Source organism: Zingiber officinale, chromosome 8B (assembly GCF_018446385.1).
Source record: "Zingiber officinale cultivar Zhangliang chromosome 8B, Zo_v1.1, whole genome shotgun sequence".
Lineage (NCBI taxonomy): Eukaryota > Viridiplantae > Streptophyta > Magnoliopsida > Zingiberales > Zingiberaceae > Zingiber > Zingiber officinale.
In genome coordinates, this window is record NC_056001.1 from 19,545,104 (window position 1) to 19,615,739 (window position 70,636).

Below are 70,636 nucleotides of genomic sequence, written 5' to 3' on the forward strand. Positions count from 1 at the left end.
ATATGTAAGAGTCGATGTACCTAGTCTAGATACTCTAAAATCTTTGAGTGAATCCCATGGGATTATCCGAGATGGTAAGTGGTGGTTATGTTTGCAGCTGAGAATGCGGGGTCGAACCATAGGGGTGTATGTCGGGGGCGTAAATCTCCGGACCTTGTGTACCTCACCCCACCCATCACTTGTCCTCTCGGTTACCGTGATTTACCTCCCTTGTGATGACCTTGGGTTGGGTGCGACGGGGGCACTGGGGGCGAGCGATTTCGCCTTTTGCAGTCTAAAATGTTTGAGTGCTTATAGATCACCGCGCTCCACTCGAACTTGTATCTTTAAGTATAATACGAAAATAATTCAAATACCTAAAATGATATTTGATGTGGTGATGATGAGGGACCCCACCCCGCAGCCACGATGGAGGTCAAAGTCATGACGGTCAATGTGCATATAGCATCGGTCGATCGGGCGAAACATGCCCCGACCGGGGGAGAAGGCCCCGATCCGCCGCCGCCTTTGACATGGGGTTAAACGACCAACACTAAATGGGTTATTGGACGCCAAACGGAGGAGAAGGCGAGGTGCAGAAGCCGGGCCGAGCGACTACCCCTCTTGGCCAGACAACAGAGCTTGACTTTAGCAGAGTTCCATTTCGGTCGAGCAGCTACCCCGCTCGGCCTGGCAACATGTCTCGGCAGTGGCAGAGTGGAATTTCAGACGGACGGACACACGCACAGGAATAGCGAGGTTCTGGCCGATCGGATGGAACATCAGAGTGGAGAAATTCCGACCGAGCGGCCAATCCGCTCGACCTAGCAATACACACTCTATGATATCCATCGACATCCTTTTGGGAGTTGGTGCCGCTGACACCGGGCATGGGCAGTTAGAAGATCATAGGACGGAAGCTTCCACTGTCACTTCAGAGATATGCTCGGGTCGTTGCGGTACTATGTCAGGGGCACTTTACTACTTGTTTCCCCGTTTTATACTTCATTGCTGGCGACTGACTTGAGCGTTGGTGGGCCAACGTCGGAGACCCCTTACCTGGCTCTGCACTGACGTAATTTGTGTTGCAGGTTCGAGCGGAGTCTACAAGCGGTCAGTGGGAGCGCCACATCCACGGCTTTCCATCTCTTCGACTTTCGGATAGGAACAATATTCAATTAACATAATAATACTAGAATCATCAAATATAGATCCTACTATCTCATAAGTTTCCTTTAGTGATGAAACAATGGGGATGTTTAATTGATATAAAACACTCAATCCAATTAATCCAATTGAACTTATTTAACTAATCATCGTTAATTTGAAAATGCGAGCGGGCCTTGGATGATGATTTGGTGCTCGAGAACTCAGGATGCAACGCCTGTCGACTCGCACCACTCTTCGATCAGCAGGTGAAGAATCGTCGTAATATAGCATAGCTGGTGTCTACTGACACATTTTGACTCATAAGAGATCGAGGTCCAATTGGCCAGGGGACAGAGGCAGCTATGAATCAAAAGAGTAATGATATGCTGTGGGAATAAAAACCACGAAAACGTTGCGGGAATGAGTCATCCAATTCTACGTGGAATAAAAAATGCATGAACCCTTCTCTCCCTGTCCACCTCATCTTGACTCATTTACTTTTTGACTAAAACCCTAAACTGCGCCCGTCCCCCCCCCCCCAATTTCTCTTCCACAGAAGTTGCTCCTCTCCTCCGATTTCTCTTCTGCGCCCTCTCCTCCGAGTGCTCTTCCACACAGAAGTTGCGCCTCTCCTCCTTTTTGTCTTCTGCGCCGCCCTCTCCTCCTATTTCTCTTCCACACTGAAGTTGCGCCTCTCCTCCTTTTTGTCTTCTGCGCCGCCCTCTCCTCCTATTGCGGGCTTCGCTTTTCCAGTGTCGCCGCCCTTGTTTCATAGGGTTTCCCCAACCCTAGGAAAGACTCGGCCAACCCGCGCCACCATCCATTTCCGAACGGTTTCGAGATCTCCTAGAGTTGATCTCCTCCTTGGAAGGACCTAAGTGATCCCAAAGACTCATTTCGTCTTCTCTGTTTCGCCCCTTTCGCCTTCTTTGTCTCATCTAAGTTTGGCATTCTGCTGTTGCCGCCTCTAGAAGTGACGAAGTAAAAAACGGACGAATGCTCTGTATCGAGTTTCGCATTCTGACCCCAAAGACTCCTTTTTAGCGGATTTATGTTGTGTTTTGTAGATTTGTGATTCGAGATTTTTTTTATATGACTATGGTCTGATTTATGTTATTGTTTATTTATTTAAAATTCTTACAAAATATCTCTTATTGTTGAGATTTGTGATTTGAGATTTTGTTATTCATGTCACTATGATTTGATTTATATTATATTTTTATTTATTTGTAATTCTTGCAACATATCTCTTCTTGCAGCATTTCATTTCTCTTCTTTGTGCACGGTATAAAAGTTTGCTAATAGCTATTTTATTTGAATTTAGACTGTAAAATTGTTATGGAGTAAGAACTATTAATTGAGGGTGATTTTCAAGTGTTGGGTGATTCGTCAAGCTCAAATGGAATTGATACTCCACAAGTTGGGATGTGTTTTTCAACTGAAGAAGAAGTTTGTGATTTTTACAAATCCTATGCCCAGAGTCTTGGTTTTGGTATTTCAAAGTTGGGTTCCAAAAAAGGAGATGATGGCCAGCTGAAGTATTTTTCATTCGGATGCTCTAAAAATGGTAAAACTGCTCCTAGAGTGAAAAATTCTTTTTATCCTAGGCCCTGTAGCAAAATGAATTGCAAAGCAAAGATTAATATTACGGTTCAGAATGATGAATTATGTGTCATTACGAGTATTCAACTTGAACACAATCATGCATTAAGTTCAAGGAAGTCAAGACATTTTAGATGTAATAAGGTGTTAGATTCCCAAACTAAAAGGAAATTAGAGTTGAATAATCAAGCGGGAATAACTTTGAGTAAGAGTTTTCAATCATTTATTGTTGAAGCTGGTGGCTATGAAAACTTATCGTTTGATGAGAGAAATTGTAGAAATTATGTGGCTGAATCAAGGAGATTAAGGCTTGGGAATGGTGATGCAGAAGCCTTGAATAATTACTTTTGTCCTATGCAAAGTAGAAATTCAAATTTCTTTTATGTGATTGATGTAGATGAAGATTCTCGCATAAGAAATATATTTTGGGCTGATGCAAGATCTAGGGTTGCATGTGATTCTTTTTCTGATGTCATTACATTTGATATTACATATCTTACCAATAGTTATGATATGTCATTTGCTCCGTTTGTTAGAGTAAATCATCATGATGAATCCATATTACTTGGTTGTGGTTTGATATATAAAGAAGATTCTGAAACTTTCATTTGGTTATTTAAATTATGGTTGACATGCATGAGAGGACGAGCTATTATTACAGATCAATGCAAAGCCATGGAAATTGCAATTGTTGAGGTATTTCCGGACTCTCATCATCGTTTATGTCTTTAGCATATTATGAAAAAACTTCCATCCAAGTTTAGTGGTCATGCCAACTATAAGTTGATAAAGAGAAACTTGAAGAATATTGTTTACAATTCTATGGCTGAAGAATGTGATAGCAACTGGAAAAAATTGATCGAAGAATTTAACTTGGAGAAAAATGATTGGTTGAATTCTTTATATGAAATTCGTCATAAGTGAATGCCTGTATATGTGAAAGATAAATTTTGGGTAGGGATGTCGACAAGTCAAAGAAGTGAAAGTATGAATGTATTTTTTGAAGATTATATTCATTCAAAAATAACTTTGAAGCAGTTTATTGAACAATATGACAATGCTTTGAAAAGCAAGATTGAAAAGGAAGATAATTCTGATTTTGCGTCTTTCAATTCAATCATTCCGGTTATCAGTGACAATCCAATTGAAAAATAATTTCAAAGTGTTTACACTAACAAAATATTCAAGTTGTTTTAAGATGAATTGCGAGGTTTGATGTTTTGTAACACTACATTTGTGAAGCAAGAAGGGTCAACACTCTTTTTTGAGGCGACAAAAACTATATATGGGAAAGAGGGAGCAACTCCAAAAAAATATTTCTTTTTGGGTACAATATAGTGAGTTACAATCTCAGATGAAGTGTTTGTGTCGTCTCTTTGAGTTTCGTGGAATTGTGTGTAGACATTTGATGTCAGTTATGGTGAAAAGAAATATCATTATAGTTCAAGAAAATTATATATTGGAATGATGATGCAAAGACATTAAACGTGGATATCAAGGAATCACCAATATTTATGATGATTCTTATCATCATGCAAAGGAACGACAAAGATATAATAATCTTCAACCATTGTTACAAGAAGTGGGGCAGCTTGGGTCAAAAAATGATGAGAGGTGCTTTGTTTTAACAGGGATATTGAAAGAAGCAAAAAAAAAAATTATGGATATAAATATTGGTGATTCATTGGATGGTTATCAGGACAGCAATAAAATATATAAAGAATCAAGAAATGAGAGTAAATACTTTCACAACCCTCTAAAAGTAAGGTCTCGTGGACGTCCACCGATGAAACGAAAACAATCCAAAATTGAGCAAATTGTGAAAAAGATGAAGACAAAGTCTCAAAAAAAGATTTGGTTGTATATTTGGCGAAATATACTTTTGGTGTTAACGTTTTAGTGATAATTGATTTTACTTTTGTTATTTGTTAATATTGAACATAAGTACATCTATCTACAGGGTTCTACAGTTGATAAAAAACAAGATGAGTTATCAAATATAAATTCTCCAAGTTTGGTCGATGATCAGTCCAGTAAAAATGTAAGTTAGACGCATGAAATTTTTAAAATTTAGAATTTATCATTTTACATTTCATTTGTATATGTACTTAGAGTTGGTAATTTTGGCAAGAAATGAATTCTCCAACTTGTTTTAAGCTGATTTGTCATTTGTTTCAAGCTGCCAAAGATGTTTTAAAGAAAGCCTACTACAATATGATTGCGATCAATAATCGGTCTTTGCAAGATCCTAAAAGAAAGGTATGCAGAGCTTTACCTTTTCAATCTCAGCTTAATTTCAGTTATTCTTAGGTGAAAATTTCACATCTATTTTTGAACGTCTTTGCACATACCTAACTAGGAATGAAATGATCTGTAAATATTTTATATTTTACTTTGCAACAGGTGATTGCCTGTTGCCCCATAATTTGTGATATGTAAACAGATTTTGGTAATTTTCACCTGAAAAGCAACCGAGATTATTTAACCATCAAATCAACGCATAAAGATTCATGTGTTTTAACAGACTCACTCTCTTTCTAATCCAACTTTGAGTTCTTTGAAGGTTATATGTCTACTATGTCAATCATCTTAAACTTCTCCTTCAGCCCAGCAATTTCATCATCAGAGAGGTTTAAAGCAATAACCTAGACAGGAAAATAGAAAAAGATGCATCTCATTACTCAACAGTTATATTATAGCAAATATGCATTTACCAAGACACATATCAGAAAAATCAAGACATATTATGTTATTGATTTGGGAAGCATCTTTGATTTTTATTCATTGAAGCTCTTATTCATTTTGCAAGTTGTGTACTAAGGCCTACGCCGGGGAAATGGAGTTGATGACAAAAGAGAGAATATGCTGGGTTTATGTTCATGACATTTAGACTCTTTTTGTGTGCTTGAGGGGTTGCACGGTTTATGTTAGCCCTATGTTTGGTTCTTTTTTAATTGAATATTGTAATGCAATTGAAGATTGTAATGCAATTAGGTTTATGTTTCCAATTGAAGTTTGTAAGTAGTATCCAATTGTAGTTATATATCCAATTGAAAATTGTAATGCAATTAGATTTATATTTCCAATTGAAGTTTGTAAGTAGTATCCAATTACAGTTTGTAATGAGTTTGCATCATTTGGAGCTTCTCTTCTAGAAGCTCCTTTTCAGCATCATGTTTTTTGCATGCCTCTTTCAGTTCATAGTTTCCAATTTGTAATTCCTTAATTGCTACATATAAATTGACCGCATGTATTTTCTCCACTAGATCTCGATGCCTCTGTTCTAAGTTATTCTTTTCTTCTTTGACATGATAAAGCTCTTGGGCAAGAACTTCTTTATCTTCTAATATCTTCTAAGAGGATTACAAATTTAGTTTCAAGTTCCATTTCCCTTTCCTTCAGCAAGATTATTTCATCCTGGAAACGTTTTAGCATCATAGAGTGAAATTTCTGTTCATTTAAGTTATTATTTTCCTCCTTGAGCTTGAGCATGTATTCCTCTAGACTTCTATTACAAAGTTCCATGTCCTCCTTGAGCTTGAGCATGTCCTGACGAAGTTTCTTCAACTCATTTTCCGTATGAGAGAGTAGTAGTTCGAGACTGGATATTCTTTCAAGATATATCTTTTGTTGGAGATGTGTTTCCTCCCTCTCAGAGTTTAATCCAGAAAGATTTTCCTTTAAACTTTTAACTTCATATTCAGCATTGTTAACACGCTTAGATTCTTCCATTACCTTGTCTTTTACAAAGTGTATCTCGGATAATAACTGGGAGGAATCTTGTTGCAGTTTTCTTATCACATTGCTTGCAATCCCGTTTCACTTTAGATTTTTGATCTAGATTTTCTGTTTTGTTCTCAATAGTTTTAATCTCTTCCTCAAAAGAATTTAGTGCTTTCTTTACCTTCCCTAGGGATGAATATGCCTGTGCTGGCTCCTCACCATTTGGAAAATTCTCATTGTGTTGTTTGATTCCTTTTCTTCCATACAATGGATCACTTTAATGTAGTTGCTTTAGTTCTGAATATAAGTCCTACCTCACAGAAGTAAAAAAGGGATAAACAGGCAAGTAACTTTAGTTTTCATACACTAATACTCAGATGTTACACATTTACAAGTACAACAAATAGAGAGAGAATTTGAAACTAGTTGTAATGGAAATGAAAAGAAAAAGTTTCATTCATCTAGAATAAGAAAGAAACAAGATGAACCAAGATACTAATTTTGACAAAAATGCAAGACCAAAAAGCACATTAAAAAACTAAAAACACCTTTCATTACTTCAACAGTTATTTGCTTATAGCAAATTACACCAACCACCTCTAAATCATCACAATCCAAGTAAATACAATTACAACGATAGTAACTCTAAACTTTCTATTCAATGAACATATTTCATCACTCAACTTCATAGTAACAGAGTTGTTCACAGGCTCCAGGAGAACATTGCAATCAACTACACTTTTGATGTACATATTATATTTTTTCAATTCACTAATCTCCATCTGTAATTTTTTGTTATCCTTCTTCAGATCATTAATAATTCCCTTAGTTCTCTCTGACAATTCTAGATCATGCCATAGGAAGAAGCCACATCCCCTTTCCTAAATATCGAAAAAACTTAATCAAAACTCAATAATTAAAAAGCATATAAATACGGTTGGTTTTGAAACCATTTTATCTAGAGAGTAGCTCTTAACCCACAATAGCATAATATATGAGGTGTTTCACCTTGTTCATCATTCATGCGTCTTCGAGTGAAAGATGTTGATGATGAAGAACCGGCTGCCATGAATATTTGTTCCTTTGTCCTGCAATTTTTTTCATATCAAACGAACAAAAACCATCTACTTTCTCTTTCATATCCTTGCTCAACTACTACAATTTAGGTAATTTATGTTATACTAATACTTAAGAGGCCACACATAGTATAAGAGATCTCCAGAGTATAAATTGTTGCAAATTTAAAATATCCTAAACATGACTTTCAATATCCTAATTGGTTTCACTCTGGGAACCAAACAAAATTGGTTAATAATAGGACATGTCTCGGGTTTGATCAATGAGATGCTACAGGAATTATAATAGGGCAAACAGAATTATAATTACATTTGTTCAAGAAGAACAATCATGAGAAGAACTTAATGTTCAATGATAAGGGGAAGATTCATCAAGTGCTAAAAAACAAACCCGTACAAAGGCACGGTTTGCTGGTGGAGGAGCTTTAGGGCTTAGGCGGTGGAAGAGCTTTAGGGCTTAGGTCATGGAGGAACTTCGCGGCTTCGCTGGGGGTGCACCTTTAGGATTCGCTCGGCGATGGAGGAGCTTCGATGGTGGCAGATCTCTGCTTTGTGCAGAGCTTCTACGTGGAAGAGAAATCGGTGGAGATCTGGAGAAATCAGAGAGGGCGCAGAAGCCCGCAATCGAAGGAGAGGGCAACGTAGCAGACAAAAAGGAGGTGAGACGCAACTTCTGTGTGGAAGAGAAATAGGAGGAGAGGGCGGCGCAGAAGACAAAAAGGAGGAGAGGCGCAGCTTCTGTGTGGAAGAGCACTCGGAGGAGAGGGCGCAGAAGAGAAATCGGAGTAGAGGGGCAGCTTCTGTGGAAGAGAAATAGGGGGGGGGGGGGGGGGACGGGCGCAGTTTAGGGTTTTAGTCAAAGAGTAAATGAGTCAAGATGAGGTGGACAGGGAGAGAAGGGTTCGTGCATTTTTTATTCCACGTAGAATTGGATGACTCATTCCCGCAGTGTTTCATGGTTTTTATTCCTACAGCATATCATTACTCTTTTGATTCATAGCTGCCTCTGTCCCCTGGCCAATTGGACCTCGATCTCTTATGAGTCAAAATGTGTCAGTAGACACTAGCTTGGCCTCCGACAGATATGTTAGAATTAGGTTGGAAGGTGAGGCTCGTGGGTGCGCAAGCATGAAGAAGAAGAAGAAGAAGTCAAGAGACAAGAGTGACTTCTATATATGAGAAGAAAAAACATATCTTCATCTATCGTCGCCAGACCTTATATAGTCAACAAAAGAAAATATTCACATGGTACTGGCACACAAGCGACGCAAACTACCATACAGGCCACCTAATCTGCCATGCATGCAAAGCGTTAGGAGTCGGCTGGCCGAGCTAAGCGAGGTCGGGCGTTAGAGGGGACAACGGCAGTGTAATACATCTAGTGTGGGCGGGCCATTAGCTAGGTGTTGCACTCAACTTCAACAATCTCACCAGGGACGGTTCTAAGCAGCAGAGTATGGCGGCTACAACTATCAGGAGTTGTCAAAGATTAAGGTTGAAAAAGATGTACTCGGTAAGAATTCTTCTATGCAGAAAAGTCACTATATATGTTCGAACGGTTGGTGCAATTATTATAATATCAATGGTCAAATTCGAATTTTGATAAATGACAAATGGATTAAAATTAGGTATTATATTTGTCTAACCTCTTTACCGAGTGTATAGTAATTAACTGATCTAAAGATCTGACATCAGACTAAAGCCCAATTAGGTCTGATGACTTAATAACTGACACAAAGTCTAGATAGGTCAAGGTGTGACCTGATATATGACAGGAAGTCCAGCAAAGTCTACGAGACCTGACAGCTGGCTAAAGTCCAGTTGAGTCTACAAACTTAACAATTGACGGGAAGACCTGGTGGATCAAAAGGCAAATCAAATGACTACAAATAGTAACTAAGATAAGTTACTGAAAGAGAGTAATCCAGTGAGAATAAGTCCTGGTGGAACTATAGGCACGGTCTAACTTAGAGCCATTTTGAAAACTTAAACTAAAACCATGACTAAATTCTGGTCCTGGTAAGACACTCTTTATTGTTCTAACCCGATCTTACAAGTTACTTTTCATTATTAGACTAACATGAACTTGTAGGAGCTATGTGCAAAATCTAGCCTCAGGTGAATACTGATCTGACGCGCCTCCTATGCTTTGGAGGCGCCTCGATTGCCTTGGCTGCCTCGGCTAAAGACTCTGCGTAGAAAGGCTTGAAGGCACCTCCTGTGTGGCGGAGGAGTTCTGAAGCTTGGCGCGGAGGTGCCTTGGAGCGCTTGGAGGCGCCCTTGCATGGATAGAAACTGAAGGTATCAAAGGTTATCAAGTTCGAAGTTCCAGAGATCAAATTCAAGGTTGAAAGCTCCTCGGATGGGGTTGAAGGCACCCTCAATGTTCCTTAAAAGAGTTGTTCGACCAGCAGAAAAAGCACAACTCATCCTTAAGCTTCAAAGATCCTTCTGTTGCTCTGACCACGTACAATCTGCTGTGTTGCTACTGTGCTACTACTCGATGACATCCGACCTTTGCCAATAGACCGACACTGACACATGAACTTGCAAATTCAACAATTCCATGTTGGTGACAAGTTGTTCTAAATTATTTACATTATTGCTAAGGCAGTGTAGGTTCTTATACTATCCTTTATTCTTGTACTTGATTATCTTTTCTGGTAGTTTCGGAAGAGGTTTTAGTGGATTGTCCATCGATATAGTCCGAGGGATCATGAGTCTTGGAGTAGGAGTCGCTGAAGACTTCGAATCAAGTAATCACTTGTATTCATGCTTTTTGTTTTCTGTTTTATTTTTAATTCCGTTACGCACTTGCTTTTATAAAAAACTACAAATATGAACAATATGAAATATCAAACAAACATAGAAGGACAAGCAACATAAAAATAGGTATTAACGAAATAATAAGCCAAAATATCAACTTAATTTTTAAAATAACCTCATTTTAATTCTCATATGAATTCACATGTGGCCCGGGGCTATGGTGCAGCGGTAAGGGTGTTCAGTTCCCTTCAAATGGGACTTGCACTAAGGGATGCTGGGCTTTTTGAACGCTCGTCATAAGTGCTTCCTGATTTACCCTGGTGGTCGGTGAAAAACTTCTGTGGGTACCCTGCCTGGTTAATTATTTTTTTCATATAAACTCATATTTGAATAAGAAATAATATTAATTATTTACTTTCAACCATTTTATTATTTTAAGTCATTCGCTGTTTGTAATATCATTTTAATTCTCTTTTTAAAATAATTACATAAGTATATATATAATCCATTTATCTCTTTATTCCTAAATAAGGGAAAATATGTAAGAGTCGATGTACATAGTCTAGATACTCTAAAATCTTTGAGTGAATCCCATGGGGTTATCCGAGATGATAAGTGGTGGTTATGTTTGCAGCTGAGAATGCGAGGTCGAACCACAGGGATGTATGTCGGGGGCATAAATCTCCGGACCTTGTGTATCTCACCCCACCCACCACTTGTCCTCTCGATTACCGTGATTTACCTCCCTCATGATGACCTTGGGTTGGGTGCGACGGAGGCGCTAGGGGCGAGTGATTTTGCCTTTTGCAGTCTAAAATCTTTGAGTGCTTATAGATCGTCGTGCTCCACTCGAACTTGTATCTTTAAGTATAATACGAAAATAATTCAAATACCTAAAATGATATTTGATGTGGTGATGATGAGGGACCCCACTCCGCAGTCACGATGGAGGTCAAAGTCATGACGGTCAACGCGCAGATAGCATCGGTCGATCGGGCGAAGCATGTCCCGACCGAGGGAGAAGGCCCCAATCCGCCGCTGCCTTCGACACGGGGTTAAACGACCGACGCTCAATGGATTATTGGAAGCCGAACGGAGGAGGCGGCGAGGTGCAGAAGCCGGGCCGAGCGACTACCCCTCTCGGCCAGACAACAGAGCTCGACATTGGCAGAGTTCAATTTCGGCCGAGCATCTACCCCGCTCGGCTTGGCAACATGTCTCGGTAGTGGCAGAGTGGAACTTGTGACGGACGGACACACACACAGGAATAGCGAGGTTCTAGCTGACCAGACGGAACATCATAGTGGAGAAATTTTGACCGAGCGGCCAACCTGCTCGACCTAGCAGTACACTCCCTCTGATATCCATCGACATCCTTTTGGGAGTTGGTGTCACTGACACCGGGCATGGGCAGTTAGAAGATCGCATGACGGAAGCTTCCACTGTCACTTCAGAGATATGCTCGACCCGTTGCGGTACTGTTTCAGGGACATTTTACTGACATGTCTTTTTAGAGAAACTTTGGGAAGCGTGCTTACCTTTAGGAGTGTGCACGCGTGCTACAGGAGCTCTATATAAAAGGGGGTCCAAGCATTGACAGAGGTATGCGATATTCACTGTTTGCACTACAGACTTCTTGTTCCCCCGCTTTATACTTCATCTCCGTCGACTGACTTAAGCATTGGAGGGCCAACGTCGGGGACCCCTTCCCTGACTCTGCACTGACGTAATTTGTGTTGCTGGTCCGAGCAGAGTCTACAAGCGATCAGCGGGAGCACCACATCCCCCACTTTCCATCTCTTCAACTTTCGGACAAGATCGATATTCAATTAACATAATAATACTAGAATCATCAAATCTAGATCCTACTATCTCGTAAGTTTCCTTCAGTGATGAAACAATGGGGATGTTTCATTGATATAAAACACTCAATCCAATTAATCCAATTGAACTTATTTAACTAATCATCGTTAATTCGAAAATGCGAGTGGACCTTGGATGATGATTTGGTGTTCGAGAGCTCAGGATGCAACGCCTGCCGACTCACACCACTCTTCGATCGGCGCGAAAAAAAGACTTGATAATCAGGAGGAAACTCGAATGCGGCTGTCAAACTCTCAGCGTTGTTGGCATTAAACCGGGACTCGATAGAGGTGTGCAAGAGGCCAGGAATACAGGTCGGAGGCTGTGAGGAACTCGTCATCACAAAACAAGGGAAGGTGAAGAGATGCGAAGGAAAGAAAACCTACTGGCGGAATTATCACCGGAACACTCTGAGACACCGAAAAACTTGAAGACGAGGAAGTACAGACGCAGGAAGATGAGAAAGCAAGGGGAGATGGGAAGAAAGTGTTGGGATCCTTCTTACGGAGGCTAAAGAGGGGGGGTGTGAATAGCCGACCCCAAATCGTCGCGTTTCTACAAAACGTGTTAGCGCAGCGGAAAATAAACACAGAAACGAAAGGGAAAGAAGACAAACCTCAAACAAACCGATGTAACGAGGTTCGGAGATAAACTTCTACTCCTCGGCGTGTCCGTAAGGTGGACGAAGCCTATCAATCCGTCGGTGGATGAGTCCCCGGAGAACCGGCTAATAAATGCTCCTTGTGGGTGGAGAAACCTCGCCACAATACTTGTAACAACAAGAAAGGAGTACAAGGAAAGCAAGAAGCAAATACAAACAACAATATGAATGCAACACTCGCTTGCCTTCTCTGTCGATCGGAGGCGATGAAGCAGCAACTTCACAACCCAAACGCAACGGTGATCGACGATCGAAGCTCATGCGAAGCTTGAGCGAGCTCAACAAAGCTCGAACCTCGAGCACGTAAGCTTCAATCAAGGAAGAAGAAGAAGAAAGAAGGGGAGGCTCGTGAACTCCTTTATAACCTGCGAAGAAAGCGAAGAAACGAAGAAATCTGGCGTTGCGTCGCAGCTAGTGCTGAATCGATGCGTGGACCGATCAGGGCTCCATGTGATCGGTCCACGATCGATCCATTCCTAACCTTCGCTTCGTCTCGATCGGTCCATGGACCGATCGAGGAACCTCCGATCGGTCCGTAGACCGATCGGGCACTCTGATTGGTCCGTAGACCGATCAGGTTTCTCTCTCCCGAACTTCTGCGCCTCGATGTTATCGATCGGTCTCGGGCCGATCGAGATAACTCTGATGAGGCTCGGATGGTTCCGATCGGTGCGGTGGCCGATCGGGCTATCGATGTATCACCGATCGGTCCTCGATCCAAACTCCCGACCCTAAACCTCGGGCTTTACACCAACATCCGGTCAACCTTGACTGTTGGTTCATTATTCTAGCATCCGGTCACCCTCGACTGCTAGAGTTCTCCACCAGTGTTCGGTCAATCCTTTGACCCACTTGGGCTTTCCTCTTCGTGCCAAGTATCGATCACTCCTTGATCTACTTGGACTTCCCAACACCGGATGTCCGATCACCTTGATCCATCTGGATTTTCCTCGCCTTAACTCACCGGGACTTTCACCTAACTTCACTCACTAGGGTTTTCACCGGCTTCACTCACCAGGATCAACTGCCCGGCTTCACTCACGGGACTTTCACCTGCCCTCACCAGGACTTTCCCAATGCCTGGCTTCACTCACCAGGACTTTCACCTTCACCTAGCTTCACTCACTAGGATTTTCACCTGGCTTCACTCACCAGGATTTCCCGACTGCCTGGCTTCACTCACCAGGACTTTTCCCTGCGCCAAACTCCCTGTTTGGACTTTTCCCGTGCCAAGTCTCCATACTTGGACTTTTCCAGTGCCAAGTCTTCATACTTGGACTTTTCACCGAATCAGGTCAACCAGGTCAACCTTGACCTACGGTTGCACCAACAATCTCCCAAACATCTATTCTTGTCAAACATAAAGAATAGAACTTCTCTTCTCGTCAAACATCGTTAAACATCAAAACACAACTCGAGTCAGGTCAACCAGGTCAACCTTGACCTAAGGTTGCACCAACAGAAAGCTTACTGGAAAAAGGTCGCTAGAGGAGCAGGGAAAGAGGATCGTCGCCGGAGCACAGAAGGACCGTAGCCGAAGAACTCGAAGTGCGCAAAGGCGGCGACACACACGGGCTTATAAGTCTCGTGGCCGATCGACCGGAGCCGTCCGATCTATGTCGCAAAAACCCAGGCCGAGATCTGACCGTCGAATTTGAACCGCTAAACGTCACATTACTAGCAGATATCCGCTTGTCACATCAGGCATGCGGCGGCAGTTGGCAGGACACATGGCGCATCGCCACATGTCGGATTTAATGAGGGCATGGGGGGCACTTAGCCTTAATGCGAAGATATTTGCACGATTTCCAAGAAATTTGGATGACGTAAGCATGGCTCGCGCTCGCCCAAGATAGCCCAAGAAAAGATTTCACAAGTATAAACCTTCATTGTGCCGATTAGATTGAGGGAGCATACCTACGGCCGAACGACAAGCATCAACAGGCCGACCGACAGAGAGTGGTCGCATCCTAATCAGAAATCAAGTAGTGCCGAAGGCCGATCGGGTGGAAAACTACTTAGACAATTGTTAGTCAGTTGGATTTGCAACCTCCTTCGACTAGACTTGAGGGGGAGGCATGCGATGCGGTGATGATGAGGGGCCCCACCCCGCGGCCACGATGGAGGTCAAAGTCATGGTGGTCAACGCGCAGATAGTATCGGCCGATCGGGCGAAGCATGCCCCGACCAGGGGAGAAGGCCACAATCCGCTACCACCTTCGACACGGGGTTAAACGACCGACGCTCAATGGATTATTGGACGCCGAATGGAGACGGTGTCGAGGTGCATAAGCTGGGCCAAGCGACTACCCCTCTCTGCCAGACAACATAGCTCGACATTGGCAGAGTTCAATTTCAGCCGAGCAGCTATCCCACTCGGCTTGACAACATGTCTCGGCGATGGCAGAATAGAACTTCGGACGGACGGACACACGCACAGGAATAGCGAGGTTCTGGCCGACGGGACGGAACACCAGAGTAGCGAAATTCCAGCCGAGCGGCCAACCCGCTCGACCTAGCAGTACACTCCCTATGATATCCATCGACATCTTTTTGAGAGTTGGTGCCACCGATACAGGACATGAGCAGCTAGAAGATTGTACGACGGAAGCTTCAACTGTAACTTCAGAGATATACTCGGCCCGTTGCGGTACTGTGTCAGGGACACTTTACTGACATGTCTTTTCAAGGAAAACTTTGGAAAACATGCTCGCCTTGGGGAGCGCGCGCGCGCTATAGGAGCTCTATATAAAAGGGGGCCCAAAATCGATAGAGGTATGCGATATTCATTATTTGTGCTACAGTATTCTTGTTCCTCTGCTTTATATTTCATCGCCAGCGACTAACTTGAACGTCGGAGGGCCAACGTCGGGGACCCCTACCCTGGCTCAGCACTGACGTAGTTTGTGTTGTAGATCCGAACGGAGTCTACTGGCGGTCAACGGAAACACCACATCCTCAGCTTTCCATCTCTTCGACTTCGGACAGAATTAATATTTAATTAACATAATAATACTAGAATTATCAAATCTACATCCTACTATCTCGTAAGTTTCCTTCAGTGATGAAAGAATGAGGATGTTTTGTTGATATAAAACACTCAATCCAATTAATCCAATTGAACTTATTTAACTAATCATCGTTAATTTGAATTAATTCATTATTCCTCGCTATCAATAAATATTAATTTATCGTTACCTTTAATTGGTCATCATACTACCAATAACCTCAAAGTTTGGAAAATGAGGAGCCAACGGTGGCTCTTCGATCCTCTTGGCTTAGCAATCGGTTGGAGCACCACTGTCCTCACTTGAAGCGATGAGAGGAATTGCTCGTGCTGAATGGGATAAAGGAAGGAATTTGTTATTGGTCTTGTTGGAAAAACAAGAACCAACAGAACGGAATGAAGAAATTTGCTAAAACAGTGAAAGAAAAGAAAGGAGAACCTTTTCTCCTTTTCGCCAATGGCCACGGCTAGCTCCGGCGGGGCTCCGATGGTTGTGGTTGGTTGGAAAAAACAACGAAAGAAGGGGGAAAGAGTTGTTGCACTTGTTTTCTGGAAGAGAATAGCAACTAGGGCTGCTTTTCCCCTTTCTACTGGTAGCTTCGATGGCTGCTGCCAAGAAACCGAGACAGCGAGGGAAAGAAAAGGCGGCTGTTTGCTGGAAAAGAAAAAGAAGGGAGAAGGGATGGGGCGGTATGGGAAATAAAACAAAAAATCTGGGTAAACTGAATAAAAATAATACGAACAATAATTTTTTTCTTCAAGATTTACATTGATTTAACAATTGACTCATTTTGACTATTAATTGGTTGATTATATATTAACTGAGTAAAAATTCACATGATTGACTCGTGTATTTACCGCCCAGTTGATTGGAGAAAAATATTTGTTGAATCACATCAGTTGATATTTTATTTGGAAATGGATCTCGTGAACTTGTACTCTCACACCAGCGCCACAATCCGCAGCAGCTGGTCTTTTAAGGCTGAAGGACCAGAAAGCTGAAACTTTCTTCTTTTCTTGTTTTTTTTCGTTAGAAAAAATAATTTGATAAAACAATCTCTAAAATTAAAGGTAACCTATAAAAATGGCGGAGGGTGGTCAGTAGCCAGCAACAGAGGTAAATTAATTATAGTCATAAAGATTTCATCAACTAAAATATTTTATAGGAATTTAAAAATATATATTGATTAAACATTTATTTGGCACATAAATTATGGTCCCAGCTGATTGTTGTCTTCTACATCTCTGTCAAAAAAAAACTAAGAGAGAGAGAAAAAAAAACAAAAAAAAATATCGGACAAACTCATCATTTCTTGTAAAGTAGCAGACCGAAAAGCCAACAGCTTTGTTTGCATCATTTGCATATAATTCCAAATAGCTGCAGAAAATGAAATATGACCCTTTAAATTTCTCTTATTTTCAATTTGGCACTTAGACTTTTATTTACTCAAAGTCAAGTTTCACCAGTTCGAACTTAACCCGACAGATTAGTAGAGTAAATTTTATAATTAGGAGCCACGATCAGTCAATATCACAAATATAGGGGTTTTGTTGTAAATAAGAGTGGAAGGGCCCTATAGACTATAGTTATATAGTTTGCCCCAGCGACTCCAGTGGGAGTGGGTGACGGGACTGGTCGGAAATAATGGCGTCCGATGCGATCGCAGTCGACAAGGCAGTGCCGATCGAGGGGGATAAGGCGGAAACGCCGCCGGCGGAGACAGAGGCGTCTCTGTTCTCATCCTACATCGGCCTCAGCTTCGCCTTGTTCCTGGGTCTCCTCCCCAAGTTATCCCTCTCGTACGTGTCGTCGCTCCAGTCCCGCAACCGGATCCTCGCTACGAAGTTATTCGAGGCCGAGGACCAGCTCCGAACGCTAAGGTCTCGGGGGAAGGAAGATGCCAAGGCCAATGCGCGAGTGGCCGAGATCTTCGCGGGCCACCGCGCCCGGTGGCAGCAGGAGGACAGGCGCCTCCTCCTCCGTGTGGATGCCGCCGAGGCGGAGATTTCGGGTTTGAGGGCGCGATTGGAGGAGACGGAGCGAGAGAGGGCGGATCTTAACGCCGCACTGCAGAGGCTAGAGAGGGAAGTGTCGGAAAGGGACGAGATGCTCGAGTTCATGGCGAGGAAGGAGGAGGGTGGTGGAGGTGGGCTCGATTCGGTGGAGGAGAGTGGTACTGGAGGGGGTTTCACCAGGGTTAGGGTTCCGGAGGAGAGGTTACTGGCAAGGAATGGAAAATTGGTGGCGATTCAGCAGAACAGCAATGGAAGGGAGCTGTTCATGCCTTCGGAAGACATGAAACAGTGGGCAGATCAGTCTAGTGGATGGCAGGTAAGGGTTTCAGTCTTACCCTATGCTGGTTTGAATTTTCAATGTTAGGCATGTATAATTAAGGAACTGTTCTCTGTCTATAATATGGTAAGCTTAGTGTGTTTTCCCTCGTCATACCTGCCTGCACACTGAACTAAGTTTGCACAAAACAGTTATTATATCTTAATGGAGGGTTTATTTGTTAGCTTTATTTCAAGTTGATATTAGTTGAATTTGTCCTTTAAAATCTGGAAACCCTGAATTTTTTGTTAGGATAACTCCAATTAGTATTTGAGGCTTGATAAAGTGTAAAAGAAGAAAAAAAGGGCATTGATATGGAGAGGGAGGCAGAAAAGATAAACTATTCTATTGAGATTCATTTCTCCGAAAATTGGACAGAGAACTATAAAGAAAAGTTATGAGAAATTAATACAATATCCAAGTGACCTACAAATGATATATAACTAGTGCATTTCATTTGGATTGATTTCTTGTGCCATAAAATTTATAGATTGGTGATGAGAATTGTTTCAGTACTATTCAACCGCATTGCATATTTTAATCAGTAATGATTCCTTTCATAGCAACAAACTTTTCATGATGGTCCCATCTGACATTTATTTGGATCATTGAGTTGCTATTATGCTATGGTCATATGTTATTCAATCATATTTTGGCATCACTACTTTCTCTCATTACCTCACTGCAGAATATGCTGTATGACTCACTTGACACAACAAACAGTATGAAGCATTTAGTGGCAAGGTAAATTTAGTTGTATCCACCTAGCCAGTGAGTACGATGTCTTACTATAATTGAAAACTGATATTCAGGCGGGAATCCCCTTGGAAGGTTGATAGTGAATCTTCTGGCATTTCCACTAAGCTTAAACTTCTTGAAGAAGAATTGGTTTACCTGGAAAAAGTCGGGGCTGGAGATTTGTCCAAAATAACTTCATTGATGAGGAAGCAAGCAAAGAGATATCAATCTCTTGCTGGAAAAGTTGATGCTTTATGTAGGAAAATGGTAAGTTAATTAACTGATTTTTCTGTTATTATCTTTCAATTCTTATTTTGTCCAATTAGACGCAGCTCCAATAAATGATAAAATGAAAGAAAATAGGCTAAGGTTATATAGGCAGGTTCATAAATGATCCGCATATTATAGTTAAAAATTGAATCAATTAGCGGAAGATTCAAGGAATAGAGACCAAAGAAGACATTAGTTGATGTAACAATGAATGATTTAATTAGTTTGAATTTTAGTGATATGCCCATGTTAGAGCATAATGGACGAATAGGATTTATGTTGTCAATTTCACTGAGAGATGACCTATAAAGTTTGAAGGTTGCTGCTTTATGATCTTGACTAATGGATGCAACTGTTTTCTGAAGAAAATTAGATAACAATCGAACAGAATGACAAATGCATGGGACAATTTGGCATGTTTTGTGAAGGTCTTTTTATTCTCAAAATGGCAAAATCTATCAAGAGGAAGGAAAATATGAGTGTGTGGAGAACTCGTTATTGTTAGAACGATATGGATAGGTTTCTCGTTGGATGCCCATTTCGCCAAGAAACAAAGAGTGGCTAAACATATTTGGCTTCATTTTTCATATCAACTTTTGTCATCAATTCGTCATTTTTACCTAATTTGAATTTAACTCTACAGAGAATGAATGAGCCCTGCGACCCGACCCTAACTCCAGAGTTCCGAACACAACGACAGACTGAGTTCTTGCTCGAAGCATTTCGCCTGCAGAATTGTGCATCGGAAACAAGACAAAAGCTGAGTTCAGTACAAGCGGAGTCGATAAGAAGGCCATTAGGAGATGGGTTGACAGCAGAAGCTAAATCAAGTGCAAGAAAATCATTGGACTCGGTGAGGAACAAGTTCAAGGAGATTCAGAGGAGCTTAGAGATTTGGTTAGCAAGAACCATGGGGGATTTGGAGGGGATTCTGGCAAGAGATGGCGCATCGCGTGTGAGAGAGTACTGCTTGTCGCCGTTCCCCTTTGTATATTGAGTTCGATCAACCTTGTATTTCTAGTTTGCTAATTTAGTTTTCTTTTCTGCCTCGTTAGTTTTGAGTCGTGCCTCGTTGCTACTTGCAATAATTATTCATCCTTAGAAAATAATATTATCCTTATATATATATATATATATATATATATATTAAGAATATTGCTAGTGTTTGATTCTATTTGCAAAGTCCAAAATTTGCTTTCTTCGTTTATTTTTATCGGTATGTTGATTAAAAATTACGTTTAGTAGATTTTAAAACCATACGTTTAAGAACCCAAATTTAAAGTGTCAGTTTATAACAACTTCACATTGAAAGATGGGTGACAATGTGGTGCAAAGGGTGAATTTTGTCCAACTCTGTGAGATGCCTACAAAGATACAGGTTCAATTACATCATCAAACTACAAAAACAAGGAAAAAATAGATAACTAAATCACAAAGATGAAGATAGACCTCACATCATCACCAACTCAATAACAAGACTAAATAAACCATCAAGTTCTTGGCACTTTCATCTAACCATAGTCAAGTGTTCATCGAGAACAAGTAATGCAACACGATTTCAGTTTACACTTGAAAATGTTTCAAAAGGCACCACTCAGTCGTGAAATTCTAACTAACAGCCAAGCTGTGCTAGCAAAATTAAGTAATAGCGTTGACATTTATTATGTAAGAGTTGAACCTAAATATTTCGGCAAATTAAGCACGATCTGAACTTCCTCGATGATAATGCAGATGAGAGAATGATTTTGCCTTATCGAGGATTCCTAGAGATCAGGCATGCCAATTCCAGCTTTAGCATCGTATGTCTTTTCAAGTACTAGTTCAACTGGTGTATCCTTGGGACCAACTGCATAAGATAGTTGAAGTATGATAATAATTCAGATCCATTACAAACAGCTCCAAAAGCTATGGATATGGGCAGACATCAGGCACGTGGGTGTAGTTCCACATTAGGTATTTGAGTTCTAAATATGAAATAACAATTCAATGTTTTATTCCTCTCAATTGATATGACAATAGATTAGTGCAACCAATGGGTAAACTACTGAATTTAAGAAAGCAACTTTAGCAATCAAGTAAAACTGAATGTACCAAAGCTAGGTCTTGGTTTTCGCCTTTCTTTTAGTATTTCAGGGCGAGGAATTACAGCTCCAGATGCAGCAAGTCCTCTAGAGACCCGTACTTTAGTTCCGTCTTCCAGATATTTATACCCGGTCTTACATGGTTTCCTGCACGACTAACAATTTTGCTTATAAAGAGTAACCAAAATAGGGAATTTAACACAAAATCAAGCTGATGAGGGAATGCTGAAGAGATTGTACCCAGTAACTGGGTCAAGAACCTGAACATTGGAAACATGAAGGGGAGCTTCAATTGAAAAGATTCCACCCTCATGTCCTTGCCCTTGTTTGATGTGTTTCTTCACCTGAAATGAGAACACCACAATCTGATAACAGATAGCAAAGGGTACTAGTACGAAAGATCAAAGTTCATGAACCCATCATACTACCACATGGAACTATGATGATCATAAATAACATTATTTGTACAGAATATCACTGGAAAAGCAAAACTCACAGAAGATTACACTAGGCTACATAGCTTGTTAATTCTCAAAGGTGGCCTTAGAATATTAATAGCTTTTAGAATAGTGTAAATAACATGTTAACAAGAAACAAACTTTCAAATGGAAATTATGGAAGCCATATGGGAAATGAATCCTACTCCTGTATAAAAAGTACAAGCAATAACCTTGAACAAGCCTTCAGATGATTATGTCAAATTATGGAAACCAATGCACGATTTGGAAAAACTAATACAAACAAGAGAATACTATATTTCATTTTTCCATTTCGCTAAATCATTATAAAGTATAAAATGATTATGCAGAACTCTAGATTGTTCTAGATAGAAACTTCAACTATTAACAACCTATGCGGAATGAATGAAAAGTAGCATAAAATGCCAGTTTGGTTGAATCATGAAGAACTTCTAAATTTTTGAAGAAATGTGTACCGATTCAACATCTCATATAGATTTTTCAGTAGATTAATGTAATCTCTGACAACTGATCTCAACTAAATAAATAACAAACACTTCAATTTAAGAACCAGTGCGTTGATTCAACGCTTGATACAGCCCTGATGAGGCGATTGGTCTCAGATTCATGATCTAACTACTGCACCAATACATCCATATATGGAATCTTGTAGGCAAAAATCACTTCAATTTAGCAAAATAAGTGGTGTATAAAGTCAGAGAACAGACCAAATTTTTCCCTTCAACAATGACTCTGTTCTGAGATCTAATGACACGTTTGATGAGACCTGTCTCACCCTTATCCTTGCCTCTTATGATCATGACCTACAAAACATCAGCAAAAGATAAAATCATAACTTCGACCAAGGTAAACAATGATACAAGTGAAAAAGAAGAATTGAAGATTACGTTGTCGCCTCTGAGGATCTTCCAGTGCCTGAATAACTTCTCAGCTGCCTTCCACCCCATCCTTCCTTGTGTTGCCTGGGCTCTGCCTGTTTAAACCTTTTCCCACCTAAGGTTTAGGAAGCCACTTACGTTCATTTGTTTTTTCATCCTCAAAATGCACAAATTAGTTATAAAATGTGAGCTAGAAATCAAACAGGACAAGCTTCAAATCACTGGTTCAATGATCCAGCTAGTGAGTGGTTGATCTGCATGTCAACCATCATTGATCCAGTCGAGATCATTGGTCAGACTAACATAGGTCCACTGATTAAACCGCAAATTAATTATTTTCCGCACATTACAATTTGGTGGCAATTAAAATCAAGTCAACTATATCTCAAAATATTAATCAAACTATTCTATAGCAAACAAAATGTTTGTAACCAAACTACTAAGTACAAGCTACAAACTAGCAAAACAATGGAAAAGTCGTAAAATAATTAAACTAATAACTGCTGCACCAAGAACACACACACCAAAATCTGAAATAACTCAAGCATCTTAAATCAGATAATTAAAAAGAATGAACCAATTGTGGTGGAATTCTGTCCAAGCTGACAATAATTCACCTCGATCCAGTAAACATGCCTGGAGAAGCCGGGGCCAAACTGGAAGCAAATTTTTGCAACCTCGGTGAAGACTTTAAGTGGTAGTTGTGTTTTTACTATGTTTGGTCCTGTGGATTCTTTGCGTCTTTGTAAGCAATTTCCGGCTTGTATATTTACAGGATTAGGTCATCTTAGTATCAATTTTCAGTTTTTACTCTATGCAACAAAATTAGTGAACGATCTGAGCACTCGTTCAACGTTTGTTTAAGAAAAGAAAAAAACAAAGAACGGAACCTTGAGAACTAATATTGGATCATGGAAAAAGAAACAACACGCAAAAAGAATTATTTATCGGAGAAGCAACCTGAACTTGAGTACTGTGATGGGATGGAGAAGGAAACCTCGGCGAGAGATGAGAGTGTGGTGTTCGATCGGGAACGGGATGGAGAAGACAAAGATCGTACCTGCTTGAGACGGTGAGAGACGAAAGGTGCCGAGCAACGAAGGAGGTGTTTGGTCGACGGAGACGAGATACCGTGCGGGTGAGCGGAGCTAGTGTTGGGCGGCTAGGGTTACGGTCAGGAATAGATAAAAAATTAAAAAACAATAAATCTGGAGAAATTTTCGTCCCTATTAACGCTACATCGCTAGACCGTACATCGTATTCCTTTATTAAAATTTCAAATTACTTTATCACTACAATAAAAAATAAAATATTCCTTTATCAGCGCTACATCGTATTCCTTATTAAAATTTCAAATTACTTTATCATTTTTCACTAGACCGTACAATAAATTTCATACAATGAAAATTAAAGAAAATAATATTTTAATATTTAGGACATAAATTTTATAAAAATATTATTTATAAAATTTAAATTTAAAAATAGATAAAGTAGTTAATATAAAAAAAATTATGTAAAATATAAAATTTAAGATAATTTATTTGAAAATTTTGACTTAGATGCTCTAATAAAAGAATACAATTCATGGAGAGAAGATTTTCTAGTAAAAAAAATAATTGAATGAGGGGATGATCCATTTTTAATTACGGTCAGATCGTAATTACGATTTGATTATAATTGATTGTGATTTTTTGATGGGTTCATCGTTCCTATCAAATTATAGTTTGGGTCAGAGCGGATGGTTAGAAGTCGCCCGGAGGTTGTCGGAAATAGACAAGTGTCCAGGTTGCATGACGCTGAGCAGGAGGTGACCTTTGGTCGTCCGTTCCGATCCAAATTATAATCTGATGAGAACGATGAACTAATAAAGAGATTGCAACTAATTACGATCGAATCGCAATTATGATCCAATCGTAATTAAGAGTGGATCATTTCTTGATCTCTTTTTTTTTTTTTTTTTTTTTTTTACCAGAAAATCATTTCCTATTCATGTACCTACAACTTTACTGTTATAATAAGATTGGATGCGTGTTCATAGGTGTGAAATTATAAGGAATAAAAAATGGACATCCACGAGTTGGCATAATGACTTCATTTGATATTTGCATGGATAATTATTTTAATAAGATTTGAGATTAATTTTTAACGAATGTAAAATAATTCATTGAATTGAGTGTTCATGTAAATAGCCATTGTAGGACAAAATACCTATATAATTTATTCCCTTCTAAACAAGCATAGACCATCTTGAAGAAATTACTAAAGTGACGATTTCACTTCTTTTTCTTTAAAAAACAAACAAAAATAGCGCAAAGAAAAAAAAATATTTGTACCAAAAAAATAAAGTAAAAGGGGCATTTTATCATGTGTTTTATATTAAAAATTTTCTTTATTCTATCATTGTAGCAATTATTACAATTACTATGTATAAAATATTATTATATAAAAGTATTTTTATGAACTAATTATTTAAAATTTATTAAAATCATTTTAAATGGATCAAAACCTTTTTAAAATCATTACAATAACTTGCTCCAATCGTTATTACAACGGTATAATAATTAACAGTAGCTAGCTGCTACGATGTTTCAACAATATTATATTAATTGTTATAACATGATAATAATTATAAAGTAATTGTAACAGCGACTTAATTGAGTTGAAAATAAAAATATTTTCAAGATAAACAATATAATATAATGGAATATTTTTTTTGACTTTTTTTTTAAAAAAATATTATCTATATAATTTAAAATATCCTTTTAATTTTTAACCAAATATAGTTTTCACCTTTTATTTATTCAATAACAATTGTGAGTGAATTAGGGAGCTCAAACAATCTGACCCTCACCATGTTTTGATATAAGAATTCTCTCTGTGGACTGTGCTATATGTAACGAGATTAATATGTATATAAAAAAAAACTAATTTGTAAACCGTAGGACAATTTGGAAATTAAGTTGTACAACTTGAATTCCAGCCATGGACGCTGTTGAATTGTAGGATTTACACCTTCAACATCCTTAAGTAGTCCTCTATGATAGACAGGGCAGAAGACCTGTAGCCTGAACCAAATAGATTGTAGTGATTCAGATAATGGTAGAGCATATACAGATCCCTCCTCCTCTCAAAGCCTGGCTGTTTTGGCATCACCTGGATGAACATGCACCAAGAAGTTAAGAGATTTTCTGAAAAAAAGAGAGAGCACAGTCGAGGGGCATAAAATTCCAATTCACTTCATTTCACACTTGAGAAATAAGTTTAATTTGATGGAGAATTCACTGGTTTGTGATTGACTCATGCCTAACATGAATATTTTCCTTCAAGAACTAGTTACCTCAAAGTATGAAGAATAAAAGGATCCTCCAAATCCAGCACACCATGACATCCCAAATTCTGCCTCATTATGACCATCTGTATAAATGAGGATGGTCGTTATATGATTTCAGTAAAAATTATTTAACCTCAGATTTTAGTTTAGATTTTTCCTATAAAAATTTGCAAATGTTAGGCGTTTGACGAGACTCGTTATTCTGTGCGACAAATGACTCACAGTAACAAGCTGGATCCAATATCACAGGATCACCATTACTATCAGTGCTGATATTGCCACTCCATAGGTCGCCATGAAGTAAGCATGGCTCAATGACAACTCCTTCGAAAAGTGGTTGGAGATTCTTAGCTAATTTCTGGCCTGTTTTATGAGACAAAGTATAAACTGTTAAATTTCTCAAACCCAATTGTCACAGGGATGTTTATTAGATCTCTCAAACTGATGAGTACTGTGAATACCTATAATATTGAACAGAAGGCTCTGTAAGAAAACATATGCAACAAACTTGAATGGAATACCCCTTTAACTCTAATTAATGTAATGAAAAGTGATTTAGCACAAATTTCAAAATAAGATCCATATAGCTGACCCTAAATATGTGTGACTAAAACTGGATTTATGATAACGATGACGGTGCTAACTATCAATTGGAAATAGTTGCAAGCAACAAAAGAAATGCTAAAGTATTGTTTCAAGCACTGGACCTTTTTCATATATCGTCGAGTCCCTATACTGGTCTAGTGCTAACTTTAGTTGGTAACCCAATCTATAGTCAGCAAAGAACTCAAGCCAATCTGAACACCAATTATTTATCTGGGGAGTGCTGCACCAAGACAGCTAAATCAGAAAACTAAGTGTCCTTATGATAGGGAAGTAAGTAACAAAGAGTAACTGAAAATAAATTCCATATCAGAAAGGCAATTTTTTTCTTTGTTCTTTTTACATCTATAAGAAGCAGTTGGTCCCGACGAAGGCAACCATGTAAATTGGTACATGAGAAATTTTAGTTCATTCAATATGATTGAAAGGTGAAAAGGAATATGTTTTATTCTGGAAGCTTTCACCTGCCAATAGTGTTGTCGACATTGAAACCAAAGCCCTTGCTAGACTTTGCAGTTTTATGCATTTCTGCAAGCTTTCTTCCTAAAACTGACTGAGAAAAGGTATTTGGTTAACAGGGATGGAAAAGAAAGCATTATTGTGAAGAATATAACCTGATTCCCTCTGGAAGATCCAAATTCAATAAATTCCATGATTATATAGGAACCTCCTGTTGGTAAAGGTCCCACCTGCATATTAAAAGAGGTTTATATTACACACCAAGGTATTTCAAAAATTGCTATGGTAGAATATATAAAACGGCACACTACCTTATATGGCTTGGGAACTCGAATTGATTGAGTGGCATACATTGCATTTAAACCAAGAGCCTCTCCTTCAAACATTGATGGTCCAATTGTTCTGTTAAAAACAACATGAATAGAAAAGGTTGCCTCAATTAGCGACAAATTTGTATGATTAGATAAGCCAACCATGAAGACATTGCCCCACATGTCAGAAATTTTTTCTGGAGAACAAGGCCAAGGGCATCGTAGCAGTTAAATTTATTGCCAACAAATCCCATCCGATTGCAAGGAAAAAACTTTGCCAAAAAAATTAAGGAACCATACTGATGAGAGTTACATTGATCACAAAAGTTGCTTTCTTAAGTCTTACATTACTGCTTTCATGGTCAAAGATAATGAACAAGATGGAACTCTCTGAATAAATAAACCGAGTCATGGATATCAAATGAGAGAAAATTTCGAATTGCTTAAAGTGCTGATAACTCCTCAAAAGAGTCAATATTCAAAGGTGGACAAAATTACAAAAACATTATGTTATTACCATGTAAACACTATCTTCCAAGAGCTGTTAATAGGCACTATACAACAAAAATTGTTTCATAAAGGCCTAATTGGGAAAATAAATGTTTCACTCACTAACAGGCTTGAACTTCATGCATATAATCTTGGTATCGTACAGATTCAGCAACAAATTAAAGAGATAATACTAGAATCTTCATATAATTAACAAAGAAACAAATCAAGAGACTGGATGATGTTGTAATAGATTTCATTACTACACTGATATTTATGCTTCTAATATATGTCAATACACAATTGTCAATGGCCAAGCAAATCAGCACAGGATATGCACATAATAAAAGAACCATTTCAACTTTGTCATGCCTGTTTGTCTTCACAAAGAAGGAACCAGAATCAGTTACATAACGGTTTGCTTGATTTATGCAGCCTCCACCAATGGGACTGATTCTTGTAATTTGTGTGGCTTTCCCTTCTGTCAGAATCCATTCACTAATTGGATCATCTCCTAAAGATGCCACTGACAGATGAAGTTAAGAGTCAAAAATTTCACAAACAGTTAACAGTAGACATGGAAAGAGAAGCAGACACAATATTTGAAAAACTGCCTAGTTTGTATCCTTGTGTAACCAAATACAACTTCGTGGACCATTACACCCCTCGATCATGATCAGTACAAAATTTTTATAGCAAAGACCACTGTGACCTAACAAAGTGAAGAATGTTCCTTGTGAGTGTATATCAACTTTGAATACAAATTTGTTAGCATTCAGATGATACATGAAGAAAAAATTACATAATGGTGTTCCAGCTCTGAAAGCACCAACCAATATTCAGTTGATCACCTGCCCGAACTGATGAAGGTGTGCGACACAGCCTATTTTTTAACCTGCCCTGATCCAAAATTTATTTAAAAGATTTTTTGAATAGGATTTAATGAAGGAAGCTGAGAGAGGATATTTGATGGTTGTAGGGGATATGAGCAACAAAAAGATTTCTAGTTTGATAAGCCATGGAAAGACATCAGTATGGATTGTATCTTAGACTTACCTCAAACAAATCGAAGTCTTCACTGCATCTTAGTTGTTGTAGATAGGTTTTCTAAAATGGCACATTTCATTCCCCACAAGAAGATCGACGATGCATCTCATATAGCTACATTGTTCTCTAAAGAGATTGTTACATTATATAGATTACCCACATTGATCGTATTGGATGGATGTTAACTTTGTTAGATATGAAAATGACTTTGTTTACTCATCTGACACATAGATGCAAGAATCTTAATCTATCTTTCACTCAACAAACTCTCAGAAGTTGTCAGACACATCTTTGCAAACTTAACAATATATGGTATCTTCATTTTGATGTGGAGCTAGGGGAAAAGATTATATTGAATCCTTCAAAATCGTCACCAACTGTCTTTTGAAGATTTATCAACTGAAGATATCTCAACTTCAGTCCGTCCTTCGGTGCAAAGGATCACGACTACAAACTTCTCGACCATTAGAAAAATCATGCCATTCTTTATTGCATGTGCTTAGTTTCATGTTTTTCTTCTTTCAAGATATTTTTTTTCTAGTTCATGTACAAGCTAGATATTAGAGAATATCTATTTCCCAACTAGAGGAAGGGTGTAAGAGTTATTATGTTCATTACTCTAAATGTTGTGGGTCTAGTACCACTTTAGGTATATGAGTTATAGGGTGTTATGGTTGCCATATAAATATGATGTGATGGTTCACCTTTAAAAAATAACAATTCAATAGTTTATTCCTCTCAATTGATATGCCAAACAATTAGTGCAACCAATGGATATATGTAAACAGCTGAATTTAAGAAAACAACTTTAGCAATCAAGTAAAACTGAATGTACCAAAGCTAGGTCTTGGTTTTCTCCTTTCTTTTAGTATTTCAGGGCGAGGAATTATAGCTCCAGATGCAGCAAGCCCTCTAGAGACCCGTGCTTCCATCTTCCAGATATTCATACCCGACCTTACATGGCTTTTTGCATGAGCGACAATTTTATCTTTTAGAGTAACCAAATTTGGAAATTCAACACAAAATCAAGCTGATGAGGGAATATTGAAGAGATTGTACCCATTATCTGGGTCAAGCACCTGGACATTGGAAATATGAAGGGGAGCTTCAATTGAAAAGATTCCACCCTCATGTCCTTGCCCTTGTTCAATGTGTTTCTTCACCTGAAATAAGCTTTCAAATGGAAATGTAAATTGATATTGAAATTATAGAATCCATATAGAAAATGGATTCTACTCCCATACTGGAAAGTACAAGCCTTTTCCACTTCATTAAATCATGATTATGGCAAATTATGGAGAATCCATATAATTTGAAAAATTTATGCAAAAATTATGGCAAATTATGGAGAGTCCATATTATCATGGAAAATTACTGGAAAGAATCCATATACCTTGAACAAGCCTTCAGATGATTATGGCAAATTATGGAGACAAATGCACAATTAGAAAAATTTAATACAAACAGGATAACAGCATATTTGACTCTTCCACTTCACTAAATCATTATAAAATATAAATTGATTATGTAGAACTCCAGATTGTTCTAGATAGAAACTTTAACTATTAAACAGCCTATGTGGAATATTTAAGTGCATAAAACGATAAATGACGAGGTAATAAATGAACAAAAAATGAAAAATGGCATAAAAAAGTCAGTTTGGCTGAATCATGAAGAACTTCTAAATTTCCCAAGAAATGTGTATCCAGCGACTGTACTAATCCAATATCTCATAGAGATTTTTCGGTGGATTAATATAATCCCTGACATCTGATCTCAACTAAATAAATAACAATCACTTCAAGTTAAGAACCAGTGTGCTGATTCAACGCTTGAAACAGTCCTGATGAGGCAATTGGTCTCAGATTCATGATCAAAATACTGCACGAATACAGTCCACATTTGGGATCTTCTAGGGAAAATATCACTTCGATTTAGCAAAATCGGCAGTGTATATAGTCAAAGAACAGACCAAAATTTTCCCTTCACCAATATTTTGTGATTTAATGACACGTTTGACGAGGTTTGTCTCACCCTTATCCTAGCCTCTTATGATCATGCTCTACAAAACATCAGCAAAAAATAAAATCATAACTTTCACCAAGATAAACAATGATACAAGTGAAAAAGAAAGAATTGAAGATTACATTGCCACCTATGAGGATCTTCCAGTACCTGATTAACTTCTCAGCTGCCTTCTACCACATCCCTCCTCGTGTTGCCTGAGCTCTGCCTATTTAAACCTTTCCCAACTAAGGTTTTAGGAAGCCACTTATGATCATTGCCTTTTCATCCTCAAAATGCCTAGATTAGTTGTAAAATGTGACAAGCTCCAAATCATTGGTTCAGTGATCGAGCTAGTGAGTCGATTGATCTGCATGTCCACCCCATCATTGATCCAGCTGAAATCATTGGTTGAACTGACTTAGGTCCACAGGTTAAACCGCACATTAATCATTTTCCACACATTATAATTTGGTGGATGATACAGTGAGTATTGGAAGCCGCCACGTATGTCCCCAAAGGTCAAGCATTATGCTTAGATGGAGGTCAAGGTTAAGACGAGTCGACACAAGGCAAATCGGGCGTGTTTCGCTTCTCCAACCAAGCACACTTTGCTCCTCCCCGGTGGGTCATACCAATCGGGAATGTTTCGCCTCTCCCTGATCGAACTTACTGATTGGATGTGCTTCGCTTTTCCCCGGTCGGTCCCATAGATCAGGCGTGCTCTGCTTCTCCCCGGTCAGTCACACCGATCAGATGTGCTTCACCCCTCCTGTTCCACCGATTAGATGTGCTTCGCTTTTCCCTAATCGGTCTCACTGAGTCCAACTGATTGGATGTGCTTCGCCCCTCCCTAGTATGTCCCACCGATCAGATGTGCTTCGGGCGCACTCCGCTACTCTTCGGTTGGTCCCATTGATCGGATATGCTTCGCTCCTCCCCGATCGGTCACACCGATCGGAGGCACACCGCTCGCACCGACTAGGCACACCCTGCTCATCTCCGCTTAGCCTTGGTGATCCGACGCTCTTCCATTTAAAAGCCCCCCAACCTCCAGCCCAATTATCTCACAACCCAAGGGTTTTATGGGGCCAGCTCATCATGGCGGGCAGCACAACATATGAGTTGTCAGAGCATGTGGGGTATCATCTCCCGTATCTTGACGATACTGGTAGATACGATGGGACAATCCTTTTATTGAAGTATGATACACGTCACATTAGTAATTAATATGCAATTAATAGAGGAGAGAGATATTCGATGGCAGTGTTATAAAAGACATCAGCACCTGCGGACAGAGGTAGGCTTTCCATTTTTTCACCTCCTCATATGTGTACTACTGTTTATCTTCTCCACATTTTCCTATCTTAGGAGATTTGACTTGAATGTCGGAGTAGCTGAGTCTGGGCACCCTCATGTCTCCATTCTAAATCTCTTCTTCTTCTCCTTTTTCTCCCTCTCAGGCTTGGCATACTCTTCAGCAGATCCCCTTCCCTTGGTGTTCAGCAACTCCATCAACACCGCCTCCAATTGTCCAGTAGTTCTTCCTTCGAAGGTCTTGGAGCAGGAACAGTGGTGTGGTTCGTCCATCGAAGGTCTCGGAGCAGGAACAATGGCAATCAAAAGCAAGTCAACTATATCTCAAAATACTAATCAAACTATTCCATAACAAACAGAATGTACAGATCGCAAACTACAAGCTACAAACTAGCAAAAAATAAATAAATACAATAATAATCAAACTATTAACTTCTGCACCAAGAACACATACACCAAAAACTTTGAAATAATTCAAGCATCTCAAATCAGATAATAAAAAAGAACAGAACAAATTTGGTGAAATTCTGTCCAAGCTGACCACAATCCACCTTGATTCAGTAAACATGCTTAGAGAAACCAGGGCCAAACTGCAAGAAAATTTTTGTAACCTCACTGTAGTGGTGGTTGTGGTTTTACTATGTTTGATCCTGTGGATTCTTTGCATCTTTGTAAGCAGTTACTGCCTAGTATGTTCACAGGATTGGGACATCTTTGTATCAGTTTTCATCTTTTTCTATGTGCAACAAATTAGTGAATGACCTGAACACTCTTTCAATGTTTTTTTTAAGAAAAGGAAGACAAAAAAACACAAAGAACGGAACCGAGGCCAAGAATATTATTCAGCTTGCTTACCTACGAATCATCGCAGAAACCTAGAGAACTAATAATCAGACAAAGAAAACCTGAGCACACAAAAAGATAGAACTATTTATCGGAGAAGAAGCCACCTGAACTTGAGCACCGCGATGGGATGGAGAAGGAAACTCGGCGAGAGATGAGAGATGCTGCGGTAGGGTTCGAACGGGAGAAATTTTGATGGCAGAAAATCAAAGCTCGTTATTATCCTTATCGTCCAACTTTAAAATAAATAAATATTATATATATATATATATATATATATATATATATATATATAAAACATTTCATCTATAAATTTTTATTTAAAATATTATCAGTCTAATTATCAAAATATCTTTTTAGTTTTTACATTTGTTTACTAGTTTCTATATATTTAACAAACTGAGGAGTAATTTTTTATGAGATGATTGTCCTTCCCAAATTGATTCAATTCAAACCTCTAAAAAAAACACCTTCGACTATTTTAAAGTATATTTTGATTGAAAAAAAAGATCTGATCAACTTTTGCAAAAAAGAAAAAAAAAGAAAATTGGAGTTAATAATTTTCGCCATCCATCAAAAGTCGTCAACCAATTCGGTCTACTACCCCAACCGTCAACCCACCAAGTCCGAAAAGGGATTCACTCTCGAGGAGAAAACTGTTAATTCTATCTCTTCGACGACTAGAATACTGCCGCGTGGCATATAACCTCGCGAACCAAGTGGGTCCCACAAAACTCTAGAGAGTAGAGGCCAACCAAATCAGTAAATTATATATTATATCTCCGCGATCGCTGCCTCCCACGTCGACCGCTCTGTCCTCGTTTCTCTCGCCCTCGAACGGATCGTCGGACGCCATGGCGTCTTCCTCGTGCTCCGACGGATTATCAGCCTTCGGACTTCTCTTCCAGGCAGCCTCCATTGTTCCGGTGGCGCACTTTCTTGCTACCGCCCTCCTCTTTCTTGTGATCTTTCTCTACAACTTCCTCGAGATCCACGTCTTGGGCGACCTCTTTCGGGGGTTCCGGGGGGACCAGGTGGTTCTAACCTTCAATCCCAGGTCCAAAATTTACGAGGGGGTCGTCTCAAAGTGTCGAATCCTTCACGGGAGGTGAGCTTAACGCTCAATTGGTTCTCTCCTCGATCGACTGTGCTTGCTTCTCAGGGTTGGATTGGTTTAAGGGCGGTCGGTACTTATTCCGATTGGTTTCAGGTACTTGGCGAGTCCGTGGCTCTCGAGCCCTCATTTGCAAACTGTGTTCTTGAATTTTTTTGGGAGGCCGCCGTCGGTTGTTTATAGAAGGTTGGTACCAAAAAGTATTTTTGAGATCAAATTGCATTACCTCCTGTTTTACTATGAATCCGATATGCTATATTGGAAAACGAAGAGTTTCTTGCTAGCTTCTAGCATTCTTTTTAATAAGATTATGGTCCGTATGCGAAGAAGTCTCAGGCAAATGATTCTTCAAAAGTTTTTTCCCCCTGTAGTTTACATGTTGTCTATGCCTTTCCTCTTCGATTGGCTCGCTCTTTTTATGCTTTCTTATTGCAACTGATATCTTAGCGTTTCTAGTAAATGCCTAATTCACCAATGAGACAAGAAAAAAGGGATTTTGGTTCAAGATAAAAATGGATTTGGAATATGATTATGATACTTATGTTTCACTTGCACATTGGAATAATGTTTTGAAATATCACCATTAAATCTACATCAAATACTACAAGCACATTGAGATAAAAATGCATTCATTACAATTCAAAATCAATGATGAACTAGAAAGATAATTCTTGATATATTTCCATCTCACGATCCTGCATAATCTAAACAACCATAAAGGACAGATACAATCACATTGAAATTAATTTTCTACTTATTTAAAGTGTAACATCGTGATCCATCAGAAGTGACAAATTTGCATTACTATTGTGTTAATTTATTCTATGGTGTTATTGATATGCAATTTCAAGAGTTAAATGATCATTTCTCATAGGCGGGCATAGAGTTACTCCTTTGGGTAGCTTGTTTGCGCCCCACAAAATTCATTTTTTGCTTTTGACAAGAAAAAATTGATGCAACTAGCTAAGTTTTATCTATAAGATTTCTCAAGATTTAATCTCATCATATTTGATGATCAACTTGAAATAATTGTAAAGTAATTATTTTGTGATGCTTTATGATTATAAGATTTTATATTTTTTTACTTTATTAATTATATTATATTGTTGCGTAAACAAACATAATCGAGTTGAATAATATAAAAATATTGATATTTGAGTTCGAGTTCGAAAAATATACGTGATATTCGAATTCTCTTTGAAGCTCAAAAATACAAATAATATTGGCTCGAGCTCGGTTTGAAATAAAATTTGAGTTCGGTTCGACTTGTTCAAACATCTATTCAAGTAAAATCGAACTATAGTTCGAAATGACTTAATTTGAGTTTGGCTTAAATTATTTGGACCTTAATTTAAGCATATTTAAATTAAAATTGTGTAAAAGTAACCGAAGTTCGATTTGAGTTTTGGCTCACGAGCGGCTCACGAACAATCAAACAAAATATTATAGGTTCAAATTCATCTTGAAAAAATTATCGAACATTGAGTTCGGCTCAAATTTGATAATTTCGAATACAAATTAAATATTTTTCGAGCCAGCTCAAAAAACTCGCGAACATTTTTTATTTATTTGCACCCTAGTGGCCTACACTAAGATCCTAGCTCCGCCCTGGACTCGTATAGGGTACATGAAGAAGAGAAAGACACAAAATAATAAACAAAACATGTCTTACATGATTCAACAAGCCTGTGTCCATGATAGTAAGGATAAAATTCTTATTATGCCATTGTTAAATATACGTTAGACCCTAGAACAAGATCAACCAAGAAAAACAAATTTTACACACTTCGGCAAGATTGCCTATGTATTGATTGTATGGATAAATTCTTGTTATGCCATTGTTAAACATATACTAGAACATTGCTATAATGCATTTGCAAGATCATTTACATCTCCTTATATGATCAAGGAGTCTAGTTTACATGCACAAGCTTTGAGAAATATTGGGTAACTAATTAAAGGCCAGCATATATAGAATTGACCCGCACCTTCTAGAAGATCAAGGTCAGGAATACTAGGTCGGATGACAAAGCACCTAAAGGTTTGACATAACTCTAGGTTGATTTGACTGAAAATATGGTAGATAAGTTTGATATAGTACTAGGTTGGTTCTAGAAGCACCGAGTAGGGCTTGTTAGGGTGAGAATAACATCACGCCAAGTTAGTTGGCAGCTAGTATGGTCAGACGTTGGGGCATGGAATTAGATGTATTGCCATCTAGTTTTTCCCCAAATCTGCAGGAGTGTGCGACTTCTACACCCCATGCTAGTTCTACTCTTAACACCCTTCATTGTGTGTTGAACTATGGAGTGCATCAATCGAACTCTATGCATTCAACATCTATAACCATAGTGTTTGGTAGACTTACGCTCATCATTATGCATCTACCTTGCATGTATATTTCCACTAGGAAAGCAAGGGAGGCTCACATGTTAGTCAGGTCATGTATGAAAGATTTAAGCATATTACTTTGTTCTTTTTCAGTTTTCCTGAAATATTTCGGAACATTGTCAAATTATCTAGGCCTTAACTTCTTTACCAGTTAGTAGGTATAATATTTGTTACAATCAATTTCAATTTATTTCATCTTCACTTGGAAATTAACGTCTTGGATCAATGATTGCCTATTTAATTTGTCATGGTGCGGGTGGTCACAAGATTCTTCTTTTCTCTTGAAGTTTCAGCAATTTCCTATTATATTCCAGGAAGCTATTCTCTGTGCATGATGGTGAAACTGTTGCATTGGATTGGTTGCTCACTTCTGATGGTATGGAGTATTTGAATGTCCGTAACTTTTTCCATTCTTGTAGCTAGTCCACATGTACCTATGAAATTGGTGTCTACTCTGCTTTGTTATCCTATCTGTGTATTGTATTGATATTTTTACAATTTGCTGTCTGGTTGTTGCTGCTTTCTATATGAAGATGATGGTTGCTACATGTAATTAGCACACGGGAATTGAATTGACAGCAGTCAAATTTAATGCACCATTTATATTTAATGGGCTAGCATTCTTGATATAAAAGTTGATAACCATGGATATCTCAGTCAATTTCTGTCTAAATGGGTAGTAACTCTGTTTCATCAATACTCAAGTGATCAGTTCTTGGTACAGTTGGTTTATTCTGAAGTGCAGAATTCAAATTGTACTTTTTGTTATTTCAATATTTTTGTTGTTTGACTGTTCTTCTAAGCATAACTATTCTCACTTCTATTGAATAAAATGCTGATTTACTCTCAACTAAAGCACTCGTGAATATTTCTTTTCTCACATAATTGTGAGTAGGAAGTAAATTGTCACTGGACTGTTTAATAATTAGATACCTTACCTTTATTTTCCATTTCACTTGTTTATGGATGGTTCAATTTTTCCTATCAATTTTTCTGATAGGATACACTTGTGTACTTCTGATGTTCTTCATAAATTTTGTACGAGCAAAGTTCATAATTCATATTCCCAATATGCAGTTATAGGAGGGCCCTCTTTCACTGACATCCCCATTTCAAAAGATGACAGGACACCAATTGCAGTTGTGGTGCCAGGGTTGACAAGTGATTCTTTTTCTCCTGTAAGCTTCCTTTTTCAGGTTGACTATATTGGTGGCAAAGTAGTTTACTTCCATAAATCCATAAATGTGATATCAGTTTTTGTAAAATTCAAATTATTACCATCCTCTAGTTATTGATGCCAAAGGATTTCAATTAGCTTGTCAAACTAATTTTTTGGATGAATTCTTGAAAAAGTATGTCTATCTTCCTGAAGACTACATCAAAAGTTAGAAAGTGATGGAAATCTCAGATGCAAAGCCCCAAATCTCAATATCAACTATAACAATGATTTTCTTATGCAATAATTGTGGCTGCAATTAGAGAGCTCAAACAATCTGGACAGACATCATGTTTTGATATAAGAATTTCAACTGTGATTATTGTTTTGTGCAATGGAGTGTGTTTGAATGTAAGTTAAGAATTTTGAACCATGGCCAAATCAAAATGAAACTAAGTTACCTTAGAGCCCTATTAATGGGAATGTTCCCTTGCTTTTTATACATTGCTAACTGGAAATACCATCTATTTCTTAAGTCTTAATGTTTGCTGAAGTAAATGATTCTGTTGATCAAAAAACTAATTTTGCATTGACTTGGCAGTATCTAAGGCATTGTACTTATTCAATTGCAAAACACGGGTGGCATGTTGTTGTGAGCAATCATAGAGGCCTTGGAGGCATCTCAATTACTGTAAGATTTTTGCTTAAGTATGGGACCATATTCTTTGAAGTTACTGCTAGATTGTTACCATAAGTTAGACAATGCTGCTTCGGTTCGTATCTTGCATGTCTATGGTCAGTGATATGATCAAGAAGTTGCTTCAGTTCCTATTGTCTTTTTTTAGTAGCAGCACTAGCATTTGCTCTAAAATGTGATTACTCTAGATTTAACCTCTTTTAGTTTATCCTTGTTTTAGAGTAAGATTATTCTTTTTCATATATTTTGGCTTCATCCTCAGATTTAGATAATGACTTTGTCAACTTTTCCTTAGCCCCTAACATTGTATCAATTGAGAGAGATTTTACCTCATTACCCTACCCTTATTCGAGTCATTTGATGATGATTAAACTTGGATTATCGTCCTCTTTGTCACTTGAGCTTTTCACAAGATCGAATCACCACCAATGCCAAGTGGTGATAATGTCTCGGAGGTGTTTCTTCATTGGATGAATCAGATTGTGTGTCATCCTATGCTGTTTTTAATGATTTCTTATTCTTCTTTTATTCTTCCTTTTTCTTCAATTTGGAAAATTGCTTTGACAGTGACCTTTGTAGACGAGAAGGAAAAAATCTCTCTATATAACTATTAATCTGCTTACATATAGGTATTTATATATATAAGGAGGGAAAAGAAAAAATCAATCTCAATCCCTACCTTGAAGGAAATACAATCAAGATCGATCATAATCCCTACAATCAAGGGAATACAATAAATCATAATCCCTACAATTAAAGGAATCTTCGGAAGTATTCAACAGTCCCCACAAACTAGATTATATATGTCAATCATAACCCGCTTGTCACAAAGTTCTGAGAGTCGTTTTCCTCCTAATGCTTTAGTGAAGACATCAACGACTTGGTTGAATGATGATGTGAATAGAGCAGTAATTTTCTATCTCATTACATACTCACGAATAAAGTGACAATCAACCTCAATATACTTAGGGTGCGTTTGGTTTAAGTTATCATGTATAACCTTGGTTATGCGATTATCAGGTAATCATATAACCAAGGTGATGGGGAATAAAACATAATCTAATGTTGTTTGGTTCAACTTAGGTAATGCAATAAAATTTATTTGCTTTGAGGTTTTAATGTATAACCTAATTTAATATTTTACTATATTACTCTCGTTTACAAAACCAACAATACATATTATTTTCCTTTTTGAACTTTACATTTTTTTTTTCTGAACTTTATGTTTTTTTAGTATTTTTCTTAACTTTCCTATATATATATATAATATTTTCAAAAATACAATTTTATTTTTTAAATAAAATATCACTTTTTTATTTTTATTTAGTTTTTATAATTTAAAATGAAATTTTCGTTATATAAATTTTAGGGGTATTTTTGTCCCAAAGTATAAATATCGTAGGATATTTTTGACCAAAAAATTTCGTTAACCCCGAATCAAGAAAAACCTCACTTTTCCAAGGTTTTCCGATTTCGGATTGCATGCCCCTTTTGCTTACGTGTCGGACATGGATCATTACTCGGGAATCACCGATTGCCTAAACTAAACAGAGTTTTCGTTGATAACCTTGGATAACCAAGATTATCAAAGATAACGTTCAACCAAATGCACCCTGAGTTCTCTCATGAAAAATAGGGTTACTTGGTTATCACATTACATTGGTAGAGGTTCATTATATGTGAACACTAATTCGTCAAGCAAATTCTATAACATCTCGGTTACGGTGTGAGCCATGACTCTGTACTCAGCTTTAATAGTCGACCTAGCAACAACAGTTTGTTTCTTACTTCGCCATGTTACTAGATTTTCCCCTACATAAGTGTAATACCCAGAATTGGACCGTCTGTCGGTCTTAGATCTAGCATAGTCGGCATCAGAATAAGCTTCAATAATCCACCTAGCAACAATAGTCTGTTCCTTACTTCGCCATGTTACTAGATTTGCCCCTACATAAGTGCAATACCCAGAATTGGTCCGTTTGTCGATCTTAGATCCATCATAGTCGGCATTAGAATAAGCATCAATCTTTAGGTGCCAATTCCTCTTAAATGACAACCCTCTTTTGGAGATTTCTTAATGTACTTAAGAATCCTGATAGCGGCATCCTTGCTTCGGCTTATTCATAAAATGACTGACTATTCCAACTGCAAAAGCGATGTCAAGTTTCATTATTGTTAAGTAGATGAGTTTCCCAACAGCTATTTATATTTTGCCTTATCTTCAAAGAACTCTCTAGTATCATCCCAAACATTTGAATTGATATCCATAGACGTATCAACCGACTTTGTTTCAAGCAATCCAGTTTCTTTGAGTAAATTTGTAGTATAATTCCATTGGCATAATTAAACTGTAGATTTGCTATGAGCAATTTTAATTCTCAAGAAATACTTAGGACATCCCATATCCCTCTTCACTATTGTTGCAAATACTTCTTAGGGGTGTTTGGTTTAGGAGAATAAGAGTGGAGAATGAGAATAGCAATCATTGATTGCCATTGTTGATGTTTAGATTATAGGAATGGAAGTACAAATAAGGGAATGAATCCTTATAATTGGATAATGACTCATTCCTATGTCTCCCCCCCTTTAATGAGTTATTATTCTATTTTCAACAATTAAAATATTCCCTTATTCCAAAAATACCCTTGACCCAAAATTAAAATTTTCTCCCTAAATATCAAATATCAAAATATATTTATTTAATTTTTCTTTCATGTCACTTTCTCTCTCCTTGTTCTCTCTCATCATATTTTCTCTCTCCTCATTTTATCACCTACTTTCTCTCTTCTTAATCTCTCTCATCACACTTTCTTTCCTCTTTTTTTTCCATTACACTTTCTCTCTCATCACACTTTCTCTCTCCTTAATATCTTCCATCACATTCTCTTCCCTCTTGCCCCCACGGGCTGGATCAGCTCGAAGGGTGCCTGGCGCTTGCAACATTCTCTTCCCTCTTTTTTTTTTCTCATCACACTTTCTCTCTCATCATACTTTCTCGCTCCTCAATCTCTCACATCACACTCTCTTTTCTCTTTCTTCTCATCACACTTTCTCTCTCATCATGCTTTCTATCTCATCACACTTTCTCTCTCCTCAATCTCTCCCATCACACTCTTTCCCTTTTTTCTCAACACACTTTCTCTCTCCTCAATTTCTCCCATCACACTTACTTTCCTATTTTTTCTCATCACACTTTCTCTCTCATCATACTTTCTTTCTCCTCAATTTCTCCCATCACACTCTCTCCTCATTTTTTCTCATTACACTTTTTTTCTCTTCATCCTCTCTCATCATATTTTCTCTCTCATCTTCTATCATCATGCTCTCTCCCATCACTCTCTTTCCTCATTTTCTCTCATCACACTTTCTCTCTCTTCATTCTTTCCCATCACACTTTCTCTCTCATCATACTTTCTCTCTCATCATATTTTTCTCTCACATTCAACTATCTCTCACATCTAATTTTTTCTCTTATTTTCCTTTAAGGGTAAAAAAGCAAATTTTAATTTATTCCGATAGAAAATATTCAACTAACCAAACATTGCTTTTAAGAGTGATATCCATGCTCATACTCATTCCCATTCCACAATACTATGATTCCCATTCCGATTCCTATTCCTAGGAAAGAACCAAACGCTCCCTTAGTTTCCTCTATCCCATATATATCGCTCCTAGATATTAGGATGTTATCAATATAAACAATAAGAATAATAATCTCATTCGTGCTCTGTCGTACAAACACAAAATGATCAGATTTGCACTTTTTGTAGCCTACAACTCCGATTATATTATTGAATTTATCAAACTAGGCTCTGAAACTTTGTTTAAGACCTTAAATAGTCTTTTTAAGTCTGCATACTATAGTAGCATTCTCCCCTTGAGCAACATGCCTGGAAGTTGCTCCATAAAAATAATCTTGTGCAAATCGCCATAAAGGAAGACACTCTTTATATCTAGCTGATACATTGGCCACGATTGATTGACAACTAAGGAGAAGAAAACTTTAATAGAATTCAGGCGGATAGTAGGAGAGAACGTCTCAAAGTAGTCAACACCATAAGTTTGTGTAAATCCTTTGGCCACCAGATGAGCTTTGTATCGATCAATAGTATTGTCAGCTTTAAATTTCAGAGTAAACACTTAACGACAAGCAACAATATCAACAGAAGGTGGTGCAACCACCAATTCTCACGTACCACGAGAGATAAGGACAAACATTTCCTCCTCCATTGCAGTTTGCTAAGCCGAGTGTTGATAAACCTCAAAGTAGCTTCTGTAGATGATAGAGAAACAACAAAAGCACATAACGCAAGACCAAGGTAATCAAATGAGATATGATTAGACAAAGGATGAGTAGTGCAAGACCGAATACCTTTACGAAGAACAATAGACCGATCAATATCGGAAGAGTGAGGAGCATCAAGAGTTACAAGAAGAGGAGGTGAGGGACATGAATATGGTTCTAGCCGAGCACGCTGTGTGTACACCTATAATGGTCTAGTAGACGGAGTATCTGTAGTGGGAGAGATGGATGGTGGGATAGGTAATGGAGGAGATGCTAATGTATCATGTGTCTTATCCAGATGTGGAGAAAAGTATGGTTAGCAAAAAATGTAACATCAACATAGGTATAACTGTATTTTGTGAGTGGGTCAAGATAATGATATTCTTTTTGTGTGTGAAAATATCCAAGCAAGATACATTTAATAAAGTGAGAAGACAATTTATCCAAGCAAGGAATAAAATTATGAACAAAGCAAACACAACCAAATACGCGAGGAGACACTGAAAAAGGAGATTTGTCAGGATGAAGACAAGAGAAGGGGATATCCCCATGTAACACTGTAGACGACATCCTATTTATGAGAAAGTAGGCTATGAAAACAACATCACCCCACAAAAACTTAGGAACATGCATGCAACAAAGAAGAGTACGAGCTACATCTAAAATATGATGGTATTTGTGTTCAGCAACATCATTTTGTTGGGAAGTGTATGAGCAAGAGGTTTGATGAATTATGCCATGAGAATCACAGAATGTAGACACAACATCCTGAATAAACTCAAGTGCATTATCGGTATGAAGAATGTGGAAGATAACATAATATTGGATTTTTATTTCATTATAAAATGATGTTAACACCTCATACCTCACTCCTATTTTTGAGTAAATATAACCACGTCATGCAACAATAATCATCAACAAAAATTATAAAGTACTGAAAGTCCCCTCTAGACTCATGTCTACAAGGTCCCCAAACATCACAATGAACAAGTTCAAATGCAAAAAACTACGCATATCAATTCTAGAAGGAAAAGAAGCACTGGAAATCTAAATAGGAACTAAACTTTTAAGAGCGAAGAAGATGGGTGACTAGACGACAATGCCACCAATAAGGAGACAGTTGCTGAGAGTGCTCGGGAAATCATAGGTGTTACCGAATCCAGATAGTATAGACCATCACACTTATATCCTCCACTAATCATCCTCTTCGTTTGCAGATCCTGAAAAATATAATAGGATGGATAAAAAGATACAGAATAGTTGTGAGTTTTTGTTAGTTGACTTATGGTTAGGAAATTTAGGTGCAAAGAGAACATTATCAAAAGTGATATTTGCATTGGACCTAAGAACATCTATTCCTGTAATCGGAGAATAGGTACCATTGGCTAGATGAACAGAGGATAAAGATGAGGACGAAAGGAGAGGGCTGGTAGTGATACAACAATAAGCGACTTAGCAGTATTAGGGTTTCTGGTAGTGGGGTAGAGAAAGGAGAAAAAAATTAGGTCCGAGAAGGGTTAACCTTGTTCTGATACCATGTAGAAGAGAAGGAAAAAATCTCTCTATATCACTATTGATCCTGTCCGAACGCTGAGTCGACGGACGCTGGGGACGTGGCGCTCTCCTCTATCTCTGACCAGCTGAATGGAGCTCCGGCGAACCTGCAAAGAAGTCGGGCCGGGAAGGGGTTCCCGGCGACGACCCTCCGACGCTCAAGTCAGGCAAGAGGAAAACGATGAAGTAGCTTTGAATATGGGAGATTGCGTACCTCCGGCGAAGTCTAAGGGCTCTTATATAGAGCTGTGGGGAGGCTTATGCACACCTACCGAGGCGTACACGTGTCCTTTGCCCATACCTTAGTATGGGCTTACCAGAGGAGTATGCCTGACACCATACTGCTACAGTCCGAGAACCTCTCTGATGGGACGGCAGAACCTTCCGTCGTAAGATTCTGCGTATGACCTGGTCGTCGAACATGCCTGTTGTCAGAAGATGTTCCCCAATGTCCCCTTGTCCTTTTGTCTCCTCTTTCCCCGCGCCGAGCGTCCATCTGCTCGGCAGGCATCGGTCCGACCGGGCATAGGTATCGGTCCGACCGGGAAGATTTCACTCCATCGCGTGCTCGGCTGAGACTGTTCCTTCACAACATTGTGCTTTACGCCTCGGCCGAGCGGGCTACCCGCTCGGCCCGGCGACCCTGTTCACCATGAGCGTCGGAAACCCGCCTCCTCGACGGATTATCTTTGATTCCGCCAGGACCTGTTCGGCCGGTCGGCCCAACCCTTCTCCGATCGGCCCAACCCTTCTCCGGTCAGCCGGAGCTCATGCTGACCCTTTTGACTTTTGACCTCTACATGTCATTGACTCCCCTCAAAGGGGGTCCCCCGTCCTTACTGCCGGATCAACTATTAATCTGCCTACATGTAGGTATTTATATATATAAGGAAGAAAAAGAAAAAATCAATCTCAATCCCTACAATCAAGGGAATACAATCAAGATTGATCTCAATCCCTACAATCAAGGAAATACAATGAATCATAATCCCTACAATCAAAGGAATCTTCGGAAGTATTCAACAACCTTTTTCATTGCAATTGAAGTATGTAATACTTTTGTCCTTTTCTTTATACTTGCTTCATCCCTTGCTTTGTATTCATCCTTTTGATGTTGCTTGTGCTCATGTTCCTGTTTTTGTCATCATTCTCTTTACCATATGTGCTATGTTGAGAATATTCATCGCTGTCATCCAATGTTAAAGAGGACGATTAGTCACCTCAACACCTTTCTTATAGGTCTTCTTGATATTTTTCTCTCTTTATTCTTCCTTGGCCTCTAATGCTATATATGAATTTTGTCTCTCTTTAACTTAGATTTGATTCTTCCTTAAGTTATACTGTGTAAAAGACCTCATTTAACAAATAAGACTTTAGATCCTATGTTACTTTATATGCATTCACTATTGAGGTGCACAACAAATTCGAGGAAATATCTTCACTATATATCCGATTAAGTTTTGACTGTCAATCTTCTTTCCATTTGTAAATAGCTCATTGTATATATTCTTATACCTTCTAGGCATTTGGTCCATAGATTCTCCATCTTGCATCTTGAAGTTCTGCAACTGTTTTACTTAGATGGCTCTCTTGGCTGTCTTGAGTTTCTCCTATAGTTCTTAGTATTTCAGTATTGCCTCACTTTGTTCAACTCTTCCATTGATAACCCATGTTGGATAGTGATGGTTGCTCTTCCATCTGCTTGACTTTTTTTGTTCTCCACTCTATTTTTGCAAATCCATGAGCTTTCCTTAATTTATTGGATCTTTGAAACCTTGTCTAAATGCCATCCCCACTTTAAATTCCTCTTTGGAGTGTGTTTTCATTCTAGTCCTTCAAACAATGGTGTCCTAGAGGTTGATTGTCCCTCTTGAGAAGTCATTTCTCCTTGAGTTGTTAATTCAAATGTTGAAGCTTTTCTTTAATACCGATTGCAGTATTTAATGACTGAGTAGAGGGGGTAAATAAATGACTAACCATTCTTATAATTTCTTATAAGACATAAAACTCAAATACAACTATTAAATATAATTGTGTGCAATCAAGTATAGTATTAATAAATGAATCGGAAAACAGAATAAAATCAAGTGCATATTAACAAGATAATATATCAAACATTTCAGTATTGGCTAATTTTGCCAAAACCTCCTCTTAGAGAAAGGTTCACCTCATCAACTTCACCAGTCTAGCCTCTAAAAAGGAACTAAGAGATTCAAAGCGTTTAATATTGAGAAGAAAATTAGGAGATGTTAAGAGAGCGTGAGAGAGAAAAATAGAACTTAAGGAAGAGTAAGGCGTGGAGAGGGGTTTTACGGATGCAGGAATGGAATAAAACAACACAAAAGATTTTAGAGCTTATAGAGACCTATTTATTGTTGGCATCTATATATTCACTTGTATTCACAGATTGACACACCATTTATTTTTATTTGCACTAGAAAGACAACCCAATTTTCATCATTCTAATATGAGTTGGTGCTAAGGTTTAAAATTTCGACCCGTGCCGAGGTTTCGGTTCTAGACTGGAATGATACGGTTTCGGTACTGTATCGTGCCGTGCCGATATAGTTTCAGTATTTTTTAAATATAAAATATATTAATTAAAAAATAAAATATTTAACATAAATATTTAAAAAATAAATATAAAAAATAATCTTTTAAAATAAGGAAAGATATGAAAATAGATAAATAAATAAATAAAAAATTTTATTATAATTTTTAAATTAAAATAAAAGAAATATAAAATTAATTAGATAATTTTATTAGGATTTAATAAAATCTCTTTAAATTATCCCCATCATAGCTAAGAGTTCATTAAAATAATTAACCTAAATTTTAATTAAAAAAATTGAAATTTGACAGTACTTGCGAGTTTATGCGACTTCGACGCTACCACAAGGTCTGTGACTTCTCAGTGGCGGTCGTGGGGGTCGCGCGACTCTTCTGTGGCGGTCACATGGTTGTACGGTCGCGCGACCCCTCCACGACGACCGCAGGGTCGCATAACGCTTCTGCAACAACTGTGGGGTCGTGCGACGCCTTTGTTGTTGTTGCGGGGGTCGTGCGACCCCTCTGTTGCTGTTGCGGGGTTGTGTGACCCCTTCGTTGCGGCCGTGGGGTCGCGTGACCCCTCCCAGTTGTAAGGGGCTTGGTGTTGGGGTTGTGTTGGTGCCGACCGTTTTGACCGGCTCAGCACGGTATTTTAAACACTAGTTGGAGTGCCTACTTATGTTTAGGTGAATGGTATGAATTAAAACTTCAAATAAAATTTTATTTCAAGAATATTTCTGAGCATAATTAGTTCATTGTTTTTGTACTTTGTAGATGTATATTTATGCTTGTGAAATGATTAATTACCTCCTCCAAGCAAAAGGCTCACCTTGTGAACTTCACAAATCAAGAATAAAAAAGAAACAAGAGTGTAAGAGCAGCTGATGTTGATTAGAGAAATTAGGAGAGAATAAGAGAGGAAAAGACAACTTAAGGGAGAAAGATTGAAGGAGGGTTTTATAGATGCAGGAAGGGGTTGAACTTAAACAACACAAAAAGATAACCCAATTTTCATCATTCTGATGTGGTTCAGATTTGCTAACTTATGCTCAGATGGGTAGTACAGACTGAATATTCAGACACTGATTTGTATTTTATGGATATTTGTGTGGATGATTAGTTCATTGTTTCTGTACTTTTTAAATGTACATTTATGCTTATGAAACGATTAAGTTGTGCTTCATAATCATCATTTAAAGAAACTTTCTAACTAGGGACTCCCTATTTCATGCTCATAATCAGGTTAGCAAATTTTCAAAGGCATGAATTATTATTTTTAGATAGCATACTGACAATGAACATTATGCTGGAGAAGTGCCCCTAAGGCAACAAGTTTTGCACTAGGGACTCCCTATTTCATGCTCATAATCAGGTTAGCAAATTTTCAAAGGCATGAATTATTATTTTTAGATAGCATACTGACAATGAACATTATGCTGGAGAAGTGCCCCTAAGGCAACAAGTTTTGCATGGGCTACAGAATAATTGAAATATCATTCTGTTTTAAGAGCTAACATGAAGTGCTATTTTGACAGTCTGATTGCTTCTATAATGCTGGATGGACAGAAGATCTCCGTGAAGTCATTAACTATCTTCATCAAGAATATCCCAAAGCTCCTATTTTTGCTGTTGGGACAAGCATTGGAGCAAATATTTTGGTACAGCAACATAACTATTAAAACTAGCAATAGGCATAGACTTGTAGATCTAATTTTTCTCTTGGATTGTCTTTTTGAAATGCACATGTTGATTTGGGATTGTCTTCAACAATCTTAAAATTGTTAGTAAATGAACCTTTTTGAGTGTATTTTTTATATTTTAAAGAAAATATAGCAATAATAATCCTAAAACCCTTACCAATATTGTACAACTTTTTGCCTAAAACATTTTCAAGTTTCTTCACCACATTTAAGTATTTTCCTTTTTTTACTAAGGAGAATTAATTCTTTATTAGGTTGGTTTGGAACTCATGGAACCTAGTTTAAAATGTTGAAGTGTGTTGAAGTTTTAGTGTGTGACTAGAACAATATGGTTTTGGTATTTTATCATGTCATATTGCTATGATTTTAATACTTATTTAATTGAATTGTTAATGATAACATAATTAATTTTAGCTGGTACAAGTTATAACTTTTAATTAACTATTTTATTATAATTAATTTTTATTTAATTATAATTTACTTATATTAAAATTAATTGCTGATAATTATAATTGATTATTTACTATTAATTCATTGATACTTGACTTGTAATTATAATTATAATTATAATTATAATTTATTGACAATTACTACTAATGTGAACAATTTCTAGTAAAAATTTACTCTAAGATATAAGTGAATAATTGCTGGTAAATAACTTATTGTTACTTGTTATTATAATTAGTTATTAATTTATTTGTAACTTAGAATTATCTACTCATATATAATTAATTAAAATGTTATTTACTGATATAATAAATTATAGTTATTCACTTATAAACTATAACAGTAATAATAAACTTATTTTTATGGAAGCTAAAATCATGTGCTTGCTCACCTAAGACAAAAACCTTCTCCAGTTGGAAATCCCCTGAATTGCAAGGTACGTTCATAGTACTCTTGGCACTTTGCTGCACAGGCCAACGTTTTGGTGCTGCTCAATGCCATGTTTGTTTTGGTCATCACATGGAATGGTAAATCTCGGTCATGCTAGGAACTTCTCTTGTTTATCATGAATTATTTCTTGGTGATTATGTTATTTTTAGAATCCAACTGCATTTTTTCCTTACTGATTGCAACTTTCTATGAATTAATTTTTAATTTTTTTTTTGGCAATGGTAGGTCAAGTATCTTGGAGAAGAAGGGGAGAATACACCTCTTGCTGGTGCCACATCTATTTGCTCACCATGGGATCTAGTGGTTAGATGGCTTACCTCACCTCTATACTTTGTAGAAGCAACATTGTTTTGAAATGAATAGAAACTCATTGAACTCATATGTTTGTCTTTTTTGCCTTTCATCTTAGGGAGCATTCTACAATGGAAGAAAAGTTCAACCTATTTTATCTGTTTGACTTGGGAAGCATAAAACTTTGTTCCACAATTCTTGAATTGGAAATTTTCTTTTATGTGTAAATCCAGATAATGCTTATCAACGCATAATCCTCCTGAAGTTTTAATAACTCCACAATTTTGAACTAAAATAGTTGCCGACAACTAATCAGAAGATTTCTTGTAGCCTTAGATGATTTATAAATATTTTCTATTTTGATTCCTTGGACTATATTTTCAGGTGGTAAACTTTGTTTTATCCCTACTTGTAGGTGGGTGACAGGTTTATTTCTCGTAAGCTTGTGCAACGATTGTATGACAAAGCTCTTGCAATCGGTCTCAAAGGTTATGCTCAATTGTATGTTCTCATTGAACTTGATACCTGGTGAATTACTTTACAGTATGCAGGGGATCTCTTTTAAAATTGTCTTCTGTGAATTATTTTACAGTATGCTCAAAGGCTATACTGCAGTAGACTAATTTTTGGATATAGACTGACAATACTTTTGCCTCAGGCATCAATCTACATTGATTCGACTCGCAAACTGGGAGGGAATCAGAAAGGTAAAATTGAACGTGTTGAAACACTACAATCAGAAGTGAACATATGTAGGATTGAATAGTAATTAATTGGGATGTTAATGTAGAAACAATTGCTACGTAAGTTGATGGAGAAAGACTATCTGATATGATAGACCAACATTTGATGCAGTCCCATGCATTTGTTTTCAATTCTGACCAGTAATTATGCACCCAAAATGTAGCAAGTCATTATTATTGGAGATGAAACTCTTCTCACTTTTGCTTTGAACTACATTAGCAATCGACTGGTATATGTGCTGATGAAATGTCCGAAAGACAAAGTAGATATCCTCTGATGAAGAATCAGTGTGCTTCATCAGTTGCATGCTTTAATCTAAGTCAGTGCACCAACGAATAAATCTTTATTTAATTATAGAGTTAATTATTTGATTATTTGCTTCTAAACTTCCAAATGATTGAGACCAACCTCCATTCGCTTAGCTTGGATCATTGACTACGATTAATGTAAGATGGAGTCATCGCCTAAGTCTAAGATCTACTTGAACCCAAAGTACAAGTCACTTGACTCTCACAACTAAGACTTTACTTGCCAAGAGTTCACAACTCTGGATCTTCCTTGTCTACCAAGAAGCCTTGCTTCTGGCTTTTTCTTTGCCAAGAGGTCTCACCTGCAAGTCTTCCTTGTCTGCTTGATATTCGACCAATTGTGACACCTACCAAGACTTCCAGCCGCCAAACATCCTATTACTCTTGACCTGGCTGTACTTTCATTTGCCAAGTTTCTAATCACTCATGAGCCAAATTTTCAGTCAAGCTTGACATGTTTGGACATCTGTCATTTCACTTGCAATAACTTGTCAAGTAATCTCTACTTGCACACTTGATAAACTTTGTCAATAAACACAAAATAGATCTAACTTAAACTCTTTATTCAAATGTCAAAATCACTTGGTTGAACTTGACCACTTGAGGTACAATTGACCTACAACTTTCCCAACACCATTTGGTTGAACTCCACCACTTGGGAAATGATTGCACCAGCACAAATTTAGACATTTTATGAGCATAAACACAGTCCATTCTGGCGACAGTTTAGACGGGTCAATTTTCTGCATGGTTTGGAGAGCAGGTAGATGAGCGGAATGGTACTTTTGACTTTTCACTTTGATAAAGTGTGCTTTTGGTAAATTCCAAGGTATGGTGGGTGTTCCAAGTAATATTGAATTTTGGATACACAAAATGGTAAAATGCCATAAGTTGTTTCTTTTCTTGGCTAGGATTTAAGCATGGTTTTCTGAGATTCAATTTCTTCTTAGGGGAAGTTGTATTTTTTTTTTCTAGGTTCACTAAATGCTATTTTGTTTTATTTGCACTGTGTTGTAAAAACCACAATAGCAGTAAGAGCGGTACCTCAATAGAGTAAACTCAGCTTTGAACTTGAACTTGATGTGGATGAAATATCACTTTAATTTGATAAATATTTGACTTACTGAATGACTTTTCTGTTTATTTTCCACTGCTACTTTTGCAGTCAACCTCTGTCCGTGACTTTGACAATCATGCCACTTGTCATGTTGGGAGGTTTGAGGTACTTTCATCTGACTTGTCTGGAATCAATTTTGCGGGTTGAAAATATACTATATTTTTTTCAGACTGTAGATACCTACTATCGATGCTGTAGCAGTGTCAATTTTATTGGAAAGGTAGCTGTTCCATTGTTGTGCATTAATGCATTAGATGACCCAGTCTGTACGAGAGAAGCAATTCCCTGGGATGAATGCAGGTAAATTTTCAAAAAGCATTTTCTCTCTGAAGATATTATGTTTTGCAAGACATACCTTTGTTTCTTTCTTCTCAGTTCACCTATTTCATAGGGCAAACAAAAATGTTGTATTAGCAACTACAACACATGGTGGACATCTTGCATATTTCAAAGGGCTAACAGCAAAAAGTCTATGGTACTTGCATCTTCACTAGCTATCTTCATTGTCATCATTTCTACTTTTTGGAGGCATTGAGAATTCCTGCCAGATGAAGAAAAACCTGTTAGCCATTTTAGCAGGCACTCTTCTAAACATTTTCATTGCTGTGCTGACTAAACATAGAAATTAAGAAGTTTAACATGATGGTTTGGCACAAAATCCATTAAACAAATGCATGTTACGTTATTTGGAGCTCTAATGTATTTCCTGATTCTATACGTTCGTGCCCTTGTATTTTGAGACTCCATGCCCGTGTTATTCTGAATTATCTTCTTAACCCACTAATAATGGTGTGTGTGGTTCATAGCAATAGTTATTTATTCCTTATTAATTCTCATGGAATAAATATTCTATGTTTGTTACATTAATCACAAATAAACTTGGAATATCAATTCTCATGACATTGTTATTCCTCGTTCATCCTTCTTTGTTATTATTCTTTTTCAAGAATATTTATTTATACTCTATTCCATTCTCTTAACAATAATTATTTCTACCTTATTTAGTTTGCCATGAAGTACATAGTTTGAATGACTAAATGGGTTGATTGGGTGGATGGATTAAATATGATGAGTGGTTCGGGCTAGACGATAGGGATGGACAGACTAGTTGGGTTGGATGGGCCGAGCGACTTAAGTAGGCCATATGCATTGGCAAGTCAAATGGATCAAGTGAAGTAAATGAACTAGGCGGACTAAATGAATTAGGAGAGTTAAACCCATCAAATTGACTAGATATGGCAGACTAGGTTGGTGTAGGCTAGCCCTGCTAGTTGAACCAGGTAGAGGTAGATGAATCAAGTGGATTGGCCAACTCGGGGAAAGTGAGTAGGTAGATAGAGCCAATGGGCTAATCAGGCTAGTGCTATTAGGCGAATCAAATAGGCCAAGCAAGTCGATTAAGTTGCTTAAATCAACTGGTCAGAAACTTGGTAGGCAGATCATGATGGACCAAACGAGCAGGAATGGGTTGACTGAGTGAGACCTAATGGGATATTTCATTCTGGTGGAGTTATTCCTTATTTATACCCATAATATTCCTACAAAACACAAATCAAATACAAAAATAATTATTCTGTGTATTATATTTAATGAAACAGGGTAAGACCACGTACAATGGATCCTTTCCCGGGAGCCCCGCATGGCGGGAACTTCGTGCACCGGACTGTCCTTTTTTTATTATATTTAATAAAGTAAATTTAAAAATAATCATTCTTATTTATGCCCCAACTATTTTAGTTATTTCATTCCTTGTTTATTTCATTTTGTGAAGTAAACACATCATAAAATATGGAATTCAATTCTTGTACTCTTCAAGTAACTGAATTTTCTTTTGCAGGTGGGTTGGAGCAGTTGTCGAATACCTTGATGTTCTACATTCAAGTCCATTCATGCATCGACAGAAAAAGGTAGCCTTTTAAACCTCAATATATGGTATACTAATACATCGAGACTCGATTTAGCAATATGGGTCCATAATCACTAGTCATGAGTTAATTGACATAATCATCAGTTTTGATCAAATATAAACAATTGATGCAGACACAAAACTTTGGTATGCATCATTCTCTCGAGTCAGACATTGACAAGGCCCCATATGTTAATATAGTGGAAGATGGAATAGTTGCTCCAATAATTACTGAAGGAACAAGAACAGGAACAGAACTCGTGACCAAAGACGACTTGCATGTTGATAGATTGTCCTCTGACAGCAAACCTGAGGATGATGGTGTGCTTAGTGTCAAAAAATCAGATCCAACTGTAAACATGATCAGCCCTGAGCCGGTGGAGCCAGCTCACAAAGAGGAGGCTGAAGACATTACTAAAACCATCCATGATATGACTGCACCAGTGAAGAGATCTCTAAATCAGCTGTTGCGGTGCTATGATATTTCCAGGTGGCTGTTAGCTTATATCGCCATTGTCACAACTTGGCCTCTACTTGGTTCTGCACTTTCTTTTGTCTTCAGGAAAAAGCTTAGGGGTTTTCTCCCAGTAGGATGGCTTAGAAGATAGGAGGTATTTCTTTATAGGCTAAATGGTATTGTAATCTTACTTTATTGGCTACACCAATAATCAACCTTCAAACTCAATGAAGGATTTACCAGTATCTATCATTTGATGAAATCCTGTATGATTTCATGATTCGCAATGGATGATTATAATACTGAATAATATCTATGAGATTCACCTTAGAGAACTGTCAGAGTTGCTCCATCACTCAAGTTAAATCTGGTTCTTTGTTATCTGAGTGCCTATCAGGGAGACTGTCTGGGGCGGGGCAGCTATATGGAGAAATGCTATGAAAGGTTACATACTTGAGTAAATATTTTTATGTTGGTTGTTAATGCTTAACGTGATCAACTTCTTTCATATCATTCAGGTTTATTTACTTTGATGGTTTTAGGATAAGTACTGAAACTCACTCATGTGAATTAAAATGTTGGCTAGGAGTTAAGTCTCAAGATTAATGCTACATTTTTTAAAACCTCCTCGATGTGTGTGGCACTTGAATTGTCTCCACTTCAAGCTTTATCTCAAACTGCTACTCAAATTCATGCCATCTGAAACACTTATATTGTTCCATTATAACTCTCACCTCAAATTCAAACAAAATTCGTTACCTATGCAAGATGGATATCTAAAACTCCAAAACTAAATTTATAGTATACGGAACACTTATCTTGTCTCACAGTAAACCCTACTTCAAATCATTATATATATGAATGACCTATATTGTGAGGGTCTAATTATGCTCTAAGTTAAGTGGTTGGCAATGGTTTTAAATTAGGTTTATATTGTTTATGATTTGTGTGTTGAGTGTGCGAATTGCATAGGTTGACTGAAACTCTAACAAATCAAAGTTGATAAATTGACTGAAAATTTCAAGAGGAGATTCAGTTTAGTAGATTAACAAGAAGTCTAAGAGGTTAAGGTTGACCAAAAGCTTAATAGGATGATTGGAAGTAATAAGAAGTCAAGGTTGGCCTGGATGTTGAGATGATCAAAAGTTCAAGAGGTCAAGATTGATTAAGAGGTCAGTTGCTAGGAGCTAGTAACACACGTGATCAAGTACAATTATTGGTTTGATGACTTAGAGACTCAGAGCAAATGGATTCAAGGATGGGAAACACCGACAACATTGAAGACTTAGTATATAGATTTTGAGAAAATTTTCTAAACAGAGTACCTAGAAGCTTGTATGATCAAAAAAATCCTCAAACAAATTTAATAGATTGAAATATTGAGTCAACTTAAAAGTACTGATTTCTTTAAAGTAAACTAAACGTACGATGGGTTGACTAAGCATTAATAAGTAAATCAGGCAATTGAGAATAAAAACATATTATCTATTGGAGTTTACATTAAGGTAATATCAGACCAATCTCTTTTGTCCAACCCGGAAAATAGGAAGTAAAATTTCTTGGATCATTTTTATAATCTAGGGGATGTGCCACTAGTATTTACGATCGGATCACGATCTGGTCATAAATAGTTGCGATCCCTTTTTGGATTTATCGTTCCCACTAGATTATAATTTTTGTTCGGAGCGGACGACCGGAGGCTATCCGGAGGACATCCTCGCTCGGCACCTAGTAATCTGACCACTTATCCACCACCAGAGACCTTCGGGTGGCCTCCGACCGTCCGCTCCGAACAAAAATTATAATCCGGAGAGGACAATGAACCCAAGAAAAAATCATAACCATTTACGATCAGATCATAATTATAATCCGATCACAAAAGTAAGTGGCATATCCAGACTATAAAAAAGTGATCCAGCAAATGTGCTCGGAAAATAGACCTGCGGCGTGAGTGAGTGTGTAGAAGAACAAACCCGGTCAAATGTAGCAATCCAAGTTGGCTACCCGGGGCCGCCCGGTTCAGATTCCATCCCACTCCCACTGTTCTTCCACCCCATCCTTTCCTCTGCTCTCTCCAACGCGAAGGAAGAAGAGCCCACCTTCTGCCCCCTCCTTCAATCGCTTCTCTCGTCATGAGCGTCGCCTTCTACCACGCCTCCGCTCTCACAAGCACCCTGGCCTCCCCCTCCACTCCTATCCGCATACGCCACCGCGCTCTCTGCCAAAACCGCGCCTCCTGCCTTACTTTCCGCCCGTTGCGGGCTCACGCTTCCGATAATGTTACAATTTCGCCTAAAAGTTCTTCCTTTTCGATTTCGGTGCCGCAGCAGCAAGCGGAAGCATCAGACGAGGAGGATTTGGAAGAAAAGGAGCCTCCTTCCGTCGAGCAGTGGTTCCATGACGTGGCCCAAGAGAGGGATATGAGGTCACTCCCCTCGCCCGAGCTCCAGGTGGTCCAGCTCGAGGATCTCCCAGAGCAATGGAGGAGGTCCAAGATCGCGTGGCTCTGCAAGGAACTGCCGTCCTACAAACACTCCACTTTCGTCAGAATCCTCAACGCGCAGCGCAAGTGGATCAGGCAAGAAGACGCCACCTACGTCGCTGTCCACTGTATGCGAATCCGGGAGAACGAAGCCAGCTTCCGGGTGCGTACCAGTAGTTATATCTGCTCTGCCCACCATCTGTTCGTTTATATGCCTAAATCACTTATTCCGCTTGGGGTTAAACTCAGTTTGGTTTTTTCCCCCCAAAAAAAAAAAAGATTTTTTTCCAGCATCAACGGTGGTGTTCTTGATTTCTTCTGCATCAAACCAACTCCTGATTCTGGATTGCTCTTGGTTTTCTTTTCAGGTGTACAAATGGATGTCACAGCAGCACTGGTTCCGCTTTGATTTACCTCTTGCGACAAAGCTTGCTGATTATTTGGGAAAGGACCGGAAATTTGCAAAATGTCGAGAGATCTTTGACGCTATCGTGAATCAAGGTCGTGTCCCCAGTGAGTCCACTTTTCACATATTGACAGTAGCTTATCTGAGTGCACCTGTCGAAGGTTGCCTCCATGAAGCTTGCGGCATCTATAACAAGATGATTCAATTGGGCGGCTATATGCCACGCCTGAGCTTGCACAACTCTCTCTTCAGAGCCATCATGAGTCAGCCGAGTGGTAAAGTAAAGCATTATCTTAGACAAGCTGAGTTCATCTTCCACAACATAATCACTTGTGATCTTGAGGTGCATCAAGATATCTATGCTGGTTTGATCTGGCTCCACAGCTATCAAGACACCATTGACACGGAAAGGATTGCAGCTCTAAGGAAAGAAATGAAAATTGCTGGGTTCAAAGAGAGTACAGATGTTCTCATCTCCATCATGAGGGCTTACTCGAAAGAAGGTAATGTAGAAGAAACAGAAAACACATGGCTCAAGCTTCTTCGGGGTGATTGTAGTATCCCACCTAAGGCTTTTGTTTATCGCATGGACCTTTATGCAAGAGTTGGAGAGCCCATGAAATCACTGGAGATATTTGATACGATGAAGAAGCAAAATATACCTGTTAGTTCGGCTGCATATCTTAAAATCATTGAGGTCATGTCAAAGGCTGAGGAGATTGAATTTGCTGAAGCAATTTTTGAAGAGTACATTGGAACTGGAATGAAACATCTTATGCCTGCCTATGAAGATTTGATATCTATGTACTTCAGTTTGGGTTTAGATGATAAGTTGGTAACAACATTCTATCAATGCCTGACCAAATGCAGTCCCAATAGGAGGATCTATAATATATACCTGGAGTCCTTGGTGAGAGTTGGCAACCTTGAGAAGGCTGAAGATGTATTTAATGAGATGCATTCAAATGGGACAATTGGTAGTAGTGCCCGGTCATGTAATGCCATTTTGGAAGGCTATCTTGCTTCAAGAGATTGTGTTAAAGCTGAAAAGATATATGATATCATGCGCCTTAAAAAATATGAACTAAAGGCTGAACTTTTGGAAAAGCTACAAGAAGTTATTAGCTTGAATAGGAAGATAGTTAAGAGAAAAATAAGCATGAAGCTCAACAACGAACAGCGTGAAATTCTAGTTGGCTTACTACTAGGAGGTGTAAGAATAGAATCAGACGAGGAGAGGAGGAATCATGCCATATTTTTTGAATTTGATCAGAATTCCAAGGTTCACTCTTCTCTAAAAGTACATATTCATGAAAGGTTTTATGAATGGTTAACATCTTCAAGTAGGTCTACAGATGATGACAAGGTATTAAATCAATTTTGTACTGTGGCACACTCTTATTTTGGTTTCTTTGCCGATCAGTTCTGGTTGAACGGCCGACCTATGATTCCGAAGCTTATTCATAGGTGGTTATCAGCTCGTGTTCTTGCATATTGGTATATGTTTGGAGGATTGAGAATTTCCTCAGGTGATATTTTGTTGAAGCTGAAAGGCGGTGGCTGCGGAGGCACTGAAAGGATCATCAAATCATTACAGGCAAGATCCTTAGAATGCAGAACCAAAAGGAAGGGAAGAGTGTTTTGGATAGGATTTCAAGGAGCCAATGCCGATAGATTTTGGGAACTCACTGAACCCTACATTTTGGCGACTGTTAAGAGTCATTTGGATCCTGGTGGTTGTGTCTCAGTTAATGGAGAGGAAGAAGTTGAATTCAATACCTTGGAGTCTGAGTCTGATATCGATTGAGGGCTGCCTCTTAGTGAAGAAAAAAAAAGCAACCAGCTCGGTTTGATAAACCATTTGACACTGAATTCACTGAGACATTTGAAACGAATGAAAATAAATGTAGGTGATGTTGCCATGAGGAAAATGTAGATTTTGTAGAATGTCCTGTTTATTATATTTTGCTGCAACATAAGCCAAATACGCTGTGTGGATGATTAAATTGATTTGCAAAGGGAAAAGTAAATGATCTTCTACGTCTATTTGCTGGTTTGATCCTGTTTGACTATGAAAATTTCGCACACAAAGGAATCATATTAATGTTTTACGAAGAGCAGAAAAGATAGAAAAATTGGCATGTTTGGCAGTTGGTCGACGGCATAAAGGATTCCATGAAGGAGTTTTGTATACAAAACATAGAATTTTAATGCTTCATCTATCGTATCAATGGGGATATTAGAGGATATATTTTTTAATAGAAGATACCAATGAAAGTGCAAAATATAGTTCATGGTAGAAATTGCTAAGTATTGCTAACTAGTTCGATTTATCTAACAAATAGTTCGTCTTATCGTGAACCATTGTATTCGTATGAAATCAAGTCAGTAACATTATCATTGGTTAATGCTCTGTTATATTCGCCTTCAACTCAAAATTATGCGCCACTTCATCAACAACTATTAATATTGAGCATTGATGTTTTCTCCAATAAATTGGAGTTAATTTTTAATAGATGTAAAATGTGTTGTTGAATATCTAACATTTCTCATATAAAAGTTATTATGAGTAAAATATTTCTCATGATTTATTTATCTATATCATATGTGGGGTCTACGATAGGGAATTATTTGGAATGAGCAATATGCCCTAATTAATATTGAGCATTATAATATTTTCTTTAGGTTTTTAGCATTCATTCATTCAATAATCACACTGAATTGATGAAATATATCTTCATCAATCTGTGCTATCTTATCCACATTTTTGAGAGTCCTATCAATCAAATGTAGACAAGAAAATCTAGAATTATTATGTTTTGTGGCACACTCTTATGTGCATGACTTTGAATTCATAACCTCTCTTGTATGAAATCGCTATGTTGGTTGTGCTCACTACACATGAAAATGGTTAGTTCCGACTACATCTTGATCCTCATACAATTGTCTATTTAGTTTGATAATTGATGCATGTGTAATGGTTGAGTTTGATGCCAACTGTGATGTATGCCACCTTTCATTGCTCTTAGAGCATCCATAATAATTAGGGATATTTTTCTTAAATATTTATGGTCTCCACTTCCATGTCATTTTTCAAATATCTTACTATTCAAATAACTCAACATTCACAATGAAATATTCCACCAATCAAATATTTATGGGTCCCACCCATCAAATATTCACTCTCAAATATCCTTAATTCCACAATCAAATATCTCACCAACTAATTATTTATGGGGTCCACAACCATTTAATTAACTTATATTTAATTTTAAGAAAAATATAATAGAAGATATATAAATTTAAGTTCATACAAATACAAATATTTTATAAATTTAAAATTGAAATATAGAGATATAAACCATATTAAATTAATAAAATAAACATGCCGCGGGTAAAATAAACCATAGAAATTAACTACATATTCAATTTTTTCTTCAGTTGTTCACATATCGTTAGATGATTTTGAAGTTGTTCATCAATCATACCTCGTGTGTCCATTACGAGGAGTTGATATACTTGGATGAGTTGATCCACTTTCTTATTGTTATTATATTCTTCAACTGTGTCATTGATTGTTGCATAGCCTGATTCAATTCATCAATTAGGCCTACTCTTTCTTTGCCTTTCCTCTTTGTTGCCTTCTGTCCCATCGAATGAGATCGGATTTCTCTATCATCTATATCAGTAGTTGTGTTAGGATTAGAAGAGTCAGTATGTGCACCTGATAATTCTGATGTTCTTGTTTTTTTTTGTAGCCCGTCACTCTGAGGATTGAGGAGCATACATCGGACTATCTTTCACGATTCTCCACACATGCTCATATTGGAAAGTAGTTTTAAAAGTACTCTTGTATTCTTCATGAGCTCTCACTATCAAATCCTCGTCACTCCATCCGCTTGGTCGATCATTATACCATTTATTGTAGATTTCATTGTATCTATTTACGATTTTTTTTAATGAAGCCCAATGTGATTTTGCTTTCTTTGCAGTTCTCTTTTTAGCTCCCTTAGCTCGATTGGTATTGAAGTATGCCACAACTCGTTTCTAAAATGACTCACTCTTCTGGGCATTATCAACTACTGAATTTTTACTCATAATTGTGTAGGCCGCTGCAAGGAGCTTATCATCTGCTACTGTCCATACTGTTCACTTGCTATGATCTTCATCTGATTTGTTGCCCATCTCTGGCGCTTGATTGAGAATAATATCGTCGGACCCTATTTCAGATGAGAATGGAAGAAATTGTGAGTTGGGGACTGCATAAGGTGTACCTTTATCACTGTCAGTTACATCAACACTAGCTCTTCTCGATTCATTTGATTGAATTTCTGGTGATTGAAGCGGATTAATTTCATGAGATGGGCCTTGTATGAAATACTGACTACTCTGCCAATATTCTGGAGGATATGTATAAAACGGAGCTCTAGGGTCGCCACTCAAAGAATTTGGATAACTTTGGAAATTATGATAATATGGTGGGGGGTATGAAAATAGTTGGAAATTTAGTGGATGTTGAGTGGGAAATGGAAATTGAGGATTGAAGAAATTAAGATGGACTCGAGAACTTTCTTCACTAGAATTTTCGTCGATATTTGGAGAGTTGAACAAATCCCTAAAATAATGACCAGAATTTTTATCCATTTCTCTTTAAATTTTTGATAGACAATAGATATGAAAATGATAAAAATAGATGAAAGAAAAGATGCATATATAGAATTTTTTCTAACGATCTCCGATCATCCAAGTCTCCACCAAAATCAGCATATGCAAATCCTTGTAAAGAAAACTCTACACCCTTCTCATAGAGTAGACCCAAGTTAAGAGTAGAATTAACATATTTTAAGATCTTCTTAGCCTCTTCGAAGTGTGGCTTCCTTGGCTCTTGCATGTATCGACTGACCATACCAACAGAGAAGGCAATATCCGGCCTTGTTATTGTCAAATAAATAAGACTTCCCACAAGTGTACGAAAGGGACGAGGGTCCGACAAACATGTTCCTTCGTCACGACAAAGTCTTGTATTTACATCAAGTGGTGTAGATCGCTTCTTTCCATCAATCAAACCAAATTTCTCAATGAGTCGTTTAGCATAACTGAACTGAGACACATAAATTCCTTTATCCAGATTTTCAATTTGCAACCCAAGAAAATTACTAAGCTCCCCAAGTTTCTTCATATCAAATCGCAACGAAAGTTCTTCCTGAAGACGAGTGACCTCTGCATAATTGCTGCCTGTTAGAATTATGTCGTCCACATACAACAGAACGATCACCATGAGTCCTTGACGTTTCTTGATAAAGAGACTTGAATCTGCTCTGATACCATGTAGAGAAAACCAGAATCGACGAAACTTCCGTCACTCCAAGAATATCGAAGTGGTTTAATTTTTGGAACGTTTAAAATTTTTCAGAACTTTCTAACATTTTTTTTTTTTTTGACCGTTTGATTTGTTTTTTATTTTTTATTTTTTTTTCAATTTAATTAAATTAAAAAAAACAAAAAAAATTAAAAGTAATTGCAGCCCACAATTTTGATGGGCCACATCATATTTAATTAAATAAAAAAAATTAAAAAAAAAATTAAAACAATGACAACCCATCATTTTAATGGACCCATAAGAAAAAATCATAGACACAAATTTATATCTAGTGATTTCTAATCATCTCTCAAATTAAATATTCCTCATAATGGAGAATATTTAAGAGGAGAGATATTTGGAGAAATATCTCTTCTAAATATCCCCATTCGAGATGTTCTTACAGTAATTCATTTGTTTTTGAATTTTGATAAAATGAATAAATGGTTGTAATCTCAATATACAAATCAAATTATGTAATTACGAAGAAACCACTATTAGGATTAAAAGAATTATTTAAAAATATGGTATCATTGCATTAGCGGTCCCTTCACGACGGGACCACGACAGTCCCAAGTTATTGAAAGAAAGTTTAACAGAAATCAAAATTGGTAAGTAGTGAGAGCCTGTAGAGATAATAAAATCCTGTCCTATGTACACTTAACCAACTTCGTCAACCCTGGGCCCTTAAAAGCTTATTCAATTGTGGTAAAATTCGAATACGTTCACCCTCAGCGTCTCCGCCAATCCGTTCCAAGGTCAATACGGAGGAGGTAAATCATGGGCGACTACTAGTCTTTGGAATAGTGACTAGCACATAAGGGAGGTATTTACCTCGACTTTACCGAGATTCGAACTTCAGACCTCATTATGATAACATCTCATACACTAGTCACTAGACCCATCCGAAAAAACCTTAAAAACTTATTCAAGTAGTTTATCTTGAGGGATATATTTAAACAACCCTTAAACGAGATACAAAAATTTAATGGAATCTTAAATTATTTGTAGGAGAGCAATGAAAGAAAAGAAGAATATTTTACATTTGTTCCATTTGATTTTAGAGAAAGAAAAACAACAAGCCGTTAGTTTGGCTCTATTCCAACCACAGGTTATCATAACAGCTTGCAGATGGTACATGTAATTCAACCCAAGCGACCACCGACAGAAGTTCTTGGCTGAGCGTCAAACTTTGCTGCAGTCACCGTCACCGACATGTTCTCATTGACTTTTTGACTCAATTTAGTCAGCGATGACTATGACATTCTTGTTAGATCTTGCGCCGCCAGTTGGGTCGACAGCCACTTCTTCCCTACCCCAAAATATCAGCTCAGCTTCCTGCAGCAGTGCGTGTTCATCTCTTTGTTCAAGTGTGGACTTTGGGGCGTGTGAACTGGAGGACCAAGGAGCTAGTGGTATCTTCTCCATTTACACATTTATCTGGCCTTTCCCTACTTTGGATTTTTCTATATAGTGATGCCTTCTTGTACATTAGCAGAATGAGTTTCGGGCATAGGCTCAGTTCTTCAAGGTGTTTGCAGGTATGCTTGTAAGGAGTTACACGTTGCAACTCCTCTTTCTTGTCAAAATTTATGCATGCTTCCTTATTTTTGCTTATATGGGATGATGGAAAAAGAGGAGGGATAGGAGACATGATAAGGATGGGAAATAGTAAGAATGGATGTGGTTTAATGAGTTCATATTTATTTATTTACTTGCAAAGAAGGAGAACCTAATTTAAAATTCTCCTTCCTTTGTTTACTTTAGGGGAAAAGTTAGAAGGATGAAAAGTTAAGGCTAAAGTCCTTCTGGTGCCCCTCTTAATTCATTCCATTAGAATATTGTTAGTAATAATTCTTTTGGATAGTGAGAGTTCCACTTGTATCAGAAGGGCCAATATATCTCTTGATTATGACTTAGAGCTTAACCCTCTTCTTGTTGTTAGTTTGTTGATATCTAGTTATTTACATCAACTCACTTGGTCCGTTAGACAACAGATTTCTCTCTTTAAGTTGTCCTTCCACACAGTCAGAAGTTATTTCCTCAGTTCATGAGAGATTATTAATAGAAATTGAAGTAATGAAATTAAGTTGACTACTTCATGTATGAGCTAGGCACAATGGTAAAATTGCCGTCGTGTAACTTGGAGGTCACGAGTTCAAGTCGCAAAAATAGTCTCTTGTAAAGTTAATGCAGGGTAAACAATACATCTAATATGGTCCGACTCTTCCCGGGACCCGCATTGGCGGGAGCTTTATGCACCGGACTACCCTTTACTTTATATGACCTAGGTTAGAGGCATTTTCCCTCCTTTTTTCGATCAAGAAATAGTTTGTCTCTTTGCTTGTGTCCATCAACCTATCTAATTTGCCTCTTTCCTTCAAATTAAGAACTTCAACGTTGTCTGAATTAGAGCCGCTGTTTCAAAATTTGTAATTTGTTTCTACAGAATGGAAGATGATAAAATAGGGGCATTGACTTTGTCTCTCATTTGCACATATTGTCTACTACTAGTCAATGGATATGATGTGCCCATGACACTATTGGAAAGTGCAGTTGACCAAGGAGCAGGTTTCCATTTAAACTCCATTTTTTTTCCTTGAAAATTTGCAATTTGGAACTCCTTTTTCAATCTTCTTCGAATCACATTCTGTTTTTGGAGATAATTTAAGGCTTTTGATTTGAAGATATTTTGCAGTGTGTCTGGATGGAAGTCCCCCAGCTTATCATTTCTCTCCAGGTTTCGACTCTGGGGCTAATAACTGGCTAGTTCACATGGAGGTCTGCCACTTAATTTAACTTTCTTGTCAAGGAAAAAGTAGGAGATGTTTATTTAACATTATATATTATTTTCAGAATGTATAATCATAATAAATATATAGTGGTAGTCCATGCAAATTCTATCATGATATAGAGCCTAGGTTTGTATTGGTTGGAATATTTCATATTTCTATTTTTTATATATACTATTATAGCGTGATTTTAGATTGATATTCTGTTGTTTTGAGCAAGTTATTTTCATCTCTTGGAATTCACTCATGGGCTAAACCTGATCCATATTCTTGTGAAGCATGAATTTAGTATAAAAGAAACATACTTGAAGAGGTTGCAAACCTGATCCATATTCCTCTGAATCATGAAGATCTCTTGTTGAAAAGCAACATACTTGAAGAGATTGCAAAGTAGAGCCACAACATGAGTCTAGAAACCTAAATTTATGGAATTATCTTACCTAGTTACTGAGAGTTTTAATTCTTCCTTTCTGCATACTTGATGATATCTTCATCTTCTATCAATATAGTAAAGGTGGAAATTGATATCCATACCAATAAAACGAGCTAGATGTTGTTTCTTGATGAAAGGGAGTGTTTTTACTTAGAGAAAATTGTCACTGGTGGATCTAAATATGCCTCTTCATTAACATAACAATTATGACATACAATTGGTTCACTCATAACAATTGGAGGAAAGAAAAGTTATGAATTTTGATTTGAAAAAGAAGCAGCTTCCCTAACCCTCTTCAATGGGTTGTGACTACTAGGTTTTGCATCCTTCCTGGTTCACTATGCACCCTTGAATTAGATTAACCATCCAGATCTGTTAGCTGATGCATTACTTCACCTAGACCTAATGGATCACTCCAATTTGGCATGACTCGACCAATTAGTATGCAACCCAGACTGGCATTCTGTGTGACAGCTTGGCCAATGTAAGTGTTCTACATGTTATAGATTCAATATGTGCCTCACAACAATGTGAAATTTTGAAGTGCACTTTTCATTAAAAAAGCAACTCATGATATGTGCATGTTCGCACCACATCACTTATGTGCATTACATAGCATATGGTCTCACCGAGTGGCTCTCCAGCACTAACTGCATTTTACAAGACTTGATGGATGTTGCTTCATTCATAAGTCTTCATCTCCCTCCAAAAACTAGATGTGTAACTAAAGCCCCATATGGCTTCTTCTTACTCCCCATATCTCTTGAACAAAACAAAAAAAAAAAAAGCTGGTTTTCAGCTTTTTTGCTTTGAAATTCTACAACAATTTATACCAAATTGTTCTTTAGAGCTCCTGTGCTAATTGGACTAATGTATCATCATCTTCATTTGATAGGGGGGAGGCTGGTGCACAAGTATCCAAGATTGTCTTGCTCGGAAAGATACTTTCAGAGGCTCATCCAAGTACATGAAGCCTCTTTCATTCTCTGGGATCTTAGGCAATAGGCAGAAATCAAATCCCGGTACCTTCTCTTTCTCTCTCTCTTCTTTTCCAGAAGAAGCAGTAGCCTGAGGTATTCATTCCACACGTAATAGGAACTGATCTTCTGAACTAAATGTAAGAAAAGGAAGCAACAATCTTATAATTGATCAATACTTCAGTTGAATTTCTTGGCTTTCTCCTTTTTGTTAGTGTATAAATTTATAAATCTAAATTATAGAAGAAACAGAATCTGAACCAGTAATTATATTAGTCTCACCGGCACTACGCCCACAAGATGACAATGCAAAACTCTCAAAGCATATTATGCTTGTTGCTGATAGAGGGCATACAAATGATAAATCCTAAACTATACTCATGGAAGGTAACTATGATAAATAGCATTTTCTGTACTCGTGCTGTTTTGAAAATTACTTTGTTGGAACTATGAAATGGATGTATTAACTTTACTAGTTCATGAATAGATAGATATACCTCTTGGACGATTACTTGTTCTCTTTAATGATAAATATGCTCTTCTCATCCTGTTCATCAACAACAACAACAACAACCAAGTTTTATCCCCCTAGATGGGGTCAGCTATATGAATCATTTTACGCCATTGATTTTATCTCCTATTATATCATCATCTATACTTATAAATTTTATCTTATTTTATTATTGCTAACCAAAGTCTTTTTTATCTTCCTCTTCCTCGTTTGATGTGCGTGTTTGTCAAAGTTTCACATCGCCTAACTGGAGCATTTATTGGTCGTCTAAGTATATGCTCGTACTATCTTAAACGTATCTCTCAGAGTTTTTCCTCAATAGATGCAACTCTGACTTTCTCTCTAATGCTTTAATTCTTATTCTGCCCATTCTTGTATATCCACACATCCACCTTAACATCCTCATCTTTGCAACTCTCATCTTCTACTCATGTGCTCGAATCATAGCCCAACATTCAGCTCCATATAACATACTGCGGTTTTGTAGAAGTTTCCTTTAAGTTTTAGAGGTATTTTATAGTCACATAAAACACCCGATGCTCTCCTCCATTTCAACCATCCTGCTTGTATTTTATATAAAACATCTCTCTTAATCCCTCTATCATTTTGCAAAAAATGATCCTAAATATCTAAAGTTCTCGATTTTGAGCAACTCGTCATATCCTATCTTAACAATTGTCTCATTATGTCTAATATTGCTAAACTTAAATTCTATATATTATGTTTTTATTCTACTAAGCCTAAAACCTTTCCCTTCTAGTATTTCCCGTAAAGATTCTAGTTTAACATTTATTTCTTCACGTGTTTCATCTACCAAAACAATATCATCTGCAAACAACATGCACCACGGTACTGTGTCTTGAATGCGTGCAGTGAGTTTGTCCATAATTAGTGTAAAAAGATAGGGACTTAGAGCTGATTCTTGATGTAACCCTATCTTTATTGGAAATGTTTCAGTTACTTCGTCTTAAGTCTTTACTCTAGTCGTTACATCCTCGTATATATCCTTGATTAGTTCAATATATACTACGCTAACATATTTTTTTTTAGAATTTTCCATATAATTTCTCTTAGGACTCTATTATAAGTTTTATCTATGTCAATGAATACCATGTGTAGATCTTATTTTTGCTCCTGATATTTTTCAATTAATTATCTAAGAAGATGTATAACTTCTATTGTCGACCTTTCAAACATGAACCCAAATTGATTTTCGGTTACTGTGGTCTCCTTCCTCAATCTTTTTTCTATTACTTTTTTCCAAAATTTCATAGTATGACTCATTAGTTTAATACCCCTATAGTTTGCATAATTTTGTATGTCTCTCTTGTTCTATATAAGGGAACTAGAGTACTTATCCTCCATTGATCAGGTATTTTTTTCGTTTTCAATATCATGTTAAATAATTTTGTAAGTCATTCAATACCTTGTTTCCCTAGTCACTTCCACACCTCTATCGGAATATCATCTGATCCAACGGCTTTTCCATTATGCATCCTATTTAAAGCTTGTTCTACTTCTGAAGTTTGAATTTTACGATAAAAATTTTAATTTCTATGCTCATTTGTCCTATTTAAATTACCTAAGTTAAGTTGGTCACCTAAACCTTCATTAAAAAGTTGATGAAAATACCTCTTTCACCGCTCTTTTATTTCTACATCGTTTACTAGTACCCTATTACATTCATCTTTAATATATTTTATTTGGATAAGATCTCTTATCTTCCTTTCTCTCATTTTAGCTATTCTATAAATGTCTCTTTCCCCTTCTTTTGTATCTAATTTTTGATATAATCATTCAAAAATTTCATTCTTTGCTTCATTCACTACTCTCTTATTTTCTTTCTTGGCTATTATATATTTTTTAAAGTTTTCCTCATTCTTACAAATATATAATTCCTTATAAGCTATTCATTTTTCCTTCACTTTCTCTTGTACTTTGTCATTCCACTACCAAGATTCCTTACTTAACGGTGTATGTCCCTTTGACTCACCGAGTACACTCTTAGCTACCATTTTCAACTTTGATATCATCTTATCCCATGTCGTATTAGAATCACCGTATATTTTACCTAATGCTTATACTCCTACCTTCTCCTTGAATATATTTTGTTTCCCATCCTTTAACTTCTACCACTTAATTCTAGGAGTCGTATTTATTTTCTTTCTATTGATATTATGCTTAAGGTGTAGATCTAATACTACTAACCTATGTTGGATAGTTAAGTTTTCTCCAGGGATGACTTTGCAATCTTTACAAATATTTCTATTCTTTTTTCTAACCATAGAAAAGTCAATTTGTAATTTATTATTCCCACTTTTGAACGTGACTAAGTGTTCGTTTTTCTTAAAAAACGTAGTAGCTAATATAAGGTCATATAATATAGTTTTCCCTTTCTCATTTCTCGTTCCAAACTCATAACCCCGTATTCTCTCATATTCCTCATTTTTCACTTTGACATCCCATTTAGATCAACTCCTATTAAAATTATTTTATTTGGTGGAATATTTTATAATATTTCATCTAAGTCGTCCCAAAATCTTGATTTGGTAGTTTCATCTAATCCTACATGCGGTGCATATACGCTAATTATGCTCATAGATTCTTTCGCCACTATTATCTTAAAGGCTATAATTCTATCCTCTTTTCTAACTACTCCTACAACTTCTCCTTTAACCAACTATCTACAACAATACTCATTCCATTTCTTGCTTTACTCTTTATACCATAACTTAAAACTCGAGTTCTCTATCAGTTTTACCTTCTCGCCTACCCATTTTGTTTCTTGTACACACAAAATACTAATTCTTCTCCTAATCATTGAATCTACTATCGTCATTGATTTACCAGTGAGGGTTCCTATGTTCCACGTTCTAAATCTTAGATTATTAGTTTTTCTATCATATTTGTTCTTATCCAACCTATAGTGTGAGAACTCTTGCTTATTTAACATTACATCCAAGTTCTCATAGAGATGTAGCGGTCCTTGCCGATACGTTATAGTTAGACCTTGCAACGCGAACTCTTACATATTTAACACTACACCCGAGTTCTGGAGATGTATCAGTCCTTGCCGAGACGCTACAGTTGTACTTGCAACGTGTTCCTTCCGGGGAACAACTTAGCATTAACACAATAGTTTAATGGATCCATTCATTGAATATTTGTCATAATTTTAACACTGGCTGACAATCTAACGCAACCCTCCTCCTTTATCCGGGCTTGAGACCGGCCATGATTGGTTCTTCTCATCCTGTTCATCGATGATATAAAATCCATTTTGTTGCTTTTTGCTACTCACAAGCAATCAAACATGTTGATCACATATGACTGTGTAAAAGGGGTTTTTGAGCCACTGTAAAGATATGAATGATATCTTGCTTGTTTCATAAAAAAATTCAAACAAAATATCATTTTTCTGTTTTTCTATTTTTATTTAGAAACTTTGTTTTTAACTGAAGTAGTTTTCATGCATTTGATCTCTCTTAGCCTGACTACATG

The 70,636-nt window shown here is 37.5% G+C and overlaps 6 protein-coding genes and 1 long non-coding RNA gene across 21 annotated transcripts in view; 4 read left to right on the forward strand and 3 right to left on the reverse strand.

Moving 5' to 3' along the window:
* Window positions 1-7,006: 7,006 nt before the first annotated feature.
* LOC122014627 lies at window positions 7,007-16,477 on the reverse strand. Its single transcript, XR_006120724.1, has 4 exons — window positions 16,266-16,477; window positions 16,018-16,156; window positions 7,462-7,541; window positions 7,007-7,334 (listed from the first exon to the last, which is right to left on the reverse strand). It is a non-coding gene; the product is annotated as an uncharacterized LOC122014627 (long non-coding RNA).
* Window positions 16,478-17,411: 934 nt separating this feature from the next.
* LOC122017320 lies at window positions 17,412-20,220 on the forward strand. The gene is made up of 4 exons (XM_042574902.1): window positions 17,412-18,158; window positions 18,847-18,902; window positions 18,971-19,163; window positions 19,810-20,220. Exons 1-4 carry the CDS (start codon window positions 17,472-17,474, stop codon window positions 20,161-20,163), a joined length of 1,290 nt encoding a protein of 429 aa, XP_042430836.1. The 5' UTR covers window positions 17,412-17,471; the 3' UTR covers window positions 20,164-20,220.
* A 425-nt stretch (window positions 20,221-20,645) lies between these two features.
* Window positions 20,646-23,813, reverse strand: LOC122017849 (50S ribosomal protein L24-like). 2 transcript variants are annotated; one of them, XM_042575555.1, is made up of 6 exons: window positions 23,665-23,813; window positions 22,614-22,719; window positions 22,434-22,529; window positions 21,488-21,591; window positions 21,258-21,394; window positions 20,646-21,012 (listed from the first exon to the last, which is right to left on the reverse strand). In XM_042575555.1, the coding sequence occupies exons 2-6, from the start codon at window positions 22,671-22,673 to the stop codon at window positions 20,930-20,932; spliced, it is 480 nt and encodes a 159-aa protein (XP_042431489.1). In that variant the 5' UTR covers window positions 22,674-22,719; window positions 23,665-23,813; the 3' UTR covers window positions 20,646-20,929. The 2 variants fall into 2 exon arrangements, with proteins under 2 accessions (XP_042431489.1, XP_042431490.1); XM_042575556.1 differs by lacking the exon at window positions 23,665-23,813 and having other exon boundaries at window positions 22,614-23,503.
* A 1,699-nt stretch (window positions 23,814-25,512) lies between these two features.
* Window positions 25,513-33,244, reverse strand: LOC122015922 (protein-ribulosamine 3-kinase, chloroplastic-like). 12 transcript variants are annotated; one of them, XM_042573021.1, is made up of 12 exons: window positions 33,116-33,234; window positions 31,020-32,445; window positions 29,924-30,007; window positions 29,680-29,807; window positions 28,170-28,323; window positions 27,309-27,399; window positions 27,153-27,227; window positions 27,003-27,091; window positions 26,643-26,761; window positions 26,158-26,298; window positions 25,942-26,018; window positions 25,513-25,757 (listed from the first exon to the last, which is right to left on the reverse strand). In XM_042573021.1, the coding sequence occupies exons 3-12, from the start codon at window positions 29,974-29,976 to the stop codon at window positions 25,611-25,613; spliced, it is 1,074 nt and encodes a 357-aa protein (XP_042428955.1). In that variant the 5' UTR covers window positions 29,977-30,007; window positions 31,020-32,445; window positions 33,116-33,234; the 3' UTR covers window positions 25,513-25,610. The 12 variants fall into 12 exon arrangements, with proteins under 12 accessions (XP_042428955.1, XP_042428956.1, XP_042428954.1 ...); XM_042573022.1 differs by lacking the exon at window positions 33,116-33,234 and having other exon boundaries at window positions 31,020-32,039; window positions 32,137-33,109; XM_042573020.1 differs by lacking the exon at window positions 31,020-32,445 and having other exon boundaries at window positions 33,116-33,244.
* A 559-nt stretch (window positions 33,245-33,803) lies between these two features.
* Window positions 33,804-54,505, forward strand: LOC122016948 (embryogenesis-associated protein EMB8-like). Of its 2 annotated transcripts, none has more exons than XM_042574388.1 (14): window positions 33,804-34,116; window positions 34,219-34,308; window positions 36,801-36,889; window positions 37,591-37,691; window positions 38,271-38,360; window positions 48,291-48,413; window positions 49,578-49,655; window positions 50,059-50,144; window positions 50,302-50,350; window positions 51,861-51,917; window positions 51,982-52,112; window positions 52,204-52,287; window positions 53,650-53,719; window positions 53,853-54,505. In XM_042574388.1, the coding sequence occupies exons 1-14, from the start codon at window positions 33,863-33,865 to the stop codon at window positions 54,324-54,326; spliced, it is 1,776 nt and encodes a 591-aa protein (XP_042430322.1). In that variant the 5' UTR covers window positions 33,804-33,862; the 3' UTR covers window positions 54,327-54,505. The 2 variants fall into 2 exon arrangements, with proteins under 2 accessions (XP_042430322.1, XP_042430323.1); XM_042574389.1 differs by having other exon boundaries at window positions 36,828-36,889.
* Window positions 54,506-56,158: 1,653 nt separating this feature from the next.
* Window positions 56,159-59,110, forward strand: LOC122015474 (pentatricopeptide repeat-containing protein OTP51, chloroplastic-like). Its single transcript, XM_042572381.1, has 2 exons — window positions 56,159-56,820; window positions 57,026-59,110. Exons 1-2 carry the CDS (start codon window positions 56,308-56,310, stop codon window positions 58,868-58,870), a joined length of 2,358 nt encoding a protein of 785 aa, XP_042428315.1. The 5' UTR covers window positions 56,159-56,307; the 3' UTR covers window positions 58,871-59,110.
* Window positions 59,111-63,581: 4,471 nt separating this feature from the next.
* The window catches only part of LOC122015832 (pectin acetylesterase 8-like), a 9,658-nt gene continuing 2,603 nt past the window's right edge, over window positions 63,582-70,636 (forward strand). Inside the window, exons 1-5 of one of the 2 annotated variants that reach the window (XM_042572891.1) lie at window positions 63,582-63,837; window positions 63,921-63,963; window positions 64,872-64,993; window positions 65,121-65,203; window positions 66,543-66,669. In XM_042572891.1, coding sequence (XP_042428825.1) covers window positions 64,873-64,993; window positions 65,121-65,203; window positions 66,543-66,669 — 331 coding nt within the window. In that variant the 5' untranslated portion in view covers window positions 63,582-63,837; window positions 63,921-63,963; window position 64,872. Of the gene's footprint in view, window positions 63,838-63,917; window positions 63,964-64,871; window positions 64,994-65,109; window positions 65,204-66,542; window positions 66,670-70,636 lie in introns of both variants that reach the window. The other variant, XM_042572892.1, reaches the window with a different exon arrangement.

Bases quoted from the DNA above. Each gene is read 5' to 3' on its own strand.
- LOC122017320 (XM_042574902.1), top strand. From the start codon at position 17,472: ATGGCGTCCGATGCGATCGCAGTCGACAAGGCAGTGCCGATCGAGGGG. The intron at 18,159-18,846 runs GTAAGGGTTTCA...ACCTCACTGCAG, and splicing joins ATCAGTCTAGTGGATGGCAG to AATATGCTGTATGACTCACT. The intron at 18,903-18,970 runs GTAAATTTAGTT...ACTGATATTCAG, and splicing joins ATGAAGCATTTAGTGGCAAG to GCGGGAATCCCCTTGGAAGG.
- LOC122017849 (XM_042575555.1), bottom strand. From the start codon at position 22,673: ATGGGGTGGAAGGCAGCTGAGAAGTTATTCAGGCACTGGAAGATCCTC. The intron at 22,530-22,613 runs GTAATCTTCAAT...GATGTTTTGTAG, and splicing joins AGATCCTCAGAGGCGACAAC to GTCATGATCATAAGAGGCAA. The intron at 21,592-22,433 runs GTCTGTTCTCTG...TTCTCATTTCAG, and splicing joins TTGTTGAAGGGAAAAATTTG to GTGAAGAAACACATCAAACA.
- LOC122015922 (XM_042573020.1), bottom strand. From the start codon at position 29,976: ATGAGGGTGGAATCTTTTCAATTGAAGCTCCCCTTCATATTTCCAATG. The intron at 27,228-27,308 runs GTAGTGTGCCGT...TTTAATATGCAG, and splicing joins GAGTTCCCAAGCCATATAAG to GTGGGACCTTTACCAACAGG. The intron at 27,092-27,152 runs GTTATATTCTTC...ACCTTTTCTCAG, and splicing joins GATCTTCCAGAGGGAATCAG to TCAGTTTTAGGAAGAAAGCT.
- LOC122016948 (XM_042574388.1), top strand. From the start codon at position 33,863: ATGGCGTCTTCCTCGTGCTCCGACGGATTATCAGCCTTCGGACTTCTC. The intron at 49,656-50,058 runs GTTAGATGGCTT...CCCTACTTGTAG, and splicing joins GCTCACCATGGGATCTAGTG to GTGGGTGACAGGTTTATTTC. The intron at 53,720-53,852 runs GTAGCCTTTTAA...CAATTGATGCAG, and splicing joins TCATGCATCGACAGAAAAAG to ACACAAAACTTTGGTATGCA.
- LOC122015474 (XM_042572381.1), top strand. From the start codon at position 56,308: ATGAGCGTCGCCTTCTACCACGCCTCCGCTCTCACAAGCACCCTGGCC. The intron at 56,821-57,025 runs GTGCGTACCAGT...TTTTCTTTTCAG, and splicing joins AGAACGAAGCCAGCTTCCGG to GTGTACAAATGGATGTCACA.